The following is a 62,205-nucleotide window of genomic DNA, read 5'->3' as shown; positions in this document are numbered from 1 at the left end:
TGATCTCAGCTCTCATGAAAGTCTCCTTTATATTGGGCTATCAGTGACCCTTGATGCTTACTAAAGCCCTTAACCCTCATTAAAGACAAAAACACACTTTACTTCATAGGGCTTTAAGACAGGAGACAGGATCAGGTGCTTTCTTTCAGTCATGACTAATCACACAATGCTTGATCCATCATTTGATTTATATTGGCATCTATCCTGGAATGAGAAAAGAAAAGAAGCATGGATGAAATATTGGGCTGTGTTCTGTGTGCGAGTTTCAAGTTTCATAATAACAGCTAGAGGAGTGGTACTGAGCCAGAGCCAATGAGAAACAGCAGCAGAAAAGTATGTGTGAGGACAAATACAAAACCTGAAGCTCTATATTACGTTTAATGTGATATTCTAATGCGATAATATATTTTTGAAAGATAATTCAATATGGCAGTTCAGACAATTGAGGCCGTTGAAGAAATTATAGGGCACATGGTCTTTTTATAGGATTTTAGGAGGGTTGCTGTATGTTAAAGCACCTATTATAACCAGTAATAATGTTGTGGTGATAAAATGCATGTGCAATGCAAATGAGTTATCAAACTTAATTTGAATCTAAAAATGAATAAAGAAAATACCTTAACAGGCTTCGGCTTCATATTTTTCAGAACAAGACCTTTGAAAATGATGATTTATTTTCAATCCTTATGAAGAGTACATTTACAGAAGGTGTGGTACAAAGTGCATGTACACAAAGTGCGTATTTGCATGAGCAGTACGTGTGCTCGCTTGCTCATGCATAGTCACATTCCTGCATGTGAACAGAGCAAGTATTTGTGCAAATTCCATACTGTATGTAAGTATAATCTGTGCAAAACCACTATACATTATTAACAGTTTCAAGGAATCATTTGCTATAATCCATTTCACGCTACTGTTATTAGCCCTCCATAGCTTTGAGGGAATTCGGGAACAGTCACACCATTTCACATACTTAGGGATAAATAAGTGCATAAAGTACCTGCATGCACACCTGCACAAGGCCAGCATACAGTAAAATATGACCTGCACAGTGTAGCACATAAATAGTATCTACACCCAGGAGGCGTGGAGTGTTTTGTTTAATGTGTCCTGATGAACAAGAATGACCTATTTGAATCATGCTTTTGGACGAATGGATTGTTCGCACTCATGCATCATCCTCTTTGCTATCCAGAGAAAAACAAGATCAACTGTACTCTCTCCCTCAGCTATATGAACCCTCAACAGATCCAAGGGGGAATGCTTTACCAAAGTGGTGCCAAGTGGGTTTAATGTGTCAGCCGTTCTACACAGAATATCCTTATCACCATATTATCCTGTTCACTTTCACCATGTGTAATGGACAACACTTCTGTACTTCTTTTTCCTTCTATTTTAGTATGTCTTTCTCTTTCTTACATAGAATGTGATTGCACACAAAGTACAATTCATCAGTAGTGAAAGGTCAAGTCAATTTATTGTCAGATAACATCGAAATTAAAATTGATGCAAATCATATGCTCTCCAAGAGGTAATCCAAAACAAAAATAGAAAGTTATATTTACAACTGAGAATGTAGCATCGCTTAAGCAAAAGAGCCAGGTTTCTCAGTAAAGCTGTCACTTGTTTGAAAAGTTACATACTTTATGTGATAGTGTACAGTGTATAAAAATGAGAAAAAAAGAAAAGGAAAAAAAGAAAGACATGCCTAAAAGCTGAGATTTCACCTGTTTCATAATACAAGAACTCCTTTTGAGCAGTAAAGCTTAAAAACAGTGTTAACCAGAGGTTATGAAGGATTATTTTTTGATAACCTTTACCTCGATGTTGTCTTTTAGATAGCCATCCCATGTTCAGAGAAGTCACAGGGTGATGTCACCCACAGACAGAAGGATAAAAAAAGATACAAGGGAGAGCTATGAGAATGGTTTCAAGCCACCTAATATGATTGTTGGCCCTCAGGGACTGCAGTCATACATACGCAGATCAGAGCTATGCATACAGTCTTTCTGCCAGCCATATAATCTCCTGTCTGCACATTGTTCCATGTTACAACTTTTATCATGAGACTGGCAGTTGGTCTTGCACTAGCAACTTGCTCTTACAGAAGCAAAACCTATAATAGCTTATTTATTGTTAACATATAGAAGGTCGAATTTATGATTTAATGAGCTTTATTCTTATTCTCAAATGACTGCACTTTTGGGATCATCAAATGCAAAGCTGTTTACTCACATTACAATAGAATCATGCCTGAACAAAGAAGGAGGTAGTACATACACACACCCCTATAAATCTTATTATAAATGTTACCGAAATTCCCTCTTGAATATTATCCATTATTTTGCCATATTACTACATCACATTCAGCTAAGCTCAATCACAAACAATGTGTGTACAAATGGTGTGAAGAATGTCTGGAGGTATGCACATCGTTACAGCATGGTTTTCACTTATAAATACCGATACTCTGTATGGAATGTGGCCCAGATGTGCAGCCATTACAAAGAAAACAAGTATACACCTTTTTTTGTTATTCTTCTGGAAATGTGAATAGATACAATAGGATGTTGTGCTAATTCACTCTGCAATTTTAACCATTTACCATATAAGCACATACCAGCACTTGCTTACACAACTATGGGCCGATTCTGTCCTCGTGAAATATAGTGTTGCTGTATTTAAATGAATAACACTTGCCAATTTTTGATTTAATGTCAGCAACCACTACATGCAAGTTATGGTTTTGCAAACACATCAAAACAATCCCAGGTTTCGGTGTCAGCTGCCCTCAGTGATAAATGTTGATTTTGGCTAAACTGAGTACATTTTTTTTGTAATGAAAATCCAATTCTGCTTTGCTAAGACTTATACTGGATTCTTAAAACCCCTAATGGGATAGATCAGATTTTCTAAGTGGTATGCATTACTAACTAATAGCATTGATAGTGATGCAGAGGACATAAGATCAGGTAAGTGTGTCCTGGGGTAGGAAAAAAGGATGGTCAGCATCACACAAGGCCGGCTGACCAGCTGAGAGAATTTTTTAACTATCTACAACACAACTTTAGTGATACTGCAGGGTTTGATTTTTCCCTTGAGATCTCTCTGGGCAGGATTATGTTTGTTGGACAATAAACACAATACTACTAGTGTACATGAGTGATGAGTGATGTCATATGTATGGTGTTGTACTCAAATAACCATATGTGAATAAATCTAAATTGTACTATACTAAGTCCTGTTTCCTGTCCTGGTATCTAATATAATAAATTGCATGAGTGGGAAAATAAATGAAGTTAATATAGTTCTCAATATATTTACAGAAAAATAGCATGAATGAAGAGAAAACATAAACAACAAAAAGTTGAACACCAGGTGGGAAAAAAACAAACATTGGTGCATTGTGTGGAAAAACTGGAATGAATATTAATAGTCAAGAGTTTTTACAAGTTTTCTTTGAGCCATTCGATATAGTTGTCTGTCATGCGACGTGCAATGAGGAAGTCAGTTGGCCATACGGTGAACATCAGCGCTCCGTGAAATCCTGTGTCATAATGTTCATGTGTCACCTCAACACCAGCAGCACGGAGCCGTGTGACATACATGATGCCATCATCTCGGAGAACATCATACTCACATGTAATAACGTAGGCTTTGGGGAGAGAGTGTAAGGCCGTGTCTGGAACCAGCAGGGGTGATGCCCTTGGGTCAGCAAAAGATCGGGATGGTCCATCCATCCCAACTGCCTCCACTCCAACTCCCTGCACCACAGCAGGAGCACTGTAGTTGTATTCTCCATGATATGTTTCTGGCAGAAAGGCGCTCCAGTTGACAAACTTCAGCAAGCTGGAAGACTCAGGGTTGTTGTGAGTGTTAGCCATCATGGCTTTGAAAAGGGCCTTGTCGCTGGTGAAGTACTCACTCCAGAAACGCACCATGAGGGTGCGGGGCAGAATGGGCATGTCCTGATTCTGCTGATATGAAGGAGTGTTAAGGTCCAGAGCCTGCAGCACTGGGTAGATGAGTGCTTGGGCCTTCAACTGAATCTGCTGCCCAGACTCTTTTTGTAACTGTGAAGAGAGACAGAGAGTTTGGCACGTATTCAAAGAAAATGGGGTATTTCACAACAGGGTATTTCTTAATCAGATGAATTATAAGCTGGAAGTTTTAAATAAACCAGCATCATCTGATTAAATGCACTAGTCACAGTTGTTTACAGCAAGAATTGCATCAGCGCCAGTGTTTATCTGTCTCTTCACTGAGCTGCATAGCAACTGTTTCTGTGACCACACAAGACCTACAACAGGCTTACCTCATGGATATAGTAAGTTCACTGGTTTGGTACTATACCAAAACCACTAAACCAAAACTTGCTCATCCCATAAGGCAAAAAAACATCTTAAGTATTTTTTGTTTTGATTGTCTGGTCATTAATAAAACAAAAGCATAATTTAGGAGGTCCTTAAAATGTAAAAGGTAGAGACATCACCTAATAAGAACATGCTTTAAAAGAATAAATTATGTCATTGAGAGCAATTGAACCTATCCTTATGGGCTACTGCCTTTACACTACCATATCAAAACAGGAGATGTCTAATTCATGCACTAGTAGTAGAATACTCTGTATCAGAAGCACCAGGACAGTTAGCACAGAACCAGTCGGGGGACTGCAATGAGGGTGCATCATCATGGGGTCACTCTCAGGACAGTGTGTATCAGTGAGTGCACTGTTTTTTGCCTTAAAGTAAAAGGATCCCTATCTACCAACCTGATGTCTGACTCACGGTGTCACACTTGCCAAACTTCTACTAATAGGGGATTCATTACATGTGAATCGTGTTGGAAAGCTGTGAATTGAAGCACACTGAGGGATCAGCTACTCTATATAATGCAACACCAGAAGCTTGCCATGGCCTTAAACAGTGATCTTAAAGGTCATAGAGGTAGTGTTCTTGTTGGCTGGGATGTAGCAAATTTCTTTGAGTTGTTTCTATACCCCTACTGCATTAAGTGCTGTGTCAACCTGGCTGTGCGCCACAAGGCCGGCCACTCACAGTGAGCCATCAGGTTAAGGTCTGAGGGTTTAATTATGCTTCTCTGGAGATACATGTAAAAGTCTTTGCAAACCTGCACAGAGAATGGTGTTATAGCTAACCATACGTTCTAGAGGCGCTCAGAGGAGTGGAGAGCAAGCTGAATTGTCCAACATCCTGTTAAGAACTTTTCTTTGGCATACATTTCATCACAGTACTGCCACAAGGGATTTTCTAGCACAGCATAGAAAAATAAATTCCTCTTCAGGGCATTTAATATAATTCCCCATCTTGTCTTCATTGTTCCTTCACATTACATTAATACTGAAAAAATTATTTCACGATTGTTTTGCGAATAAAGTGGTCTTTTTATAATGTCACTAGAGTGAAATTGATTTCCATTTCCTGACGTCTTTCACATGCTCTTCACATTGTTGTTTACTACACATGCCATTGCTCTCCTATTGGAAACGCATACCAAGAATCCACACAAGTATAAACGAAATACACACACAAATGTGTCTGAATGATCTACATATGTCCACTTATGTCGAGCTTGGAGGAACATAATTCCAGCTTTAAACCCTCATCCCGCAGTGCTGCAGTAGTTCTAGATCTGTGTTCATTCATTTTTTTAAACTTTAGTACTTGTAGTTCTCAAAAGGCAGCTCTTGAAAAGCAAAACTGTCTGCATCTGGGAACATGAAACATAGAGGTAAACATCAATCTCTAATGTACACAGAATTGTATACGCAGGACAGGCCTTCAACCAGCATAGGTATAGGATGGCTCTAGCATTGCTGGTTTTCCTAGGAACTAGGAAATAACTCTCTCCCTCTCCCTTGTGCCCTGTTCCTTCATGTGCAATCATAGATTTCCATTATTATTCTCCCTATTAGCTGAGGTACAGGAAACAGAGGACTTGATCCTCACCATAGCTAGTATTGGTCTTCCATGCCAGCAGCAATGGGAACCTGGTGCAGGGCCAATAATATGATGATACATGCCCATGGGGAGGAAAGTCATGCAGAGTCCTGTAAAGCCATTCTTGGCTCTTAGGCTAACGTCACAGTTGCTAAAGAAAAGCATTGGACGACTTGGGAGAATGCTGTCCTTATAGTGCCAGCTGCCCTTGTGCTGAATTGGCCCATGCTGGCTTAGTGCATGCAACCAAACCTCATTGTTCATGAATGCAAGATCATTGCAATGCATGCATTCTGTGTATACAAAAAGTAGCATTTTGAACTCAACTTTCTTGTCAAGAAGCACACTCTGTGTAAAAATGTATTGAAGCAAGGGGATAGTACCAGAGGATTCACCCACAACCTAAACCTAAATCACTATTACAAAATTAAATTCCAAAGAAATTTCTCATTGCCTTGCTAAGGCTCGGTCTCTGCGCCCTCATTTTAACTGTTCAGGTACCTGCTACCCATGGGACCACTTAACATTTAGAGTTAACAGCTAGAACTTTTTTTCCTCTTTCATGAGCATCCATTGATCTTGGAATACAAATATTCCTAGACTCATGGAATATTTCTCAGAGCAGTTTGTTTACTGTGGTTTTGACACTTTTTAGTGCTGGTCACTTGAAATAGTAGATCACTATTGGTTACCTCAGACCCAGTAACGTACACTTGTTCTTGTGGTTCAATATCTTTTGACTGGCTTTTGTCTTGTGTCATCTCTTCATAAAGTTCTTCTTCTACATGTGTACCACAAAAACAGAGCCAACACTTAAGAAAAAAATAGATTCAGTACCTGTTGAGAGACTGCAGCTGCCAGGTTCCCCCCAGCACTATCCCCAGACACAGCAATGCGTCCTGGGTCAACAGCGTACTGGGCCAGCACCCCCTTCTGGAAGAAATATTTGACCACATGGTATACATCCTCATATGGGACAGGGAAATGGTGAGCAGGGGCAAGGCGGTACCTGAAAAAACAGAAAGGTGCAGATTAAAGCTAAAATATAAATAAACATGAGCTTTGAAGGCATTGTGACAGTTAACATTTTGAGAGAGGGAAAATAAACATGTTGACATTTTCAAGGGGATAACAGGTTGGAAATGAAAGTACAAATTAAAGCGGAAAGGATGTAATTACAAAATGTTCGGCAAATTAACAAGGAATTTTCTTACAAACGAATTACTTAAATTAGTTTGTTAACACAAGTACAAACAGTACTCAGCATTCTAATTTCATTTGATCATGTTTGGGAGAAGAAATAAGTGCATAAAAATAAATAAATAAATAAAGCAAAGGCTGTAAATCATACAATTAGTGGTCAGTATTTTCACATTACAATTGTCGGATGTTTAGCAACCTCTGTATAAGGTAACTATAAAAGAGAGAAAATGCTCAAATTGACAGCTTATCATAATACACATTAACTGAACTGTACATTTGCCAGATTTATCCAAGTGACTAATATTTATTTGCAGTTCTATTTAAAGAATTATCTCTTCAGACAAACATATCTTCTAGGATAGTGTAACATTAAATAAATGTGTTGAAATAAGGAGACATAACTTTTTATTAAAATTATCTTCTGGTAAGGTAAAGATTCTTTAAAAGCTATTTTAATGTATGGTTTATCCTCTGAAGTCACACCCATGTTATATCATAATCATATTTCATATTTATTTCAAATAAATACCTCAAAATCAGCTTACTTCAAGTGTTGTGAACGGCACCTGCACTATTGAAATGAGGTCCATTACATACATTCACTTAAAGTTGTAATTTCTGAATTTCATATTGTTTTCTCACACTGACCTTGTTGGTGTCATCTGTACAAATGTTTCAATCTATAAACTGTTACACATGGCTGACTCTGAGATTGTGAAATGCCGGAATTATTCATTCAACGCTTAACAAATTGCAGACAGGAATTCAGATGAGACAGATAAGGCAATGGCTTCACACACCCAACTCCCACTGACAGTGTATCAACAAGCATAACCACTTCATAGAAACAAAAAATAAAGTATGACTGAGTACTGGTCTGTCACCTAACTGCTCACTGCTAAAGATGAAAAACTGTGAGTAGAGAATTTGAGGTCAGAGAGAGTACAGACAAAATAAAGTCACAGAGTTGAGAGACAAAGTTAGAGATGGAAGTTCCAAAAAACAACAGTGAGAGTAGCAATGAAAACCGGTTAGCTTCACTCTACTGCATCCTCACGTCCATTTAGCCTGTGACTAATAAGGGAGGACAGGCACATATGACAAAAGAAAACTGTGCGTGAGGGACAGACATAAACAGTACTTTTTACTATCAATAATACAAATACAACATGAATTTGGTAGCTGTATATGTTAAATATGCCCTGCCTAAACAACATTTTAAAGCTTGTTTATGGGCAAACAGTCATTTTTTTACACAGCAGTTTGTGCCCTATATTATCTGCATATAACTAGCTATAAAATATGAAATACTTACTCCACAGAAAGAACGACCGCATCTAGCTCAGTGACAATTTTTCTGGCCAGGAGATCATATGGACTCATCCCTGCATAGACAGAGAAGACAGAGACAAATCAGAACAGAGATTCCAAAGCAGTACACCAACCACAATAGTATACATCCATCCATTCTTGATATCATCCAGCACCTTACATAAGGGTAACACTGGAAGCTAGAGGAACTTCTTGGCAAGACCCATGTTACTGTAATTGTTACAGGCGCTCAGCAGATTGCAAGAACAGCATGACATGTGTCAAACTGCATATCATGTCTTTAGGTTTTGGATTGGCAGGGGTAACCACCCTCTGTGGTCCCCACCACTTCAGCAGACGGCATGTTATTTCTTGAAGAACTGTGAAAGCTTTGTGGCTTGTGTTTGACAGCCTGCTCATTATTTATGATCCTGTCATAATAACTGTCATAGGGAGTCTGTATAAAGCTGTAAAGTCATTTGTAATATCAATCAAACAGTGAATTTTCAAAATACTTTCTCAGAGTAATAGTGGGATTACTGTGTGATGAACACATCACAAGACAGGTATTACCCATTCATCCATCTTCTTCCCATCCTTAAAAGTCATAGAGTCATAATTTTGTGTGATAAAGGAGATGACAAGCCAACCCATCAACTTACGAGAACTCCCCAGACACCATCCTCCACCGTGAAGGTATATGACAGCTCTCCTGAGTTCAGTGTCACTGCCCTGCTGCTTTGGCTGGTAAAGCACCACCTCCACTCCATCAAACTTCTCCTCTGTCACCTTGACATGCTCATCAGACACAGGCACTACCTTTTCAGCCAGAGTAATGAAGTACATTACCCCCATGTAGTCCTTCAGCCCCAGCAATTCACTAAGGTCTGCCTGAAAGGAGAAGCAAAGAGACAGTATGAGATATAAAGTAGAGACAAAAATCATCATTGTTCATCAAACCTGAGTCATTACCATTATCTCTTTTTCATATAATGAAGCTATTGCTTGCAAGTTTACCCTATATATATCTATCATTACTTTGACCAAAGCTCATAATATTCAAAACAGAAAGGGCTAAGATGCTAAAACTCTGTGGCCATATAACAGAGAAAAAGAGAGAGATTTTAGTCATGTGAATGTTGCCTGGTAAAATGTCAACAGCCCCCTACAGTTATTTGTTTTGAGAGGTCATAAATCTTTCATAAATGTTTAAAAAAAAATGATAAGTTATAAATGCATGACTCATAGTCCATTATGTCTTATGAGGTAGACAGTCAGCGGCTGGCATGAGGCTTATCAGCTGATGCACTTCTACTGTGACCACAACAAAGTCATCAAACGGTCATCCACTCCGAGCTCTATGTACTATCAGGCACTCAAATCAGTCTGAAAAAAAGAAAAATACTGGGGCATTCTACCTCTCTGCTTCAAAGGACAAAATTGATATGTTTGCTGAAGTGAAATAAAAAAAAGTCTAATAGAACAGATTTCAGTAAAATCCCATAAAAATATAGTCTATTCAAAATTTAACTTAATGTAAAAATGTTGAAGATTTGGTTTAAAACACAAGTGACATATCAGTCAGTTGCTATCAATGTCTACATTCATGTAGACATAAATTTGGCTATACAAAATACTCTCTATAAAATATTATTTGATGCATTGGATAGCTTGTTACAAAATAATAATGATGAGAAACAGAATGTTCTATATTATAATATTCTTCATAACTTTCCTAAAATTATATTGAATTCACAAAGAGTTTAAGTCTTTCAAACTTAACACTATTCTCCATATAGCACAAATAACAATGTCCTGTTGTGTTAAGATGGACTAGCCTGCACTTGCACTTTCTTCCACTGATACTGAAATATTTATTTAATCATATATGTAATGTGTAATAGATTAAGTATGAGCTTATAATAGTGACAAAGGTGTAGCAAAAATAAAAACACTATTCATTCTCACACTAACGTTACAACCATGTATGCACTACCTTATTGTGTTTGAGACCAATAAATTAACCGCACCACAGTGGGCTGCAGTAAACCGCAGGCGTCTAACGGTCATAAACAGAGTCTAGTTTCCTTAATAGGGTCTATTATTAGAACAGGTGAGCAGGACTATACAACACATGGATTAGCATCTGACATAATCTGGTGTAACCAGCATATATATCTACATCAGCAAAATACAATAAATGGTTAACCTGCCACCTTACCTGAGAGAACAAACAAAAGCAAGACAGTTTGCGTATTTTCCAATTTAATACATGGTTGCTACCTAAATATGTATTAAAGTGAAATAATAAATACGTGTAGCCTACATAAACCTACTAGACAGCCTATTCTATAGGGATTTAATTCTTGAGAGTATAGCAGACCAAGGTAGCCTGCAAGAAGACCGTTTTTTCCTTACCAGGTGGCTGAGACTTCTGAAGAAGGAGTTGGTCAGCATGAGTTTCCATCTTTCTTCTATCTCCTCTGGAATTGGCTCATAAATATAATAAGCGGTAAAAGAGCAAAGGGCGACGAATAAAATGATGCTTACCAACCTCATTTTACAACGTGCGTCCCCAGCAACTGACTGCAGGGTGCAAACACAACCAGGCTGTTAGCTGCGCTTGTTAATAAGTCACTCCGGTGCGCGACAAGGCTTGAGCTCGGAATTAATTTTGGATCCAGACCAGCTAAATATGACAACACGTGTCTGGTGTCATTTGGTGGTTATCGGCGTGCATGTTCGGAGCTTTTCTTTGCTGCTCGTGCGCGTACCGTAATGCATGTCTGTCTCGTGTAGCCGTAGAATTAATTGAAGTGTCAGTGATATGGAGACAGGAGCGCGCACGCTGTGTACTCACGAGGCAGAAACGGTCCCACGTTGGTCCGCACCGCAAATTCCTCAGGTGCCTCCCAAACGTATACGCAGCTTACACGGGACGTGCGGCGAAACTTTGTGCCAAGATGCAACTGATGCACAGCGTATTAAAATAGCGACTCACGCATGAGGTTTTACAGTTTCGCTGATGTTCCAACGTCAAATACAGACATATTAGGCCTGTATTGATTTCTTACGGAAAAGCCACTCCAGATTCTTGCACAAGTGTCAGCTGTGAGCTCCTCGAAATAGCCGTCTCCTGTGATTTTCGGGTATAAGTTCTGTATACAAGTCGCTTTTTAACGAGAGAACCCTTCAGTATCGGTGTAACTCGTAACCTTGTGGCCGCAGCATAATGAAGAAACTCTTTACTGCAGCTAAACAGCTATGGTTGCAAGGCAGCCTAAGCTAATTATATTATTTGTGACAGAGCCAGATGAGATGTTTCGTTTCCTGGCAGGGATGACTGTCAAAGCAATATGACTCTCATGCATTCAAGTTTTGAAAGGTTCCTGCACGACGAACTGAGTTAGAGCTACAGGAGTTTAACAAAGAAGTTGTTTATGAGATTTATTCTCCTCCCATTAAACGATATCATTTCGACTTTGTTTATTTTAAATGGCAGTCTTATACCCACTTCATCATGTCAGCACTGCTGACATTTTGTGGCATGCAGTCAAACAGGTCCACACAGGCTGTATTTAATATTATGTCAAGTAATATTAAAGTCTCTCAGGGGAAGCTTAGGCCAGCACATACAGGCAAATCACATATCAAAATGTACCAAAGGAAAAGCTTCTTACAACAACTTTAAACACATGCAGCATTTTCTAATGACAGGTTGATGAAATCAGCGCATTCACAGGGATTTACTTTGCTGCAGACTTTATTCTAAAGTTTCCCTCAGAACCATTACACATTGCCAAAAAGAAGAATGGAAAAGTATATGGTTGAACTGAAAAAATGCAGTTTAAACAAGAGAGGGATTTAACTCTCCAAATCAAACTTCAGGCTCTCGTGTTTTCAGATTCAGAGATTATATACAAAAGTTTCGGTGAAGGTGAGGGCTCCTTTAGTGGCATTTAACATTCTCTGAAAGTATTTAGTTCTGTGTGTTTTACAGTACTTAGAGGTCTCTTCTCAGAAACCTGAACCACATGCCTCCACGTGACTTTGTGTTAACCTCTGTGTTATGACCCTTTCAAACTTTTTCTCAGTCAAGTTGGAATTTGGAATTTGTGTTTAGGAGCAAATGTCTCCTTCTATCAGCCATCCAACTCTATTAAGATGCAATCTGCAGGATCCAGCGTGTGACGGAGGCTTGGTGAAAGCCTCTGTGAGACTGATCACTGCTGAGCAGTAGAATACTTAATCTCTTCTCTGAATACAAAATCACACTTCAGATACTCAGGGATTCTCCCTGGAATTCCCTCCCTCCTTTTCGCCTCCAACCACCAGCCTCCTCTCAGCTTCTAAGGGAGACCACCTCAGTTGGTTAGTAAATCTTTCATGGAGCTCTCTTCACTCTTTGCATCTTGTAAGTGGGGAGGACGGGTGTCAGAGGGTGCGTGGGTGGGGATGTTGTCTTCATCTACGTAGAGCCACGCTGTGCAATGCTGTGCCACGTGGCTGCCCAACACCCTCCTGCATGTGGGGGTAGCTCAAGCAGATGTGACTTTGTGTCTGAACTGACTCAAACAAGGAGTTTGAGTACTGAAGTGTGAACATGTGTGAATATGTGTTGATGCATTGTGTGTTTGCCCGTGTAAGCCAGTGAAAGCCCACATGCCTGCATGTGAATGTGTGTGCATACAGATAGGCCATGTTTCATTCCTTTGTGCGTGCGCATTCTTGAGCTTAACACATCTACAGAGGCATATCAAATTCTTATAATTAAGGAACCCAATCCAGACTTCCACTGCCAATGGTAAGTATGAGCTGTAACTTTAATTCACAGAGCCCCTGGTGAGGCAGAGCGGATGGGCTGCATGACAAGAGGCATCTGAAGGCACTCTATTCTGAGTTCAAGCTGAGATGAGTGGAAGGAACATTTTTTGATTAAAATAACCAAGAAATGGGTTTGGGTGCATTGCTAACTTCAGCCAACTAATGTTGTACATGAGTTTCATTTAAAGGGTTTATCTATAAATTGAAAATATCTACTAAATGTGCAAACAAGCTCATCAACTGCACATTTGCAAATATATTAGGAATATACATGGGCTATCTCTCTGCGCATGCAAAAGTCTTCTTAAACAAATGACTTCCTTTCTCACATTTATTTGAATCACAGTTTTCCTTACAGCTTTTATGCTAGCTGTTAACACTGGCTTCTTCATTCCTGTACAGTGGGAACATGGGGAAATATCCATGCATACATGTGGATAAATATGTATTTGTGAACAGCTTTTATTTATTTATTTTACTCCGTTTTAATCTAATTTAATTTATGGGATTATCCCCTTCTAAAAAAAAACAAAGCCGTACTGTAAATGCATATGATTAAATGCAAACACATTTAATCTGAAGCTTATGCTAAACTCACTCCTCAACAATTCTCATGATCTCCAAGAGTTGTTTTAAGAGAAAACATAAGACTTCCTTGATGAAGTTTATAACTTCATGTCAACTGTCCTAAAATGAAACCAACCTGACTCGAAGACAGAACATTTTTACCTCATACAGTATGTTGCTACATAATCAGCAAATGCTGGAACTCTGGGTGGATATTAGCACAAAAAAATCTACATCCTGTTGTATTTTCAAATGATTACACAATGACAATATGTGTTAATTTCTTTGCTGTTAGTCTGACACCTTTTCCATTGATAGAATATAGCATAAAATGATTCAATGGAATATAAATCCAACAAAGTAACAAAACCTCAATGTACAGCTCACCATCTGTCTGGCAAGTTGATTAGAAGCAAGGAAGCCAAGCCAAAAAGCAAAAACATCTACATGTTTAAAAGTAGAAACAAAATGCAAAACATGAATGCGTGTCTGTTTTTTTTTTCTCAGTTCATAAAGTCCACCACCATCAAAGCTATAATTGAATAGTTTAATATTAAATGTGTAGCAAACAACCAAACACAGCATTCAGCCAACATATAAGTTCTAGTCAAACTTTTAAAGGCATTAATTACTTGACATCAGCACTACTGCAGACTTGTCCTTCATGATAAGACACTTTCACTCAAGCTATAATTTCCTCACATACAAGTTAATATGCAGCAGCCTGAGATTAATGAGTTCCCTGTGGAAATCACATTTGTTCATCTAAGAAATCTGTGTTCATCTAAGAAAAAGTGTACTAATATCATTTATATAATAATAATTTTCATGTTTATACTATCAACAGTATCTGGGCTGAACATGAAATTCAGTGGAAATCATATCAATCATATGTGGGCAGTTACTTGTTATCTATTACAGTGTCAGATTGTGCAAGCTAAAATAGGGGCATGGAATAGAAAATGCTTTTTTTCCTTGTTGTCTGTTCAGCTTAACAGAACACAATATACCTATGAACTTGTCGTGCATTGTATTTATTTACAGTAATCCTCTGGGGTTGAACAGGGTAAATCAACTGGCTTTGACTTCAAGCTGTAGGCCAGAAACAGAGCCACAGCCTGTCCATTTGTAATTATGAGCCTGGCAGGATGCCTCGTGGTGTTGGTCCATCTTCCTGTCACTAGTCCAACCAAAATACTGTGCAATGGTGCATCTTAACATACTCACAATCACAGGCGTGAAAGGCCTTTGATTCACTATTTTAGTTCTTCTGTCCTACTAACTTTGAGAGTGTTATCACGGGGGCCCATTTGTACCACTGAGTAAACAATCGATTACCAAATGAACTGAAATATAAATATTTCATATGAAGATGACATAGTGAAGAAATATACCAATTGATGGAAAAACATCATGAATGCGTAAAAGTGAAGTTTGACAATTACAATCAATCGTGAAAAAAACTACGGGAGTCAAACAGCATGTCCAGATGTAATAAAATTTGTTTGTAATTGCATGATCCCACATAAAGTGATTACTTTCTTTAAAAAATATGTTTTTTCATGTTATAACACATACCTTGATCAATAACTTTTTTGATCAATTTAGTTGAATTTTGTTGTATATTGTATCGAAGGGGTGTCAACCACTGCACCAAGAAAGTATGGGATTTGCAAGGGTGCATGACAGAAACATGTTTATCCCCAAAGCACCTTGTTATATAGATTCTCTTGTGGGCCAATGATTTCATTATGTACACAGCTGAAAGATGAGCAATCTTTTATAAGAGCTGGTATTCCAATAAATAATAGCCTGCCGGCACATTTGCATGATTTATCTAGTGGGAGAGGGTACAGTATTTGGCAACGGAGTGGAATAAGATATTCAATCCGCAATCGACCTTTTAAGTGAATAAGGCAGTGTTAGTTACATGGACAGCACATTCTATCAAAGATAGCTTGGAGCCAGGATGATGCTGCTGTTTCAGATTATAGAAAGAGAGAGAAAAAATGTTATAGCCTCCAAGCCAAACTAAACTCATTTTTCAAAACAACCATTTCATTCTGTTTTGAGAATAATCTGTAGCTATCATATCCTTCTTTAGAAACAGCAAGTTTTTTTTCTGACTATAAAGAAATCCAATGAAAAAATGAAAACAAACGATCGATTTATCCTACTGACTAAAAAGGCCCAAAAACTACTAGAAACACATATAATAATTAAAGGAGCTATTTGTAAGTTTTGCTATTGCCACATAGCCAATGTTAGCATTAGCAGCTGTTAAGTTTAGCATCAAACTTAATTTCTGTGCTCACCAAGAACTGTCTCAAGTGGTGGAAAGCATAAATCTTGTTTTTCTTTTATTTCTATCACATTTTTTTCTTCTACTGGAGTTAGCATGCTAGGCAGCTAGCTACAGCCAGACCTGCTAGTCTCGTCACTTTCTGATAGGGAGTTACTGTAGCGTCCAGTCCGCCCTAAAGAAGTAGTGCTCAGAGGGCGTATTATAACCTAGTGTATTGTAAATGCAGCGATGGCTGAAGTTCTTGGCAAGACTGGTAAGTAAACAGCTTTTAATGCTAACGTTGGCTATGTAGCCATAGCAAAACTTACAAATAGCTCCTTTAAGCTACAAAGTTTCCATGGATGAAATGTTCCTTCATTATAATGAATATGGGAACTGTAGTTTATTTTGAGGCCATTCCACATACAGCATCCTGCTGCACATCAAATGTATATTAATCCAGGGCTGAAAATAGTCTTCAACAAATGCACTACTGTTAGGAAAATGCTGAGCCTTTTTTTTTTTTTTAAATATATATTTTTCTGACCCATTTTTAAATATTTATGTCTTCAGAAGAAACAAATGCACTTGGGGCTGAGTGCCAAAGTGTAGCAGAATATGAAGGATTGAGAGTAAAACATATTTTTGGTTTTGGTCTTTTCATGGGATTTGCGGACAATAAGAAAATGTAGGATAATTTGAGCATTATCCTTTAAATTGCCGGTTCATCCTACACGGGCATTTAACACAAGACATTTTAATAAATTATTGAGGGATCAAAAATATTTAAAGCAAAGTGTTTTTCATAAGAAAGCAATTACTATATGTCATAAGAAACTGTTCTTCAGCACCATCACGTTAAATCACTTTACATACAATGCCCAAAATGCTTTCTTTTTCATTAATGCTTGAAAAGGTAAGAGTATGTAAAACAATAAAGATGAGTATCCCCGAAGAATATGTAAAATTTTGGCTCAAATACAGTTGGTATTGTGTGACATATTCATTTTTCTTTGACCTGTAGCTTTCTTACCTGCTTATCCATTAACAAACATACAGCCTCGTACTTTCATGTAGTTTGGGAAATTTACTGTGAATGCCATGTATGCTGTTCAATGTTCAACGTTAATTTTCATAACCCTTCTTCACCAGATCTTCCCTACGTGACTAGTAGCCGAGGCAGCTGTAAGGATTTTGAGGTTTTATTTCCACACTGTGCCTCATGATCATGGGACTGGGTGTAGGAAACAGCAGTGGATAAGCTCTTTATCAGGAGACGCCTATGCAACACTTCTGTCATAAGGAATGTTGGCCTCTCACCCCATTCCATGTGAATTTCTTCTATGTTATCACCAGATAGAAGGATAGCAGAGGGATCTGCATTTGGTTACACATTGACAAAACAACTCATTCATATTTAAAGTGTTGGTAAAATAAACTGCCTGTTTCTAAGAATTTATGGTGCTATATTTGACTATGGCTTAAACTTTGAGGAACATAAAAAGGCTTGCTGATGTTTACATCAACTTTATGAGGCTGCACTTAAGGACAAGCAGTGCTTTAAGATAGATGTTAAAGTTAGCAAGCTAATATTCTCTCAATCAATTAAGATATCTCTACCAAATTACAAGACAATTTATCCAATAGTTGCAGTAACATATCATGTAAATTTAAATTTCATGGAGTCAGCAGCTGACCAAAGACAGAAGGCTTATTTCAGTCTTGACCAAAGTGGCAGAGTGTCGGACACTGCCATTCATACCACACCACTAGTGTGGCTAAAATGCACAGCCATTTTGTCTTTTAGTAATGGTGAGAGATTTCAACATAGTTGTATGTTATCATGGCCTGATCCCTGTAAAGTCATGTTAACCTGCATAAAAAATCTGCTTGCAATTGTCCAAAATTCTGTAAGCAGGTTTCCACAACAACACCTGAGTAGTTCTCAGGCTCACCACTTTACTTCTTACAAAGTTCAAAGATCTGGTTAAAAACATTTTTTTTACTGGCACCTTGCCAGTTTGTCCATTTAGTTTTGTTTGGCCAGCAAGTCTATGTTTTTAAATCTTGCCCCAAAACCCATTTTTTGCAGACTTCCCACTGAAAGACTATCAAAACTTGCTATTCTGCTACTTCACCATGAATATTAATCATACTATTTTCATCATGACTTAATAACATTGCTGTTTTGATTATTTTACCTGAATGTATTCTTTATATTTTACTTCATTCTTATATCAGAATCGTGTTTTTTTATTCCTTTAAATGTTCCGTCATTTACAAACATTCTCAGAAGTATAGGTGGGCACCATGCTACAAAAGTGCTATATAAACAATAAATATTAAATTATTATTCCAAAATATAATTTTCGTTTGTTGTTATGATGTTACAACATTTTACCGGAACAGTAACACATATCAACAATATAAGTAAAGCTAAGGACAGTTGTTTTTGTTTTTTTCATTTGTCATCTACCAGGAAAATGACAGTTGTGCATTGCTCCTAACTTAGTATAAAGCATGTTGAAGTAAAAAGCACAATTTCAAATACATGCGAATTGAGTCAGTCCCTCTGTAGTTATTGAATTTTACTCTCCAGCAGATGGTGCTATGACCTAAACCAACTGCTGCAAGACTTCAATGCATCTTTGTAACAACATGTGGTGGTTGTCAGGTCAAAAGCCAGTATCTCCAAAATGTCAACTACTAAGGACATTGTACAATCATCAACAAAACAACAAAGATGTTTATGATGTGAATTATACACCTAAACTGAGGAAAAAACGAGCAAGTAAACAACAAATCATCATCAACAGTGACGATGGGACATGTTTTTGCATGCTTGTTCTGGTCAACTGGTTAGAGGAGAGATAAGTAGTGCCAACTGCATGGGTCACATTCACTGTTGTCACCCACAGCGTGCATATAGTGCATTATTTAACATTTTCTTCACTCTGCCATAGAGATGCATGCTGTAAACAAGGCCACCCAGTGTCATATGATGACATCTGTTTACCCTGCTCACTGTGTATTTCCAATATTTACTTCTCACAATTATTAAATCTATATATATATATATACTGTATATCTAACATTTTAGAGTAAATGAAAGACTCAAAATTTTACAGCCAAAACCAATCTAATTTCACTTGTAACACATCCTCAAGTTAGTATTAGCTTGAGGATTGTATTTTATACACACACACACACACACACACACACACACACACACACACACACACACACACACACACACACAAATATTTGTTAATGCATCTGAGTTTCAGTAAATGAATGATATATGCGGCTGAAGTGACAGACAATTCAAACTGTGAAATTTATCAGTGAGGATGAAAAGTTTGAAAGATAAAAATTTGTATTTTTTTATGAATTATTCAAATTCCACCATCTTTTTTAATGTTATGTGTACTGTATTAGTGACTCTACCTGTCCCCCCTTATCATCCCAACTGATCAAGACTTCCTGGTCTGTAGTTTCACTTTGTTTCAGTGAACTCTGAAGGTCCGTTAGGTTGCATGACATGTTGATTTGCTGACCCCTAGAGGTGAAAGGTCAAAAATGTGTAAACCTGCCCCATGCGGCTTACTTCTCAGTCGTTGTGCTACCACACAGACAAACATAAAGGTGTCAGAAACATAATGTCAGCAGTAAAAGTATGTTAATAGTCTGTGGTCGGCATGCTTCATGTGCTCATCTTTATTGAGGCATTCGATCAACTGGAGCTCTTCCAAATTACTGTAACCAAATTTATCATTTGAATAGGTTGTCTGTTTGAACTCATAGTTGTTTACAATATGAACTGTATAGGTTTCCCAGAGATGGACAATGCAAATAAAGAAAATAAACACATGATGGAGAGTCAGTAATATTCCTATCTAAGATTTATCTAAGTGAGGAATCACACACATCTAAGAAAAATAAACTAATAAAAAGTCAAACAGGAATTGGTTCCAAATGAATTTATAGAAACAGATGGCCTATGGTGTGTTTAATGGTCACTATTAATGACTACACCATAGCATTTAACATATAGTTTCCCCCCTTGACACTTCTGAGTCACCTTTAAATGTTCAATTTAAATGTTGCTTCCTACTCAGTAGTTGGACTTCCACAGTCTGGTTCTCTGCCTCAATGGAGCAGATGGAAAAACCAGAGTCATGATACTGGAGAGCTGAGACTAATCGGACCAGACACACCTACATGTGTAGCACAACTGTAGCTATTGATGGCATAGTCATCTCCTTAGCTTATTGATTTTTCTGCTATTATCAGGTTATTTTAATTTTTTTTTATAAAACATTTCACATAATTGGCCAAATTTTAAGCACAGTGCTGTATATTCTATATACTGCACAATAACATAAGTAATGTAATTTGATACATCCAGCTTGAGTAAGTGCATTTAAATTGAACTGTAGCAAAACCTCTGGGCCACCAAGGGCCTGTTTGAGTCGACTAGCTCATCCAGGCTGTAACTGAGGAGACGAAAGAGGAATGAAGAAATTGAGAAATCCAGTTCCATAATACACAATCAATCCTTTTCTAATCCCTGTTCTTTACTCATCAGGTTTTAACATGATTCACATTCAGACAAAATGAAGAATGCTTAGTTCAGGCTTGCTAGAGCAGATTTGTAAAACATATATAGCAGTTCCGTTAAAGAACCAATAAAATTTGCAGGGCTGTATACTTATATACATATACATTTCTTAAATTGCAGTCCCACAGAGAAGATGTCAACTATTAAGTAAGTACATTTTAAGTTAAAAGTTTACTCTTACACTATGCAGTGGCACTATGTGGTTTTACCAACCTGCAGGTTTTACCAAGACTATTCGAACTGGTCTGATGAGACCACTGTAGGCTGCTATCAAACTTGTGCAGGTTGTTTGTCTTTTCCTTCCTTTTTCTTTCTTTAATCCAACACATAGGGCTTGCAGCAGGTCAAGTGTAGTATATTATTATATAGTTTCCATCATCTTTAATGGCTCCCAAACTGATAATAACATTGTGGAGTTGTTTTGTCCTTTTCATCTGTAGGTGGGAATGTGGAAGGTTGCCTTTGCTGTTCATTGTTGTCTTTTGTATCACTTCCAAACTTGAACAATGAAGCACTGTGACTTATGACAACCCAACAACTGAAAATCTGAACACACACACTGTTTTAGCGTTCAATATGAAATAAGGTCACAGAGGATAACCGGCTGACTCATCTCTTCCTGCTCCAGACTTCTGTGCCTTTTAAATTTAGGAGTTTCTGGACGGGTGATAGTAAGACTTGTAAAGCACTCAGATTTGTTCCTGTCACAGAAAACTTGGCCAGCCCAGAGGACAGAGAAACTGGAAGACCTACTGGGTCTGAATGAGATCACTGAGCCACATGTCTGATTTTGATGGCCTTTTAGCATCATCTGAGACATCATGAGATCATTAAATTGACTGTGGAGGAATGATTTAGTTTACAGGTCCCTCATATACAGACCATTAGGAGTGTACCTTGGGAATCTTGCAACGACTCCAGCACTAAATTAACATCACAGCTCTATTTTGTAGTAGCTTTGAACAGAATACTGTACAAGCTCTAATCTTGCTAATTATTATTGACCTGTTTTTGTCATAGGTATTAATCAAATATTGTGGGAATGATTACTTCAATCATTTATTTTGTTTTTAAGGAGAAAACTAGCAGTAGCATTTCTGGGAAGGATGGGAGTTCTATCTAGGTCATTCATTCCAGAAGAAAAACATTAGTCATAAATCACCTGAATGTAAAATAACACATTTCACCTGCCTGATAAACATGAGTCATTTAGCCCTGGATCTTGGAACATAAGACTGGATCATTCTTGACGTGCACATCACACGCAGAATGTCTTCTACTCTGACAAAATCCAAATCAGCCAGCTCACTTGTGGAGAGCAGCATTGAGTACATGAATTCTGTTTGGTTTATTCGCTGTTTCATAACGGATAATTTAAGTAAACAGAACTTACTTCACCAGTATGTCGTTCATCTTTGGATTATACATTTTTGTCTGTCTCTTTCATCCTCCATTATTTTTTGGAGATTCTGTTGATTTAGCCTGTGAGCTTGCCCATTGTTTCAATGACAATTTTGGATGAGCTTATGTATTTTATTGTTATAATGCATTGTCATACAATCAGGGGACTGTTTGTGTATAAAAGCCTGCATCTCCACATGCTATCCAGGTTTTCACCTGGTTGTTTGAAAGCAGGGACACAGATCTAAATTGAACTAAAGAGGCAGGACAGGTATGTGCCTCAGGTAAGGTGTGTGTATTCAGACAAAGAGTAACCAGTGGAATCAGCAGGTAAATTGGTGCATTGGAAACAAGTAGACAAAAAAGTAAAGTAACAGTAATGGTACTTAGATGATCTGGGAAATGATGGAGGAAAAATGCCACCTACATATATGGATGCAAAATTACAGCAGTCAATTAGGAGCCAGTGAGCTGAAGAGGAACAGGCGTGCAACTGGCAATTCTTGAGACAACAAACAACCAATACAAGAAAACGTGACATGAAAAGATAACATGACCCATTTTCAAACTATTGGTAATATTCTAAAGTTAGCCTACAACCTGTTGATGTTTTTTATGCATGAAGTTAATAAACAATGGATACAATTCTTGAATACTTACTGCCAAAATACGTAAATACATATAAATGTATTATCAACATTAGTATACAATCTAAGTAGTGTTTAGTATTAGTATATTGTATGGAACTGGGAGAATGGCTGAGAGAGAGGAAAAGGGAGATGTTGCAATGAACCAAACAAAAAATATGGGATAAATGAATGAAAACAAAATATAATAATAAGTAAAAATACCACCACAAATTTTTATTCAGCCTGGTCATGAAATCCTTAAGATTGCATTCATCAAAATAGAGTCCTGTCATTCTCTTGTGGAAGAGGAGTCCTTTTACTCGCTTCATCATTTTAAAAATGTTTGCTTGTGCACTGCAAAAAAGGATTGGCTTTCATTCCTGGAATCCATTCTATGTTTAGTGCTATGAGTGAGGCTAGAGACTTAGTCCGTCACATAACTTCTGTCATTAAAGCCTGCAATTTATGCTAGTCAGGAAGTGCACATCTTTCTTGTTATTCCATTAGCAATAAAACAATTATGGCAATATAATTGTTAACAAACATGTTTTCAATTTAATATTCACCCTGTGGCACTTTTTTAGTTTCAGAGCTTCCTTAAATTCTTCTATATGCTTGTAAAATTTTTACACATTTTAGTCATGGTCTTAATTTTATGCAACTGAGAACGAGAGCTATTTTTCATTAATGACATTCTGCTTTGATGAATTAACTTACACGTGTGTTCAATGTGGCACTTTTATGTATGTGCAGATGAAAAAGAATGATAATAAATAGAAAGGAGGACATACAGGACTACCAGCAGGACCTTGATATCCTCTAGTGGCTCAAACTGAACACACTATTTTTCTTGGGGCCATTGGGGCCCAAAGGACCACTACACATGGAAACAGTGGGATGAAAAGGTAGGGCACACTTTGGTTGCCACAGTCTTGGGTCAGCCAGCCAATGTTCTGGAGCATTGGATCAGAAACATATGTTGTAAGTTTTCTTCATGTTCAATCAATGAGGCCTATGGCTTTATCCTCTGGAATCACTGGGAGTTACAGCAGCTAAACATGACAGGAAGCTGTCTTGGCTGATAAGCTGACTTGGCACTTCTGTGTGTGTACGTATAACATGTATTATATACAGTATATATGTGTGTGTGTATATATATATATATATATTTATACATATATACAGAGACTGAGGGTTCTGCGCAGTATCTTTGCTGTTCCTAGGATTGCGCTCATCAGAACAGAGACCTCAGATGTTGAACCTGGAATCTGCTAGAGCCACTCTCCCAGTTCGTGGGTCACTGACCACTGACACCACTGTTGCTTTTACTCCCCACATCTTTTCTAGCTCCTCTTTCAGCTCTTGGTATTTTCCGAGCTTCTTGTGTTCCTTGCTACATCTATCACCACTGCCTTTTGTCGATCAACATGATATATATAGAAATATATATATATATATATATATATAGAAATAAATATCGGGGCAATTTTACATTTGGACACATCAAAATGATATTTTTATCAGTAGATTTGCAACTTGTTCACTGCATGTCTTTTTTAAAGTGTGTGTTTTTGGTTTACATGCACATGAACAAACTACATCTTCACCAGTGTGACCAAGACTAAAGTAATGCTAGGCTGGTTGAGAGCATTCGATGTGCTGCGGGTGCGATTAAGAAAATGTTCATGGCCCCTCTGAGTAGGGTTACTATCGTAACCTGATCACTACAATCAGGGGGATAAACAAAGCAATAAACACATGAGTTTACAACCCTCTCAAGTGACATTGTGTATTTCTGGCATGTTTATTCATACCACAATGAGGTCAGACACATGCACTGACACGCTTGTACATACAACTGCATATCAACCAAAGGCACATGGCACAAACACAAACACAACAGGCCTCTTTCAACAACATCACTAACAATATGTAACAACGTGATTATTTATCGACCAAAGAACTGGCACACCTATACCACATGAACTATCAGATGATAATAGGAGAACGTACTGTAACATATCTGAATTATTTCATGCTCAGCAAATAGTTCACTTGTTTACTCCACTGGTTTCCCTTTACTCATTGAAAGTTTCTCTTCATTTTCATATACAAATAATATTGTCTATTTTAGACAATCCTACTATGAAAGATCAGAGATTACAAGGTAGAGCTGACAGGTCAGAGCTCTAATGTATGATTCAGTGTAGGGCTGAACAATATGCAAAAAAAAAAATTGCAATTATTTTGACAGATATTGCAATTGCAATATGAGTCCCAATTACAATGAGAATGATAATTTTTGCATTTCACTTTCACTGAAAAAAAATATAAATAATGATCATGTGATATTTGTTGTACCAAACAAGCATGTAACTTTAAGTCTGGAGAATATGGTTTGTAGGCTGGGGCATTTGTTGTACCACAATGCTTCACTTATGGTATAGTGTGACACATTTTACCTTCATCAAAAAATTGCAGCTCCTGCAATTTTGATATTGCACTTGGCCATATTGCAATTTCGAAAATATTTCAATTTTTCAGAGAACGGTTTTACGTTAAAGGAGATGCAATATAATATACTGAAACAGCTAGATACATCCAATGAGGTTCTTACACCTTTTAAGTTTATAAGCAGACATTAAGTGGAAGGCAAATTGATAGTTTAGCCACACATACCAGGAAAAAATTATTGTTTACGTCTTTCTGTGTTACTGTACCACCCATTTAAAGCAAATTCGTGAGAAACTACAAAATGGCCTATAGTTTGACACTAAAAGGGATCAACGTTACCTTGGGGCGCAAATGGTTGTCGACAAACAACCGGTGGTAACAAACTGATGACTGATTAAGGGCGGACTAATTAAAAACAGCCATATAAGTTACTGATTATACGTGACATACAATGTATTTATATTCACCAGAACCAAGTCAGTAGCGAAAAAGAATCACCTCCTAATACAGTGTTTTCTCTATAATCTACTGTACATTTTGCAGAGGTAGGTTGTTTTTCACAGGTCTGTTCCCCATTACTTCAACAGTATTGCTCATTTCAATCAAATTATGCATGTAGAATAGCAGATATGACACATCTGGACAGATAAATACACATATTGCCACACAAGCGCACATACATGCAAATCGTAATTAGTTCACTGACTGCCGCCTCCAGTCTACACTGCCTACTCAGTGCCAGAGTTAGGAGGGGTAATGGTAGGTGGGATATTAAAAATGTGATAAAGTTCAGCACAGTTCAGTAGAGCATTCTCCTCAGAGAGCCGCTAACTTAATTCACCCACACACTGTTTAGCAAAAGCCTGGTGAATTCTGGAGAACAAAAAGCAAAAAACAGTGACAACTGAAGCCATGCAGTGACAGATTCAAACTGAGCCAAATAGAGTTTTGCCAAGGCCGTATGGAACATGAGAGAAGAGGGAGCTGAGTGGAAATAAATTACTTTTGTTCTTCACACTCGTTTTTTTTAACCTCTGTTCTTATATATATTCATAAGGCAAAAATTGAACCATCTGGTTTCATTTTGTTTTAGTCTTGCAGACTTAAATACTCAGTGCTCACTGTCCGTGAAACACTCACACTACAGCCATGACAATGAGAATATCCTACTGATCCCAGCACTGGAAAACTAAGATCCATCATTAACTCATCGGGCAGCCCGTGAAGAATCCCCAGCATCATGACCATCCTCCATGTACCCAAAAGTCTTTTCACTATCACCATGACTTACATGCTCACTTACAGAGATGACAGTCAGTGACATGTTCATAAATCAGCAGTGACTAGGTCAATGCCAAGAAGCCAACTGGGTTTTGAGGGCCCAATCACATTTCTGGGTAAAAATATCACAAAATTCCAAACTCTAACTATGTCTGGACAGAAAGCCTCGGTTAGACATAAACTTAAAAGTCTATTCTTACACTACATGACTTACTGCTATGCCACAGCCACCAACCCATGATTTGTGAGTCCATAATGAAAAATAAGACCTTCAGTGAATAAAAAATGAAAAAGAAGTTATGTCTTAAACATGAAAACCATGTGATACATGGTAATCACGTAGTGATGTATTTATTAATGTATGTTTAAAACTGGAATTCCTGCCATCAAGATCATTCAATAAATCAATCAGTCAAGCAATCACTTTAATGTATGAGTGAAATCATTGTGAGAAATTTCTTTTGGAAATTATCTTCAAATTATCTCCAATCGATCCGCTCAGAGACATGCACAAACACATAACAGTATGTGCATGCAGACACTGGACATACATGTCACTTCAATGTATTGCACTGGTTGTCATTACATACATGTACACATAAACACACATGCTCATGCACAAGCATGCACAAAAACATTCACGTTCACAAGAGGAAGAAGAATGTGTTAACTGTCAGGGACTATGAATGTCAGTATAGAGGTTATGTTTCTTACAGTCCCAGCACGTTCATGCACAAACACCCTTGAAGTGTTGGTATTCAGGGTGGCAATAAGTTTATAAATGTCATGTGAAATTTTAATGTGATTTCCTAAAGGCCTCACCTTTGATTCAAAAGTAAACATTTTTGTACCACCACCATTAAAATTCAAAGAATATAACTGAAACATTTCAATTGCTCCCAGATCGATTGACAGGGGTTAAGGGACACTGGACTCCTATAAATCTAGGCTGTTACTGCATTTATATTGGTACCCTCGGGCCGTTAATATTTTAAATAAAATGCTTTCAGTTATGCACAATTTTACACCTAAGAAGTGACGCATTAAGAAAAACCTGTTACAGTATGTTATACCTCTATTAGAAGCAGCTGGTGCATTTCTCAGTTTGCTGTATTAATGGAACTTATTCAACCAAAACAAGTGGGGCATTAAATAGATCCACTCACACACCAACTGAACATCATGTCCAAAAAAATAATCACACATGGTTCTGATAATGGCATCTGAAGCTAGTGGAGAACAGTCAATGTCCTACAGATAGAGGCTTTCCAGGAGTTAGAGATGCTCGCAAATAAACCACAAGACATATTTGCTATTCCAGTTTAGTTTCGCCTGTGGATTGCAAGTGTGACGCAAAAAATTAAAACTGATTAAAATCTCAAAGGGTAACAAGGATTAAGATTTTAAGTATGTATTTAACATTTTAAATAGTGGCAACTGTTGTGAAATAAGTTTATTTAATTATTATCTGATACAAGAATGCAATTGGGGCGTCGTGTAGCGTAGTGGTCTAAGCAGGCGCCCCATGTGTAGAGGCTACAGTCCTCGCTGCAGTTGGCCCCGGTTCGAATCCCGCATCGGACGGCCTTACGCTGCATGTCATTCCCCCTCTCTGCCTCCCTGTTTCCTGTCTCTCTCCACTATACTATCAAATAAAGGCATAAAAAGCCCAAAAAAATATACTTAAAAAAAAAAGAATGCAATGACAAACGAGGGATCTGTAATGGACAATTAATTTTGTTTTTCAAGAAATAATTTGTCACATATGTTGTTGAAAAGAGTAGTGTTGAGGTATCCTTTCATCAAGCCACTGAACTTAAACGGCTCCAGAAACCAAATTCCACGGACCTTAATTACTGTGGTAAGACTTATCAGTCTTGCTGCCTGGTGTATCAGCAAAAAGTGCATTAACAGTGTTGTAAGACTTTCACAAAACCAAACTGAAAGGGCAAGATAAAAGAAGTACCCAACATTTTTTTGACTGATCCAGATATATTTTGAACTGCCATATCATAACCCTAAACGGCCAAAGGTCATCAGAATCAGACAGACAGCTGTTAACATGTGTGACTAATGTCAAATTGATCCAGCGTGTCAAGAGAATTGAACTTGGCTCATTTTCTTCTATATTGTTGAGAGTCTATGAAACTTGAGTCCGAGCCTGTGCAGGAGTGAAGTCACAGAACTGTGTTCCAGAAACTACATTACTCTAATACACACAACACACAAACTCACGCACACTACACTACTACGACTACACTATCTACACATATATAAACCCTGTTTCCCTCTGTTACAAACACAAACGGTACTTTTTTGTAAATTTGCAGTGTAATCAGAGAGTCATTACCTCCATAGAGTTTCATAAAGCCTACTATAACTACGGCTCAGATTACCCTGAATGTCAACATTGCCAAAGGAACAAAGAAATCGAACAGTGTGCGAGGGGAATCAGTGTGATGACACAAATACCCACATAGAACACCAACATATAACTAGTTTCAGTCTTGATAGTGAGAGTGGAGCACATATTGAGCAACCCAATAAATAAAGAAGACAGCACACCAAATAACAAATAGGTTATGATAAGATTCTCCTCTCCTGAAATCACATAAACCTGATGATATGGTGGATGAATAGCTCACAGCCCAGGCAGGTGTGGAATGAATGACTGAACAGTTGAGAAACCAAACTGTAACAGCAAGAGCTGATCCCACCGGCCATTTCTGCTATATCGACCTTCAAAGTAAAGAAAAAAAATTATTCCTGGCTATCCGTCCACACATTACTGGCCTATGTCTGCTTGGCTTGCATTTTGTAATTCCTATCTATCTCAACCTACCCAAATGTGGGCTTAGACAACAATAAATATTTTTCTCTCTCCCTTTATGTACTGTATGAAGAGTCACTTTGATGCTTATTTTTCTCCATCCAAACTGTTAGAGAGCTGCTGTCTGTTAGTTTACCGCTCTATAAAACATGCTGCAAGAGCCAGCACACCTGCAAACAGATGTTTAGATGCATTAGCTTTAATGACATTGCAGTTACAGTAAGCTAGACTTTTCTATCACTTCAAACTAAATTTAAAGAACATGCCAGCTGACATGCTCGGAAATTAGTCTGTAGATATGTGTCTAATGAAAAAAAACATAAAATGTGCTGAATTAATAGAAGAGAATTCCACACATGAGGAAAAACATGTCAAGGATGTTAAGAGCGTCACATGTAAGGTGATATTTTTTCCAAACCACACTATTCCTGCCATTCACCTCCCCACAGAGGGTTATGACTGGGCCCCCAGTCATAACCGAGCAATGAGTGTGAGGAGCTGAGGCCAATGCTGTATGTGTCTACAAATTCCTCAGAGCCTACCAGCTAGCTGTGACTTTTAACAGCTGAACCGTCCCTCCACACTCCCTTTAGGCCACAGTGTAGAGTGAAGGGGAGAGCAATATTGGTTTTGCATTTCCCACCATTATCCAGTCTGTGAGGGGATAAACTGTGTATGCAAACACAGGGGATTTAACATACAGCAAGATCAAAGTCCACTAGGAATCCCAATTTAACCTCCAGAACATTTTTAGAATTGTAGCTTAAAGAATAATACAGCACGTGTAGTACTCCATCATCTGGAGTAAATTAAAGCCAAAGGGAAACAGTTTCTTCGGCCAGAAAAAAGATGGACCAGACTCAACTTTGTGATCAGCAGAATTGCAAACAAACAAATCACATTGTACTGGCCACATAGCTATGCGCATGAAAACACACACACTCATAACCTGTTGCAAACTGTGCTTTTCCCATCATTTCTTCTTCTCAACCCTCTAAGTCTCTTATCACTGCAATTTTCCATCTCTAAGAAGAGGCTTAGCTCTTCAGTTATAATGATGACTTGGATCAAGACATAATTAACTCTACTATGTACTTTCCTTGAAGAAAAATTCTACTCTGTTAGCAGATTAAATCCACTTTGATTGGGGCTTAGAAATGGGCATGAAATCCTGCCTAATTGAATTAAGTCTTGTTTGTGTCAAGATTACTTGTTAAAGATGAGAATAGACTAATGGTCGCCGCTAAGTAAGTCACATTTGTGCATGTCAATACAAGAAACTGTGGCTGGGGGAAGCCTCAGACAATATACAGTAATCATCATCACTGTTGGTAAATCAAGTGTAACACATGGACCGCAGTGACTTGCATTGCTCTGCATTTATAGTAATAACAGCTGGAGCAAATCAATTACAGGTTGTCATGGATTCTGGGTGAGAACCATGACATACTGAAGCAAAAAAATCTGATTTAGTCATCAGTGAGAAGAGAAGAGAGAGAAGAGAAGAGAAGAGAAGAGAAGAGAAGAGAAGAGAGGAGAAGAGAAGAGAGGTGTTGTTATCCACATTTGTTGGTGTGTTGTCCAGATGTTGAGGCAAACAATACTGATGACACAAGCAATGGAACATGCAAACCTCGCCTGTGAATAAAGTAATTGATGACAGGGATCCCCATAAACCCTAATTTTATGCAAATTACTAGTCCACTAACATATCTGTGATGAAGTTTTCTGATCTCCTTGCTTATTCCTCTGTGGTTTGAGAAGTTACAGTGTAGTCATTAACAGTCTTCTGTGTTACTAAAGGCAGTGCTCATTAAAATGTGACCGCAGTATATCTGTGTGCATGCGTGAGTGTCCAGAGTGTGTGCATGTTTGTTGATGTTTAACAGAGTGGACGTGGGATGTGGTGAACCAGCGGCTTTGTGAGAGCGAACATAGTATTTTGGAGGCTAAAACACATGGTATGATTTAAGGACAACCTGATCTGTGGTTTGGTGGATACTTTTTCATAAATACTGTTTACAAGTGAATAACTCAGAACTTTTGATAGCAACAGACACAATGAGTCATCCACAAACAAAAGGCATGTAAACTTAAAGCTGGAAATCAGCCATTGTTCAAATTTTGCCATCTTGTGACAGGAGTCATTTTATCTGAGCATTGGAAGAGACTGATGTTACATGCCCTGATTAAGCTGAATATCGCTCGAAGTCATAAAATGTCAGCTCCCTGCTGATGTTTTAAATCTCAGCTATGAACTGTATTGAGTTTCAAAACACCTGTATCTGATACTGATGTAATAAAGTCAGATTATAATTTTCTTTGTATCAGGTTCTCAGGTTTGAATACTGACAATACTCATGCAGTGTAACTTAAAAGTTTTACCTTAAAGTCAAAGAAAGACATCTCACATGAAAGACAAGTGATTCAGTTACATACTGTACTACTAACAGCAGAATGCAAGGGAAAAGACTGTGCATCTAAATATGCTGATTCAAGGGCACAGAGGGACTCTTGGGTTTCAACAAACCATTCAAAAGAATTGTATTTTGGAAAAAGACAAAAAAGAAACTGACCCCCACATGCCTGGGAGGGTGGTTGGCTTGTGCTTTTTATCATAAGCAAAACACCCAAATAAAAACAAAGTATTCAAATGGCCCATTTGATGGGAAAGAAGAAAGTAAAATGCCTAATGAGTTCATCTGAAACACATTTGTCTTTGAATATCATGATTGGACAGTGCTTTCATCTGGCACAAAGAGTTTCACAAAGAGTTTGTGGTGTAGGAGCTTGGGGCAGTTGTCATACCATGTCCATTTTTAATCATTTGCTATTTATGACTATAATAAACAGCCAAGATGAGAAGAAAATTATTTGGGAGCCATATCTAATAGCTCACATCAGGGTAGAATTCTTCATCTAAGATGTGCTTCTGTGCAAACAATTTTGTGACCTAGTTAATCACATAAATCAGATATTAGTGTTTTGGCAGAAATTAAGAATTACACTTTTGTCCTCATGTAATTCAAGTTGAGGAAGGATTTTGTGTTTATGTTGGCGTTCAACAGCGTGTAGGATTCGTGGCATTTCAAGCAGAGCGCTTCCATGAGTACTCCAAAGTTGCAGTTACTCTAGGATTACATTACAGCAGATTACTGGGGGGCGGAGGAGACCAAAGTGTGTGCTCCGTTGCAGGCGCTCACACAGAAATGACTCCCGTCCCTCTGCGCCTCAGACACAGTGGACTTATCTGAGGAATTAAACAGGGGAACTACTGAAAGTGAATGTCGACTCTCTCGTCGGGATTTTTACATTCCTACAAGTGCAGCAGTTCCGTTTTCAACAGCTGTTAGAGCGCGGTGAGAGAAACTATATTCAATGCATTTTTCAGACTTGAAATGCAGTTGTGTGCAAGTTATTACAGTTTTACATAGGTCTATATTTATCATCTATGCATAAGATTCTGCATGTAATATTTTCTCTGGTTGAGTGAATTTTCCTAATAATTGCAAGCGTGCTTTTATCACTATTTTCTCCTTCATAAATGACGATTAATAAATATATATTCATAAAAATAAAAAGGAGCACAATTTGTAAAGGAAAAATCTGAATGACGGTGATGAAAATGAAATGAAACTTGTTCTATAGAGTAGATGTTGGATTGGCACGTTTGTTGGATTTTTCTTTTTTTGATCTATCTATCTATCTATCTATCTATCTATCTATCTATCTATCTATCTATCTATCTTTATTCCTAACTGAAGTAAGGCTTTAACACCCTCTACCTCTTTCTACAGGTGGGTTTCATTAATGGTTCAGGATAAACTTTAGCTTCCCTTTGCCCGTGCAGCTGAAGCCGCATCCCCGTGCACAATGAGTGTGTGTGCCTGCGGCGCGTCATACCTGTGGAGGTGGCTGCTGAAGGCTCTGTTGGTCTTGGCTGCTGTGTTGCCGACGAGCGGTGACTGCCCCAAATCATGCGCCTGTTATGTCCCCACCGAAGTGCACTGCACCTTCAGATACCTGACCGCAATACCTGACCACATCCAGCCAGCTGTGGAAAGAATTAACCTCGGGTGAGTTCACTTCTCTTTCTTTCCAAACTGGAGAACTGCAGATACTCTGGAGAGGGATGATTTTATTGACTGATTTAAGTCTGACTGTATATAGTGGAATGACATTATATAGAAACACATATTGTCTAACATGGAATATCATTATATAGAAACACATTATCTGGCAAAACTTTAAACTTCTACATACCATGACTGCTATTAAAATAAGTGAACGGTCAACTCTGAAATAAAAATTCAATTGGAAGTAATTTTCGTTAATTGACCCACATAGTGGATAACTTAAAACTTAAAATGTGTGACTGTGGGTGATTACTAACCTTGAGGTTAGTTTAAAATGGGTAATATGCGAACATTAGCCGAGCTCAGCTTTAGCTAATAGCTAATCTAACTAGCTAACCTGTACAACGTTTAGCTATAACGTTAATGCAAATTTTACAACTACCAGTTAGGTCTTTACTTCAGTATTCCCAGCTTCTGGTTCAGCAAAATCGCCTCCCTGGTCGCCTTTCCTTCTCCAAGGAAGAGTTAAGCCACCGCACGAACCACATCTGCTAGCTTCTGTGCTTCTGTTCTCGTTAGCCTCAACAGTGTTGGAGTTAAGTGTCCAGTTTGTGTCTCTTCCTAGGTGTGACTGTGCATACAGACACTATATGAAACACAAAAAATGTAGTCTGACACTCGCCTATTTTTTTAAAGTTACTTTTAGCTTGCCTGATGGAAAACGAGCTTTTTAAACACCAATGTAGAGCAATGTTACATTTCCACAGGTGTTGGGATGTTGCACTGATTTTGCCTAATTAGACCTCTTCTCATGATACAACACTTAATACATAGATTGGCAGGCATTGTCATAGCAGGAAAAGCACAGGTGTAGTCAATAACATAAACAATGACTGCATTGCACTTTTATTGTGCATGAAGGCTGACTGGCATGACTGACTTTAACAGAACTGAGCATTCATTAATGTTATTAGTAACATCTGTGTTGCTCCTGCTCTGTGATAAGTCTAAATGTCTGCCATGAGAAAATGAACAGGACTTTGTGGATGTGCAGTGTACAGGCTGTGCCTGATTCCCATCTCTTTTCAGTTTTGTCGTAACTGTTACACCTCAACCATTTATATTATGTGAATGTGCTGATGAAAGCTATGGCCAAATGCATTATGTATTCAGGTTCTCAAATAAATCAACTATCAAAACAGTGGCAAATTCCTTTTAATATTGATTGTCTATTCAATTCTAATTGTTGCAGCTTGAATTTTGTCTCATCCTTAGTAACAAAAACGATTAAAATTTTCATATTTACTGCTCAGAAGGAGTGATGTATTAGAGTAAAAACTGCTTACAATACCTGGAATGAGTGGGAAGTATCAAGTCGAACACTGATATCCGATATGTCAGTACTAAAAGCCCTACACACCAATGATTCACCTCCACAGGTGTTTTCACTTAGTTGTCTGATTAGACCTTTTCTCATCACTGGATGGGCATGTAGAGACTGTGCTGAACGTACATCTCCGAAATTGTTATAATTATTATTTTATTTTTTTCTATTAGGGTGGCATAACTTATGTTTCTTGTAAAAACATAACTTTCATAAATAACATGTCATACTTTTGAGCTGATTAGCTGAAGTTTCTTTTCATTTCTCTGATTTTAGGTACAACAGTATAACTGTCTTGAGAGAAAATGATCTTTCAGGACTTGAGAACTTAGAGCTGTTGATGCTGCACAGCAACACTATACACAGTATTGAAGACAGAGCCTTCCAAGACCTCAAGTCCTTACAGGTAAAATTGTGTGTTTGTTAGTCTCTTGTGAACAGATCACAGACCTGCCTTGTAATATTGGGGTACAAGTTCATCAAACTAGAATATCAAAAGAATATAGTAGCGTTAAAAGCCTGTCAGCATTTTATAGTTTAGTTCAATAATTGTGCATGATGACAAACAAATATTAAGGATGTATAGTGTTAATACCATCCCTGCATAAGCAGAAGGGTTCTTGATGTTAATATTAGCTGTTTACTTAGTATCTTTACAAAGAGAGCATTATTCTATTACACTTATATTTATTTGATATAAAGGATGCTTTCCAGTAACTGCTTACTTGCACTTTTCCAGCATAAATAAATTATTTTCAAATTATACTGCTGTTTTTACAACATTTCATGGTATCTGTCAATACTGTGCTGTCGTGTTAACATAATAGTCGTAAGTCAACATTGTTTTGACAGGCAGTGTCCAACTTCTCCTGCTCTCACAGGTCCTGAAGATGTCCTATAATAAAGTTAAAGAAATCAATAAAGAGACATTCAAAGGCCTGGACAGTCTGCTGAGACTCCATGTGGACCACAACTACATTGAGTTCATCAGCCCAGAGGCTTTCTATGGTCTAACCAACCTACAGTTGGTCCATCTGGAGGGAAACCACCTCCAGCAGCTCCACCCAGACACATTCATCACCTTGAGACACAGCCAAGTGTTCAAGGTGTCGTCAGTTAGAAACATCCACCTTTCGGACAACCTCCTCACCACTCTGCCTGCAGATATCTTTTTAGGCTGCAGCCAGTTAGAGAATGTCTTCCTCCATGGCAACCCCTGGGCATGTGATTGCCGTATGAAGTGGTTTCCCATGTGGGCACAGAGAAATACAGGTGAGTAGTTTTGTTTGCTTTGGAACCATTTGAAAGCATTTAGAGATGTGTTGTAATGTTTACAAGGTAAGGGAAGCCCTCCTTTCTTAATGAAGAAATCTTCCTTGGTCTTGACACTTTCTCTTGCGTAAATGTAAAAAAAAAAACTAAATCACTGATCTAATCCTTTGTCAACCTGCATTTACAAGCAGCTTTAACAGGACACATCTGTTAATAAGATACATCTGGTAAAGTTGCTAACTGTATTAGTACTTCAATAGGTTTTTCTACTCAGACTTTGGTATGTTTGCTCTACTACAAACTTGGAACAGTATCCCAAGGAAGAAAGGCATATCCAAGGGAAAAATATAAATCTTTTCAGAAACACCACTGGAGGTAGAAATCATATCTTCTTCTCATCATCAAGGCCACACAAAACACAAAAGACACAAAGGAACTAAAGTTATATCTTTTATTCATGACTTGGCTAATGCAAAAGTCAGCTCATAAATTACAGTTCTGTATAGTGATGATGATGTTTACTGAACCGTTTTGGTTTGTCTGGCTCATTATGTGGAAACTGTAAATATTCTTTTCTTACATGCAACCAGCTAAACGCTACAACACTTCATTTAAATGTTTCCAGGTGTGCTGAAATGCAAGCGAGACAGGAGATATCCAAGAGGACAGCTGTGTCCTGTTTGTGAAAATCCTGCCCCTTACCACAACAGGCCTCTATCCCTTCTACCCAGTGATGCCTTCACTTGTACCAAACCCTGGATCCAACCCCATCTAAAGCAGAAAAACATCAGCCTGGATGAGGGGGACTTTACTCCAGTTTCCCCCAAGGATTTCATTGCCCCATTAGGAACCATACAAATGAACCTGACCGACCACTTTCACAGTGAGGGCAGTCTGTCCTGCACAGTCCAGAGGCCCTCAGCTTTTGAAAGCCTGACACAAACCTTGGAGGAGGAGGAGGGAACCAATGTCACTGTGATTACATCTGGAATAACTACATATTTGGTATGTAACGTTGACTATGAACACATCCAGCAACTGTGGCAGATCCTGGCCACCTACAGTGACTCTCCCATGAGGCTAGAGAGAGGGTTAATGCTGGCCAGAAGCCCAGAAATGGTTTACAGGTACAGTCAGATCAAAACAAAAGAGGGAGAGGAAGGAATTTACTCAAGCATTGAGGCTGAGATTAAAGCCTCCCCTGCATGGTTGATGCAGGGAGAGGTGAGCTTCCAGCTCGACCGCACTACTACCACTTTCTCTACTCTGCACATTAAGTACCAGTCTGTGGTCAACCTACGTGTGGAAAAAACATCGCCCAAGAGGGATCGCTATTCCTGGACCATGATCAAGAAAGATAATCAAACCAAGACTGAGCACACTGTACTTACAGGTGGGAGTTAGTGATTAATTCTTAATAAACTAGCTGATGATGATGACCTTATACCTTTCACTTCAGTCTTAATTGAACTCAAAAGACTAAAAATGTGTTGTGCTTTTAAATATGAAAGCAATAATTACTGTAATAAAATATTTGTTTTATTTTTTACATAGGTGGTGTGGCACAATTGAGCTGTCAAATCCAGGGCGAGCCGAAGCCTTTGTTGGAGTGGATTTTACCCGATGGAAGTAAGGTCAGAGCCCCTTACTCAAGTGAGGACAGGAGGATCATAATCACTGCTGAAGGGATGCTCACTCTACGGGGTGCAGATGCCTCAGACACAGGCCTGTACCGGTGCATTGCCACAAACTACCTGGATGCAGATATCCTCCTGTTTCGAGTGACAGTTCTGTCCCCTGACGTGGAAGAAACTGAGGTCAACGGTGTCCAACTTTCAAGGCCACTGGGTGAAAATCTGGTATTTGACTGTAGCTCCTCGGGGATTCCTGAGGCCTCAGTACAGTGGATCCTCCCTGATCACTCAGTACTGGATAAGTCTCATGGGAACAGAAAGGTATATAAGAATGGGACTCTGCTGATTCAGGGGCTCACAGAGAGGGGCAGAGGGTTTTATAGGTGTTTGGTTGCTAATCACCTGGGAGTTGACCTGCTCGTGTCTCAGGTGACGGTAACTGGAGAAACATATGAAAAGGTAGGGGAAGGGTCAGGGATGGAAATGGAGATCAAGACAGACCCTAGCTTGACAGAAAACACAGTCACCCTCAATGAGATTCCTTCTTCCAGTCCCTCTGAAGGAACTAGTCAAGAATCCAGGACCATCACCTCAGATCGACCTTACCCCAGACTCAGGTCACAGGGCAGAGGAGGCTCAGGAGGTAGACTGGGACAGAGGAGGAGGGGGCCAGTCAGCAACAGACGCATCTGGAGTAGTAGAGTTTTTGATAAAACTTCCAGGAAAGTAGATCCACAGAAATTTGCTGAATTAATGAAGAAGGCTCAAGATGGATCAAGAATAAGGAGTGACACAGAGAAAGAGAGGGCAAAATATGAAGACTCACACCCTGTTCTTTCTGGTGATGGTGATATTGGCTCTGGTGAGGGTCATAATGAAGACCTCCTCATCATAGTGCCAAGGGTAGTCAAAACAACTATAGATAATCCAGAAGAAAATGGAATATTTACGCAAGACAGTGAGACGGAAACAACAACAGCGACACAGATAAGTCAAGGTCGTGTTTTAGCAACAACAGGGGCTCATCAAACTGCTGTTATGGAAACCACAGTTAGCAATCACATTGATTTTAGTAGAATAACAGAAAATACAAACACACCAACAACAGAGTCATATATGCAGTCAGACTCTACACCGATCAAGTCCACATTCACAGACAATCCACGTTTTGTTGAGAAGACAGAGTTTTATGGCCTTGAAAGAGCCAGCGAGCCCCCCTCAAACATGCGCCCAGTTACTGTCCAACTTAGTGTGACAGACAATACACATGAAACTCAGCTCCAGTTCTCAGGACAAGAACCTGCAGAGCCAGAGACATCCACAGGAGCAGCACTTTCATTTACCACAGACCCTAACATTACTCCAATGAGGGATGGACCAGGACCAGTGGAGCTATTCATCCACACAGACCCAGAGAGCCGGACCACATTCACAGCCGTCACCACCACAGAGAGACAGCAAGATGAGATCACCTTCCACACCACCCAAACAATCAAATCCCCACGCCTGCCTGCAGGATCCACCATCATCTCCCGACAGCAGATCCATATCATCCCACACAAGAATGGCAGAGGAGGGGGCCGCAGGAGGACCTTCCAAGGCCGCAGGAGGATCATAAAACCCAACAGGATCACTGACATACAGTCCTTCATCAATAAACTTAAACAGCCCTCAGTGAAGAAAGAAGGGAATGCCTCGGTGCCATATCGAATTGAACTGACTACAGGTAAGCAGTATTATTTTTTATTATTGTTTAATAGATTGTTACATTTTTGTTTCATGTCTCAATGTGTTGTTCTTTAGCTCATGTTTTATGAATCTGTGTTTCCTCTACCCTTTTTTCTTTATTTTTTTCCCTCAGACTGTGATTGTGATGAAGACAAAAAGAGGACAGCAGCCACGGATGCTCAGATGGTAACACCATCAGCTTCCTCCAATTCATATTTACGTAGAACAGAGAGACCCGCCACTACACAAAAAACAGTAGCTTCCTCCACAAACTATTACGGGACTGTAAATGCCCCTTCAACCCATAAAGAGTCTAAGCCAGATGATTCCAGTGGTTATGTAACCTCTGCTGATGCCCCAGAGCTTGACCCTACAATGAATCCATTTTTGACCACAAATAAAGAACCATCTGTTTCATTCTCAACCACAACCACTACTACAACTGCCTCTAAGGTTATTCGTGGAAGAATTCCATGGGACAGGCTGTTTGGAGGCAGAGAGAGGGAAAAGGTACTTGCCAGGCTAAGGAGGCCATTAATCATTCCAAAAACGTCAACTACAGCTCAAACCACAACAGTAACTTTGACCACAACCCCTGCTGCTATGCCCAGCACTACTGCAAACTCACTGGCTGAACCTGAGACTCTGTCCCCATCCAGACACACATTAGATGATGACTATGGAGATTTATCCTCTGCAGATTTTGAGTTTACAACACTGGCACCCAGCTTGCAACATATAACTACTACCAGTTCTTCCTATTACTCCAGGTACTCCACCACTGCTGAAACACCACCAGATTCACAGACTCTACCCTCTCCACCTACTGCCAAACCCCCTTCAATTAAAAATCCTGATGAAGCCTTATCTTCAGGGTCTGGTGGACTCCCTGATAATTGGTTTGTAATTAGACAGAGACCAGGTGGGACAAGAGTGCGGCAAGGTCGGAGAAGGAGGCCCTTCGGAGGCAGGAGACCCTTCAAAAACCCTAGAATCCCTAAAGTACATACTACAACAACAACTGAGGTTCCAACTTCAGAGGCACCAACTATGGAATCTACAATAGAGACAACCCGACTACCTCAACAGACTGTTTCACTTAACAAGCCCCTGTACACACCATCTTGGAGAGAGGACAGAACCACAGTAGCTGTTTCCACTGACCAAATGTCAAAGGAGGAGACTGACTTGTATGAGGAATTTGCCTGGAGCACATCTAGCAGTTTACCAGCCTATACTACAACCGAGACACCTTTAATTACCTCAAAATATAACCCTACCACCACAGTGATGCCAGCTACCACAAGAAGGTCTTACACAACAGTTCACACTAGAGTCCACAGCAATATCAGACCACCAACACATAGCAACAATGGTCACATCACTCGCAGGCCACCAATGAGTACAGTGAGACCTACTGTGCAAAGCAGTTCTGCCAGAGGCAGTACAGATAAAGGCCTTAACTTTGACACAGTGATCATCATTACACCTGAGAAAGGATACATCAACACCCCTGAGCCTTACTACAACATAGGCACGCACAAGGCCATCTCTAGTGTGAATTATCATGTCTCTGGCAATGAAGCTACAAGTGCCAATATTGCTGGCCTAGAACCCACAACGCAGGTCATGACAAGCAGACCTAAGATAGTTGGAGGCAATGCGGCCAGCTTTACCGTTTTGTCCAACTCAGATGCTTTCTTGCCATGTGAGGCTGTCGGAAACCCCCAGCCAGATATAACCTGGAAACGCTTTTCCTCAAGCACAGGTAGAAAAACAGTTTCATTAATTGTTGTTATTAAGAAAAGAAAAGGTGCAGGGTAAATGTAAAGGTAGTAAAATGACCCAAAAAAAATACAAATGGTAATAAAGTAAATAAAAATAACATTATTAGGTAAAGATGTGATTTTTTTAGCTGTAACCTAAAGTAACACTTTAGGTTAACTAACTAACTAACACTTGGTTATTTTGGTCTGTATTTGTGTGAATATTATACAGTATATTGTTTTTGGATGTGTTTTAGTTAAACATTTCTTTGAAGTAATTGTCTTTCTGTGTCCTTCAGGAAGCACCATTACCATTAAGGGGAGGATGGGAAAGTTTGAAGTGTTGAGCAATGGCACACTGTTCATCCAGAATGCCAATATTAAGGATCGTGGCCAGTACCTCTGTCTAGCTGAGAATGATAATGGATCAGATAAACTTCTTGTCACCCTCTCTGTCGTGGCCTATCCATCACGCATACTGGAGCCGAAAATGCATGAAATAAAATCTCATGCAGGAAACACTGTGGAGATGAAATGTAAAGCAGAGGGACGACCCTTGCCCATGATATCCTGGATCCTGGCCAACCGGACCCAAGTCAGAGGTCAAAACACAGAGAAGGGAAGGGTATCAGTATCTGCCGAGGGGACTCTGGTCATTGAGCATGTGTCTGTTTATGACAGAGGTCATTACAAATGCATTGCCAGTAATCCAGCTGGAGCTGATACTGCTACAGTCCGACTGCAGGTGGTAGCAGCTCCACCGGGCATCATGGAGGAGAAACGGCAGCAGATCAAAGCAGGTGTAAACCAGAACCTGTGGCTACCTTGTACTGGCCAAGGCAGCCCTCAGCCTGCTATTCACTGGGTCCTTCATGATGGGACAATGGTACCGTCTAACAGGCCTGCCAGAGACCCAAGGATATCAGTGTATGAGAATGGGACACTCCACATTCAGGACGTGACTCCAGCAGACAGCGGGAAATATGAATGTATTGCTACCAGCTCTACTGGCTCAGAGCGAAGGGTGGTGACTCTGATTGTTGAGAGGCGGGAATCTGCACCTCAAATAGTGGACACATCCCAGCGTGTTACAGAGTTGTCCTTTGGGGATCAGTTGAAACTAAACTGTTCAGCGACAGGAGACCCAGAACCAAGGATCATGTGGAGGCTGCCTTCTAAAGCTGTGGTGGACCGTTGGCATAGGTAAAAATGCCTTGAGCAGTGCTGAGAAAACCATAGTTGTGCTGATCTTGCAAAAGAGAGTCTTTTCAAGGGTAGTGTATAATAAATAATCAGTAATAAGTTTCCATTCATGAACTAAGCATCTTGTGTCCAGAAATTTGCAAATCTAACTGGAATTTGAAACAAGCTCCCTTGAACAACAGAAATGTTGAAGAGTAACATTTGAAAAGAGTAACAGCAAATCTCAGGATAGATTAATGATATACGGTCACACTTCATTTTAAAATGTTGGTCTCAGGTTTTAATGTTTCTTTTCATTTTTAGTTCCCTGCATTGAGCCTTTGGGTTATCTCTCTAAAGTACAGAGGAATGGAGTCACTGTTTTGATATGGTGATTATTTGCTGCATATGTGTTTGAAAACAGAGAATAAGATACTGAGTTTTACCATATTTATTCAAGGAATAACTTCAGTGCAGTTAAAATAAAATAAAAAATTAAATGAAAACACTGGTGATACTACACTACACACTTGCTACATTAAAGAAGATCTGAGGGCATTTCATCTGTATTTTGGATTTATGTCTCATGAAAATGCAACACCATTAGACTATAATCATGATAACACAGATTAATAAGTTATTATTGTTTTCGTAAATATTAGCCTGATCAGTGTGAGAAAGTATGATGTATGTTAAAGCAAAAAGGTTTTTTAGGTCATTATATCTCATTGTATTGAGATATGATGAGAAAAACGAAGGAAGCAGAAAGTGTTATTTTCAAGAAACACGTGGCAATGCAATGCTGGTGTTCAATTCTTTGCTTAAGCTGAGGTTCAGTTTACTGGTAAGATCGTAAAATACTAAGACTTTTTTCAAGAAAATGAATGTACGTGTTTGTTGTAAGTAGTTAACTCAGTACTCAGCAACCACAGTGTTCTGTTCTTTCTTTGTTGTTTTTTTCATGGCCCAAGAATTTTAGCATTTGCCAAATTGTCGAAATGCTGGTTTTGTATTATTTTTTAAGCACTGATCTAAACAAGCTGCATGAGTTATCAACAGTGATAACTCGTACACTACAGTAACTTGTGCAATGGCAGTATTATATGTGTCATTTGTCCCACACAATAGTAAATGGTGCCCATTTTTATTTGATCAGGCTTTATTCTGTCTGCCACTCATGCTAAATCACTCTAATTTTCAATCATATATTTCCCCAGGATGGGCAGCAGAATCCAGGTCCTGGATAATGGTACTCTTATCATTAACATTGTGAGTGATAAAGATACTGGTGACTATCTGTGTGTGGCACGAAGCAAGATTGGCGATGATCTCCAACTCATGAGGGTCAGTGTGTCAATGAAGCCAGCCAAGATAGAGCCTAAACTCTATGGCAAGAAGCAGGTACCATATGGTAATGACTTCAAGGTTGACTGTAAAGCCTCAGGAGCACCAAAGCCAGAGATCTCCTGGGGTCTACCAGATGGTACAGTGGTTAACAGCGCTCTGCAGTCTGACGCCAGCAGTGGAGGAGGACGAGCAAGGCGCTACACTCTGTTTGACAATGGAACTCTTTACCTAAACCAGGTATGCTATTGCATCAACCACAAACACCCACAAAAATTATAAAAACATTCAAAAAATTTATATCAATGTCATGGTTTTCCAGGTTGGTATGTCAGAGGAAGGGGACTACACATGTTACGCTGAGAACCAGGTGGGCAAGGATGAGATGCATGTGCACATCACTGTGGTGACCGCTGCCCCCAGGATACGTCCACCCAGTCAGACCTATGCAAGGGTGAAGCCTGGAGGGAACATCCGCTTTGACTGCGAAGCACTTGGGGAACCCAAACCCAAAATCTTGTGGATGCTGCCCACCAACGATGTAATTGCAGCATCGAATGAACGCTACCTAATGCATGTCAATGGTTCTCTGGATATCAGGGATGTGAAGCTTATCGATGCTGGGGAGTATGTGTGTATGGCTCGTAACCCCGCTGGAGAGAATAGAAAAGTCTACATGCTTGATATAGACGGGAATCCACCAGTGATCAATGGCTACCGCCAGAACAGGACTGTAATCAAAGATGCAGCTGCTAAACACTCAAGGAAATTAATAGACTGTAAGGCTGAGGGTGATCCCACTCCTAGTATCACTTGGATTATGCCTGATAATATCTTCCTGACAGCACCATACTTTGGCAGCAGGATTAATGTCCACCATAATGGGACATTAGAGATCCGTAATGTGCGACCAACTGACACAGCACAGTTCATATGCATGGCGAGAAATGATGGAGGAGAAGCAGTAATGGTGGTGCAGCTGGAAGTGACCAGTATGCTCCGAAGACCGATTTTCAAGAACCCCTACAACGAACGTATCGTGTCTCGAGTCGGGAAAACCACAGTTCTGAACTGCTCTGCTGATGGACACCCAATTCCAGAGATCATCTGGACTTTACCTAATGGAACACGGTTTACTGGTGGACCCGATCATGGCTCTCGCCACCACCTAGGCAATGATGGGACTTTGATCATCTACAACCCTCACAAAGAGGATTCTGGAAAGTACCGCTGTGGTGCCAAGAATTTCTTGGGCTACATAGAGAAGCTAATAATTTTGGACATTGGGCAGAAGCCCTACATCCTCACAAGGCCTAGGGGCATCATTCGCAGTGTGTCTGGAGAACCTCTCTTCCTTCACTGTCTATCTGATGGGAGTCCCAGACCCAGGATCTACTGGACCATTCCTGGTGGCCACACTTTTACTCGGCCTCAAGTCCTTGGTCGCTACCAGTTGCTTGAGAATGGTACTTTGGTTGTTCAAGAGAGCACTCTCCATGATCGAGGGAACTACATCTGCAGAGCTCGGAACGATGCTGGGGAGGCTGTGCTCACTATCCCTGTTGTTATCGTTGCTTATCCTCCACGGATCACAACAGCGCCACCTTCCAGTGTGAAGGCAGTGACCGGGACACCTATCCAGCTCAACTGTGCCGCCAATGGAGTCCCCAAGCCAGAGATAATATGGGAGCTGCCCGATCGTTCAGTTCTGTCAACGGCAGAGCAGGGCCGGCCTACGGGTAGTGAGCTGCTCCACCCACAGGGCACACTTATCATCCAGAGGCCCACAGTCTCAGACTCGGGCACATACAAGTGCCTGGCCAAGAACCACCTAGGTACAGACTCAAAGGTCACATATGTACATGTTCTGTGAGAAAAAAGACATGATTGAGGGAGGACAGTGGTACATCTGAATGTAAACTTTAACAGACACAGTCACTTGCATCATTTACAGTACATGCTTCCTCACATGGATTTCTGAGGATCACAGCGTGTGGAATATTATTTGAAGAACTGACAGATGTGGATTAGAAAAATAAACAGAGCGCAAGAAGAGAAAGGAAACAGACATTTTACAGCTTTTTTTTAAACTGGAAAACGCAACCTGGGGCTAGAAAGTTGTTATTGTAACTTTGGAACTGGGGGCCTGGAAATTTGTAGGTGGTTCTCATTTGGGGTGGTTCTCATGGGAGCAAAAGGGCCAGTGCATAGAGTCTAACCTAATGTGATTTCTTTGAGCAGACATTGCTGGCCGCACACAGGGATACCATTACAGCGTATACAGAAGGGGAGAAAATTTGTGTAGCGGACTGAAAGAAAGAAAAAAGATTCCCAAGAGGATTGTAATACCCTTTAGTCAGTGGCCAGAGATTGTTGCTGTCATAACATGCTTCTTTGTGCTTTAACAGCAAAAGTATAGCAATTCAGCTTTGAATGGAAATTCATTGAATTTCACAGTGGAAGAAAATAAGTTTATTCAAAAAATATATGTGGCTTGTTTTACACTGGATACATATCTGCATGGACAGTACAGAGCTTTCATACCAGAATGAGATTTTTTTATTATACATTTTATATTTTGATGACAGTTTAAAGCGGATTGTTTTATGTCTATTCACAGCACAGTTTGTCGGTCAACATAAATGCAAAAACTCATTATCAGTCTATTGTGTTGTACACAAGAATTTGTAGTAATGTTATACATTATGTTAATCTGTAATAATACAGTATATGTATATCTGTTTGTAGTATCTACTTTTCAAAGTATAGGAGAAAAAAAATGAAATTAAAAATTAAACATGGTTCATGGCTTTTTAATGTATTATTGCACTATTTGATACACCAAAATCTTTTCAATCAGACATGTATTATGTAAATGAAATAGATCAATGTTTTGGCTGTTGGTACTAGTAGGCTATTATAATGCTGCTGTTGAAATGAAGGTCACTAGAATTATCCAGTTATGCCTCAGCCTACAGGAGGAGGTACGGCCTGTGGCAGCAAAAGAAGTCTTCCAGACACACGCAGTTTTAAATCTCCAGCTGTGAAAATAGGTCTTCACCCAGCTATCCAGCGTGCTCTCCCACAGGGGAGCCTTTGATTATTGTTTGTGACTGTGTGCTGATTTTACTGCCCTCCTGGAAATTAAACTGAGAGCTGAGGGAAGGAGTTTGAGACAGAAAAGAGGAATACTGAAATGTATTCTTAAAATATGAAACTGTATTTAATTGATTTGATGTAATATTCCTCTTTCCAAAGTTATAATTGAAGAAAAGATATAACACAACAAATGAACTTGAATTAATGTCCTAGAGAGATGTGAGAGTGATATGGTCTACATGTAGTGATGTTTGCACTCTAACCACACTTCTTTGACGACTGCAGTATTTATAAGGACATGTATCTTTACCTTGAGGGCACAACTGGAAACAATTTCTCAGTTAATGGCACCAGTTGTGAATCACTTATAATGATGAACTTTTGTTTGTTTTCTTTAAAAAAAAAAAAAAAAGGTCTCATTTGCAAAGTCTCATAAATAATGCTATGACTTAGGTGTGTTTTTTACACTCATCAAAACAAGAGAGAAAAAAAAATACATTAAATAAAGGAATTGATTCTGTGTCCAATGAGAAGAAATTGTAGGTTAATGTCAGAGTAACATGTTTATGTTTAAATCCACTACAGTATATGTCAGCAGGGAAAGGACTTATATTTGTAAATGAATTTGCCCAGTACTGATTTTATATATATATATATATATATATATATATATATATAGATAGATAGATATTGGCCATATCATAAAATTAGATATTTGTTTCTTCCTGATGCTGGAATATGAATGTTTAACAGGACATGATTAATTTATAGTGGCTTCCAACATCTAACAGCTGCAAAAAAAAGAGGTCAGTGGGTAGTTCTCAAGTGTGTATATTCCAATAAAATGAGTTTTTGTGATTTTAGAAAAAACATTTTTTTCCAAAGTTTAGAGCCAGTCTACACCAGTGTGATATGACCCAGACAGACATGGGGAAAGAGGGAATTGTCTTCCATAAACTTTGGAATGCAGGCAACTTGCTCCATGATTTGAGAGAAAAGTGCTTTCATATGTGAGCTAGGTGACAATCAAACAAAAATTAACATCTTCTTTGTCTGGCTCTTCGGCGTGAAAGACACTTCATTCACACTATGTGCTTTCTGTGGATGGTGAAGAGTTTATTTGTTCAGTTCAGGTTTTGTGGTTCATGTTTGGGGAATGGTGGAGTTTACCTTCCAAAGACTTGGATATTTATGAGGATTTTAAACATGTGATTTTCCCATCTGCTCCTTTCCTCTTGGGTGTTTAAAGGAAAAGCGTCAACGTCTAACACGTACCATTGAAAATATGGTTTTATAAGAAGCTACTGAAAGGGGCGGTGTGTGTTTCACCTTTCCCAGGTCAGATATACTGGACCCCTGAAGCCAGTTTCTGGTCACAGCTGTTGAAGTGAGACGTGTCAACATGAAGAGTTGCACTACCTCTGCCATTTCACAAGACGAATAAACAAAGTCTTAGGAAGGTAAAAAATATGGCCGCTCCTTGGCCACCTTGAAGACGGTGGAAAAACAGAGGCAAATCTGCACAGAATCAAATAACTTCTTGCTGGGAAGATTGTCCTCATTATCCCACAGTCCACCTTCTCCACTGGACTGAAGAACACACAAGTAATATTTCCTGGAAGCAAGTAAATTCTTCACAATTACTTACCTCTATTTTTTTTAATCAGGATTCAGCTGCCAGCTTGCTCACATTTGACTACTCAATATTAGATCACTGACACAGTCTTTACCGTAACATAGTCTCTAAACTCTGCCCAAACTGCAGGGAACGTATAACAATAGAAGCTTTGTTCAACCAACAATTCTTACCTCAGTATTCTCCGTGTCTCCTGGATTTTTGAGGCTGATACTGATATTGACATTTAAGAGTGAGAACAATCTAATAACAGTATATTGCTGATAGTAATTTTATATTATATATTTATAATTTTACAATAAGTACACATAACATTTTACAAACAATCCTGATAGAGATCTAGATATTTGTTTTTCTGATTTTTTTCAGCTGGAAAATCAGTTTGTCAGTGCTTTCTAGAAGTCAAACTGAACACAATATTTCTAAATTACCTCAAACCTAGTTTGGCATTTCAGTTCTTGTTATTTATCAACTACCATCTACACCAATACTGATACTCACTGCAAAAAGCTAACACTGGCCTTTATGTTGGCCGGGAAAAAACAGATGTAAAGGGAGAATGAATATTTGACTTAAATTCTCCTATGTGTTTTGAAACGTATGCTAATGTTGCTCTGTATCGGCTGGTGATCAGCAATTGTTTGCAAATATAATATGCACAACACAAGGAAAAAACTAAATGGGACATCGATCAAATCAAACATTTCCATACAATAGTTAAATTAAAAGTCAGTAGCCTTCTATTTATATAAGACTTGCTTAAGAATGTACAATATACAGTATATTATGTATCTCTGTGTGGGGAATGTTTGAGCTGAGTAATGACTAGGAAATTTAGAGCTGAGTGAGAAAAAGTGGAAGGGAAGGATAAAGTCTACAGAGTGGCTTGACGAGGGAAACCAGGGACGGGTGAGACATATTTTTGGTCTGTGGTATGAATTCCATACTTAAACCAGAATGCTAGCAGCCTGAACATGGAAAGGGAGATCTCAGGAGAGGACTGCTGGGAGCTGACCAGCAGTCGTCCCAGACAGTACTTCTCTGTTAGCTCAGAGTCTGTCTTACCTCTTTGAAGCTGCAAACCTGGCAACAACTAAAGTCCCTGTCAGAATGAAATGGATCACTTGCTTCCTTTTTGCCGCAATTCAAGCCTATAGGTGAGAAAACCCCTTCGGCGCACAGGTTTGTGGATGCGCACACACAGGTTTGCTCATACGGAAAATCGGCCGATCTCTCAGTACCTGTAGTGATGCTGGAATTTCACACCAGCTCTACAGAATCCACACCTCCACCTTCCAGCCACAAGTAAGACAGATGCATCTTTGCACCCCTCTTCCAGGTAGGATCTGCCATGTTGTGATGGTGGTTCCACGTCTCTCAAGCCGTTTCTTCTCAGGACTATTTTTGATGATCTTTCTCTTCTACCGGGAGATTATATGTAGGCTGTTACAGTAAGGGAGAGGAAAGTATGCAGGTATCGGTTGTCATCTTGCTCCCGCTGTTGCATTTAAAACAATGGTTTATTTGCAGTGGGCTTAATTCTGAAGCTCTTTTGCTTTCTCATTAATCATCTGCAAGTGTTCAGAGTGAGCCTTTAAGCACTATAAGGGGCGAAGGTGCAATCATAAATCAGCTAACTTTATCCATAAATTTGCTAAAGCTTTCAGTCTGTAAGTACTGAAACCATTAAATACAAATGGGTACGAATAAAATAAGAAAAACAATCCGATATGGTGCACAGAGCTTGTACATATTGTAAGGAACACTATACACATTTTAAGGGGCCATATCCCTCAGTCTCTGTCCTGAGGGCAGTGGAAGTACTTCAGTAGGGGGTTCTCTAGTCTGATTGGGTGCAGATGTGATACTTGTCCCCATAGAGAAACCAGTTGGACTGGTGGAGCCCGGCCACTGCAGTATACCTAACCTTCCTCACTTCAGTCACAAAAAATCAAGCAAAAAACATCAAAGTACTTCTAAATTATTGAGTCCCAGAGTGGGTGGGGGGGCTTTTAAATAAGCCAGCTCACCCAATTAGGCTGCATCAACAAAGTGGCACTGCTGCTTTACAGCAGAGGTTGATGTTTCTGCCTGACAGGTTTAGCTGTTCCTGGAAACTTTTTAATTTCAGTGATGAAGTGGTAAAGGTGAGTGGAGTGGGGGTGTCAGGAAAAGGGCAAAGAAACTTCTAGTGGCCAGAGCTTCACCAGGGCTTTGGTATTTGGCATTAAAGACATAGAAATATGTAAGTGTGTAACCTCCCTTTACTCATCCTTGATACATTCAGTATTAGTTTAGTTTTGGTATAACTGTCAATAGCTTTGGGCATGGTTTTAATTTGATTTAGGCCTGCATGTCGTTAGAGAAATGATATTTGACACATTCTGCGCCTCTGGTTGTAGGAATCACTGGTTTGACTGGTTTCCCATATTCTTTTGAAACCTCATTGTTTCCAGTGTCAGAAAACAAATCCCAAGTTGCAGAGTTGTTGTGAAACAGTGCCGTGTGTTTGCAAATTACATTCTTCTGCTCAGACACGTCCACAGTCAGCGTTTCCTCTGCGCGTCTGGAAACAAAGTTTAATTTACCACTCGGCAGTAAAGCCAATGTGCAATTTAGATGCAATCTGGAGGAGGTGTAACACAGCTGAAACACTAAACACGTATAAATAAAAAGAGGAGGACAACAGGAGCAGAAGACTTGGCCTTGGAAAGCTTTGTATAAAAGCCTTTCCACATGACCTTTGTGCATTTTAGGAAACCAGAGTATTACAGGTAACATAAAACTAGTTCCCAGCCAAAGCTTTTATTTATTGGAAATAATTCAGAGACTGCTCAGATTTTTAGTGGTCATCCTCATCTTCACTTTGAGACATCATCATTAAGTTTTCAGACTCACATCAGGCAGCCATGCACCCAGATTGTGTTGTCCTGACAACCAAGACATGACATCAACACATCTAATCATCAAACTGCTGTACATTTATTCTATAATTCTAAAAAAAAAAAAAAAGGGGTCTGATAAAATATACAATATATATCCAGGATCCTCCAGTGTCCAAGAAACTCCAGTAGTCAGGCATAAATGGTGTTAAACTTATAAACAGTCCGACACATTTAGTTTTACACCAAATGCTGCAGTGAAGTCACTTTACATGACATCATTCAGACCACCTGCTGTGGCTTGTCTACCTCATGGCACCCTTAGATACCACGATGACATCACAGGGAAAACAGACTCTCATTATAGCTCTGAGGTCACTGGTTACTGCTGAAGTCGTGTTTGCTACTTTGATCATAAAAGTTGCCCTAGACATTCCCTAAACCGTTTTTTCCCACATATTGTTTTATATCCAGTGTTGAAATCACAACACATGTGTTGGGATGGTTTTGTTTCAGATAACATGATGGAACACATAGAAAACATCTGTCTGGCTTTGCATTTAATTCTCCATAGGCCTTCACATTTCTTAGGTTGGGCTTTGTCGACTTTTCACATGAAGAATGTGTTCCAGGTTTAAACCATTTGCATCTAATTTATCCTTCCCAGGTTGGTACATGACATTGACCTTTTCGCACATGTATTCCCCACCATTGTGGTTAACCTGTACCTCTGGTCTGCTGCGCTCTGTGTGCACACAGGTCTCTGCTGAGCACACAGAGACACTCTGTCAAATATGCCTGGTATCTCAGAGTGGTCAGCCTCTCAAAGGAAGCTGTTGTCCCTCTTTTTTTCCAATTCTCAAGCCACAGCTCTGCATCCTGCTTTCTCAGTCGTGGGTCGAGGGATTATCAGACATGCACTCTGGCTCAGAATTTGAAGCGAGAATGGCTACTATTGGCTGTCCTGACAGTTGTAACTTATTTTTGTTTTCTGGACACTTGTTACAATAATGCACGCCTTACTACAAACATACATACTGACTACTACTTACTACATCCTAAATGGCAAAAATTTCCACTTTTGAGCAAATTAGTATGAGATCAATTTCACATTTCAAGCAAAAAAAATAAAGAAAAGGGGGGCGGGGATTAAATCAAATCAATGTCAACCCTTCTAGATGACCCACAAAAATTAAAATTAAAAGCCATCAGGCTGAGATGTAGCGATTTGATAGATTTTAAAAATGATGACAAAAGGAATGATTTTTCTTAATATACCTGGTACATTAACTCTTAGGCAAGTTCCCACACAGCCAAAATTCCCATTGTCATCATCGTGTTAGGTACAAGTTAATGCTATTTATCATTTAAACAGTAGTCATCATACTATACGCAATGCCACTGTAAAACTGCACTGACTACAGACACAGACTGCTATAGCAACCAAACATATTCAGTTTTTTGACATTTTGATGGATGCATATGTTAGTGAAATTCTCACTATTTTCTTCTTCTTTTTTTTATCAGTCCCAAGGTGAACAAAACCCCCAGTGAATGGTGAAACTCTCTTGCGTGAGTCCAAATGGATGCATTTATGAAAGGATCAGTTGTGTAAGCCAGGTAGAGTTTAGTAGGTCGTTCACTGATGCATATGCCAGACCCAAGAGGCGAGCAATGATTTGTAGAAATACCCAAACAAAAGCAGTTGCTAGGAAAATGTCTGTGTGAGCAACAAACTGGAGCTGAGGATGGAATCAACTACATCATTCACCGGTAGTAACTGAAGCCCAGGAGCCAGTTGGACCCACTGATGGTTGTGTGTGTGTGTGTGTGTGTGTGTGTGTGTGTGTGTGTGTGTGCGTGTATTTATGCGCAGTTTTGATGCTGACAGTCAACACACCCATACTGGACACATGGGGCTCATATGAAATTCAGGAATGCACATAGATCAGCCATTACCAGTGTAGAGCCCTCACAATGCTCCAACAGAAATAAAACTAGCAGCTATAGTAGGACAAGTAGAGATTTTTTTTTTTTTTTTTTTATCATGGATGCGTAATGATGTTCTATACTCCAATGGTGCATGACAATAAACATGGTTTCATCCTCAATATAAGCTTGAAACACTACAGCTCATGCTATTTTTTAGTTGCCCTCTTCACCTCCTCATGTGCTGCCTTAGATTTGTCAATGTGGATAACCATATGGGAGGCAGACCCACTGGAACCTCCACTGAACAGCACACCAGCAGCAGCAGTAGCTAAAGAAACCTTACACTGTCAAAACAAAGTGCGGCCCACACATTTCAACTATGTGAAGAGAAACCAATGTGAAAGCCTGCGAAAGGAAATGTATATACACATAAACATGCACACATAAAGACAAAGACAGCCACAAACAAACCACAAGCAACAAGGACCACCCTGAATGTCTCTCTTTCTCTCTCTCTCTCTCTCTCTATGTGGTAAGATGTGCCTTCCTTACGTCTTTCTACCTGTCAGGGTGACAAAATGATCGACCGATGACTGTTTGTAAAGGTCAAAAGTCGCAGTTCAGCCTCATCCTGCCCTTGGATCAGCCAGGCTCCTCAGACCACAGCTGTTGCAGCTCTGTGTCTGTTATTAGCTTGATGTTTGCCCTCTGACACCAGGGTTTCTTTCTATCACCTTTTCCCTAACCTCATACTCAAGCTTGTGATAAAAGCCCCTTCACAGGCTAAGTAAAGACAGGCTATTTTTGCTGAAAGGCATTACCCCATGTGCAGAGAGGAAATGGAAGTTTTTCTCCCTCCACTCTCCAGCCTCATTATCAGCACAGGGTGAAACAACAGTGTTTATCTGGACTCTGTTGGCATGACAGTAGCTGAGAAACCGTACGCTTGTGGTCTGGGGACTGGAAGAAAGTGAGTGGTGACTTAAAGGTCAAGGGGTGACGTGTGAGGAAAGCAGTGAACCTACAGAGTGGGAAAATGTGTGTGTGTGTGTGTGTGTGTGTGTGCATGAGTGTTTTGGACTGGGGAGGCTCAGAGGGCTTTAAATGGAAATTCAGTCAAGTCTTGTGTTACACTCTTTTTTCCTCCTCGCCTCATTCCCTTCTTCCTGTCTGTCTGAGAGGGGGCTGACGAGGATTAGTGTGTGTGTGAACTGTGTATGTAGTGCGGCTTTGCCTGTGTGTCTGCAACTGCGTGTTCACAAACTATTCGATTCTGCCTCCGTGTGAATGATTCATGTAAATATAAAACATCAACACAAGAGGTAGAATTACACTATGACTTTTGTCCTGGCGCTGATTTTAGAGCTTGATTATCAAAATAAAAGCATGGCACATCATTTCAAAAACTGATTGACCATTTGACCGAATCATATCAGACCAGAGAATTAACAAAGAATCGAAGGGAAGGAAAGAAAGCAAAGCAGAAAAATAGAAACGTAACCATTAAGAGACACACATAGAGTGAGAGTTAAACTAAAAGGCAGTGTAGCTGTGAAGTCCTCTCCAGGAGAATGCATGTTTGATGCAGTGATCAGACCCAGATGTGTAGAGATCACAGCTGTGGGAAACATGACTGCGTTTAATATGGAGGGTTGAGAAACTGGCCTCACGTACAATATATGACTGAACATAGACTACGCTATCAATGTGACAACAACCACAAAAGCATGCAAATGTACACTCACTCATGCACAAAGACACAGACATCTAGAGGAGCACTGATTTAGGAAATGATAGCTGCTGACTGGGCCAACCTTGCTCCAGACATAGGAAGTTGCAGCATTGCCATGCTAACTCGAGAGACTGGAGGGCAGAGGTCCATCAGCGTCATGTGATAATGAGAGAAGTAGATACTTTTTGTTTTTCAATTTCTGAAGTCATAATTAAAAAAAATAGGAAGAAGCTACTGTCACACTTCCACTGGGAAATATGAACTAAAACATAGCCAGGGACATAAACACATACAGTACGATATTCTGAAAACACAGAACAACAGAACACTAACTGCTATTACCAGTGCAGGGTAACAGTCAGTCATTAGATGGACTATATGTCAAAGATTAGAGTTTCTTCTCTAAACACCAGTAATGCTGGTCAATCATTCTGCACTTTTTAAGCACCTTATTTTTCATTAGTTTAGTTTGTTTGTTTGGTTGTTTTTTTTTGTTTTTTTTTATCAAAAAAATAAAAAAATAAAGTTTAATGTATTTTAATTACATTTAAGTGATGCTATTTAAAAATATATTTTGGGTAAAAACCTTATACAACCATTAATAAATATGCAAATAAATAATTTTCATGTCATTATTCTACTTTCAAATACATTAAATTTCAAATGGATTTTCAAAAAGCTTTTGAAAAGGCTTTTAAATCTTCCTTTGTGTGTCTTCCTGTCATATTCTATCTGACAAACCAACTCTAGACTTTATACTAGACTCCTAGAAGTTTATTTCAATGTGATAAATCCTCTATTTTATAAATAAGTTTTACTTTGGAGTGGACTCTGTCTGCTATACACTATGACAGACAAGTTACAAGGAAAAGAAAGGGAAGTTCCTTCATGTTCTGTCTCAAAGAGAGGGAGGTTGGAGGGCAAGGACAAATTTAAGTTGCTCATTTCACAACTTGGCTTGACTTGACTGTGGCTTAGTGGCTTCTAGGGTGAGATGCCACTGGCAAAACCTGGGAAGGCAGTGAGTGCTTAGGAAGTTTTATATTAGTGAAGCGTCTGCCAAAAATGGTTTCATATTTTTTCCACCGTGGAGCAGAAGGTATTACTGCTCTATGCTTCCAAGCTGTTTGTTTTTAAAGGATCTCCATTATATTGCATCAAAAGTCTAATCATGCTACCTTATTTAAACTATTTGGGGATATATTATGAATAGTTATACCTGTCTCCATGAAATGTGTGTTGAAGTGATTCTCACTTGAGACTGTCTGAGTGCTTTCTTGCTTTTTGCCCAGTGCACAAAGGGACAGGCTGCAGTTCAGGAACAATCTGTTCATAGAAGATAAAGAAAAGGATGTTTTTAATGAGTCATTTTAACCCTGAAAGATTTCCTGTTTGATCATGTGTATTTGATGAAATTCAGTGGAAATTACACAACAATGGTTGCAAAAATTGGAGGAAGTGAATAAGAGGAAGCTCATTATCTCCTCACGTTATTGAATAATGAGTTACATATAGTTTCTTATCCTTCCAAATCCATTATTTAATATACATGTGTAACAATAGCTCAGGAGATGATGGTGACCATTTTAAATGTTTGATCGATGCTTTGGCTGTTTTGGCTTTGCCTTTTTGCTGTTTATAAGATTTCTTTTGCTTGTGTTTAACTTGGTGTTTATCTGTTCCAAATCAATCATCCTCAGGGGTCAATTAAATTAATAAACTGAAGTGAAAGCTCTGTCTGTTCAAATGTATTTACATATGCAGCCCACTGCCCTTCCATGTGACAGGAAACTGAAAGGAGAAAGCAAAGAGAAAGTCTTCCTGGTAGTTGTGTATCACAAAACTATACACACTTACACAGTCAAACGGTCAGTATCAGATCACAGTTTTGCAGAATACAGACGCAGGAGCTGCAATAAGAGCTGCACTCGGATTTCACTGATACATATCAGCAAAATTAACAGGTCAGTTACAAAACTTTAACTTGTATCTATCACTGTAAATCAGGCTGAATGTGCAGAATATATTTACAGATTGTGCAAACGATTGTGCAAACTTCACTTTGATTTTATGCCTAGATTTTGCTTAACACTTTATGCAGATTTTGCTGAACACAGTTTACATAAAGGAATGGAAACCAGATGTACTGTCAGTGTAATCAACCAGCTGCTTTCAGGAATATTATATTGTTCAGTGGTTTTTATTGACACATCTCAACATAAACTGTGTGAACAATATGTCTGAGCTTCAGCACATTCAGTTTGAAATAAAATAATGGATGTTGCGTTAAAGTGCCGTGTCTCAGCTTTAATTTTAGTAGGTTTGCAACTATTTTGAAAGGACTATGTGGGAGATATAGACCTTTTAACATATAGAGCCCAAATTGCAAATGTTCAAAAGTAAGTGGACACTTCGATCGTGTTTCTTATGCAGCTGTGTGTTGTTTCAACATTAAAACTGACATGTGGCTCAGACTTGATGAAGAATTTGAGGTGATGTCTGTCAACATGACAAGTAACAAGGTGACCGTGTATGTGAAGAAAATAATAATGAGGTTCCAAAAAATTCAATCGAAAACATATCAAAGGTAACTGATTTGCCAAAATCAACAGTTTGAAAAAAAAAAACAACTCAGTAAAACTAGAAAATGGCAAAACGAGCTGGCAGATCAGGATGAGTGGAAAATCATTTATATGGTGAAGAGAAACCCCTTTATGACTGCACAGCAAGTCAAGAATGCTCTCCTGGATGTAGATGGATGACATTTATTGGAGGTGTTTATTATGGATTTTATGGTGTTCCAAAACTGTTTGGGATTTTTTTTTTAATCATTAGAGAGACGTTCTTTATAATACTAAGATTTAGCCTTGCAGGCCAATGTCTTGAATATATTTCTAAATTGCCTGTATGTTTCCCAATCAGCATTATGGCAGGGTGGCAGCGGGCGCAAACAACTGAAAACAGCTGTAAATACAGCAGAGCTGCGGTTTTACGACACAGGAAGTAAACAAACAAATTAGTTTTCAACAACAGAAAACTTGTAAATATTCCAGCAGGTAACTCATCAAATTAGAAGAATATTAAGTTATTAGTAAATTAACCGGTTACCCAAAAGAGTCAAGAGAAACAAAAAGTAGAAGAAGAAAGGAGCAGCCAGGAAATCAAGCCGTTCAGTTAATTAACCGCTTAAGCTTAGACGACCACATGCAAAAAGATGGAGATATTCAAATGTCTTAAATTCTGCTTTACACATTTTATGATGGAGAGTTTGTAGTGGACATGAAGGCAGCTTCAGCGGCTTTGTGACATGTGAACCGTTGAGGTTAGTCATCAACAATGACACCTGAGAGAGTATTTTATATTCAGCTCCCCGAGTCTCCCTTTTTACAATATCAAAACAACAAAACTTCTTATAGTAGATGCGAGTAGCCTTCCTCTAGACACCAGCCGGTGTTTGAGTTTGAGCCAGTAGAGCAGGTCAGGCTTTGGGTCAGCCCTGCTCCGGCCTCTCCATGGCCGGAGGAGAGGGGACCTGTGTTAGGACATGAAGCCAAGAATGTCGCGGCCCTCAGCGGATTGAGGAATCTTAGGAAAGCTAAGACGGGACGCTCTGCTTCGCCTCTCCAGATCCCGAAACTGGTCCATCAGGTAGGCGTTATCCTTAGTCAGTTCTTCGGTCCGAACCAGTAATTAGTCCTCATTTGCCCCGATGCATTGTTCTAGTAAGGAGACGTGTTCTCTGAGAGTATCAAGGGAGATGTAAACGCTGCTCGTTTTGGTTGGATCAGATCCACCTTTGAATCCAGATGAGTGACCATATCAGTCTCGATCTGTTGTATACCACCCCATAAAGTTTGTAGGGAGAGCTGGTACTGTTAATACGGTGCCATTGTTCTGCCGATCAGTATACAGCCGTCGTGCCACGAATCGGTGTGTTTTGCTGAGCTACAGGTGAAGGTGCAGACAGGCGCTTGAGCTCACTCATGCTGCGGCCATCTTGACTCACGCTGCTCGCATACGAAAAGAAACCAAAAATCAAGCCTTTATGGAAATGATGAAAAGAGGAAAGTGCACTTAAAAAGATAAGGATAAATTCACAGTCCAGAGCACAGCACCTCACCTGTCAAACATGGTGGTGGTTCTGTTTCTGGCTGCCAATGGAAGTGACGCTCTGACATTTATTGATGCTTTCACTGCTGATGGGAGCAACAGGATCAGTGCAGAGGTATACAGGAGGTTTCTGTGAGCTCAGATTCAGCCAAATAGATCAAAACCCCTTGGACAACATTTCATCAATAACCTGATCTTAACCTGACTGAGCTGCACTGTACTCGCTGAAGACCGGACTGAAGGCAGAGAGACCCTGCAGCAAGCAAGAGCTGAGGGTGACTGCAGTGAGGGAAGATACAAAGCATCTAGTGATATCAGTCAGAGGACTTACCACAAAATATTACATTTGATGGTCTTGTTTGACTTCATCTGTCCAGTTGCTTTTGAACCCCTAAACTTTAAAAGGGCTATATCTATATACAACAGTTCTTTCAATACTGACGTAAACCCACTCAAATTAAAGCTGACACTTGGCTACCTGATGTTTTATTTTAAATTGAATGTGCTGAAGTTCAGAGCCTGAGATCTTTCTATTTCTGGTCTGGACTGTATGTAGTTAAAAAAGTAACTCACATTTTATGAAAAAATAATTCTAGGAGGGTATCAGAGCTAACTTTAAGATGAAATGTTTTTTGTTTGTTTGTTTTTGCAAACAATTTTCTTTTGTATTTTTTAGACAATGCTCATGGAGACAAACGCACCTTCCTCCCAGTTCCCTGGCAATCACAGCCACACCAATATCACTTGTTCCCGTGACAACATTTTGAAGACAGTGGTTTTTCCTGTTCTCTACTCCGTCCTCCTCTTGGTGGGGCTGTTACTCAATGGCGTGGCAATGTGGGTGTTTTTCCGGATCCCCTCGCGGTCTCACTTCATCATATACCTGAAGAATATCGTGGTTGCAGATGTCATCATGACCTTTTCCTTCCCTTTCAAGGTTTGGTTAAACTGGTACCACTTCCCAATAAGGCACACTTTAAGGGGGGGGGGGGTCATAAGTTATAACTAATTGCTTTTTAATTGTTATCAAACCATTTCTAATAGATTTGTTATTGGTCATTCATAACAAACATTTTGGTTGCCAGGTGTTTAACAGTAAAATTCTGTTTGTCCAGGTGTTGTCAGACTCCAACATGGCATCCATTGGCCTGCGTATATTCGTGTGTCGAGTTTCCTCTGTGCTCTTCTACCTCACCATGTATATCAGCATCCTCTTCTTTGGCCTCATCAGCATTGATCGCTGTAGGAAGACCCTCAAGCCCTTTAAGGGGACTAACGCATCCCGGCTGACCCGTCGGAAGCTCCTTTCAGGGGCCATCTGGACCTTTCTGCTCGTTCTCTGTCTGCCCAATGTGATCCTGACATCTAAAACGCCGCCTTCTAAACACTTCAAGTGCAGCGACCTGAAGACAAAGGCTGGGCTGCTTTGGCATGAGGTAGTAAATCATGTCTGTCAAGTTATTTTCTGGGGCAACCTGGTGACTGTGGTAGTATGCTACACTCTAATCACCAAAGAGCTGTACAAATCCTACTCCCGCACCAAGTCCCACAGCGCTGGAGGGACAATATGTCAGGCACCAAGCAGGAAAACGACTCGCTCGCCCCAGCAGGCCAAAAGAAAAATTAATGCAAATGTGTTCCTGGTTCTGGCAGTGTTCTTTGTGTGCTTTGTGCCGTTTCACTTTGCCCGTGTGCCGTACACTATAAGCCAGACCCGAAAGGTCTTTGACTGTAAACTCAAGCTCTTCTTCTTTCAGCTGAAGGAGAGCACTCTTTTCCTCTCATCCCTAAACTCTGTTCTAGACCCGCTCATCTACTTCTTCCTCTGTAAGTCCTTCAGGACCACTCTGTTCAAGACCCTGCAGCTGCCTCCTGGCACCTGCAGCTGGCTGACAGGGAGAGGGTCAGAAGTGGATACAGGCGACACCCCTCTGAGAGACTCCTCTGCCAGTATATAAAACCACTGGACATGATCAAGACTTTTGTAGTGTGGTAGTGGTATTTGATAATAATGTCGAGAATTGGTTCAAATCCAATTTGAGCTTTGTGATTAAACATTAGAGGACATACAGTAGGTGACAGTCACGGTCATGTGTTTTCTGTCATTTGCAGTCCCAGAGTCTGTCCTACTGGCAGAAATGAAATGTGAAGGCCATAGCACATATTTCTGTTCATGATATGATCATCGTCACAATGCCATGCCTTTAATAATCAAAGCATTGTAACTAACAGTAATCAGCTGTTTTGATTGTTTTCCTTTCTGTTCTCTATAACAACATTAAATTTCTCTTCTGTTTTTTCATGCCCATTACTCTTGAGATATTCATTTACAGGCTGAAAATGAATCTCATTTTAAGGACAACCACAGTATTCATCTATAATAGCCGACCTGTATACTAAACCTCAAGTCTTAGGCTACAGATAAACACCTGTCGGTACACTGACATGTCTTTTTGTTGAGGTTGATGTTTGTGTTAGAACTGATAATCAAACCACACAGCAGGTTAATGTGTCCAAATAAATCATCTGACGTCATATGACGGTGTCATTTTGTTTTTCTTGTTCACTTGCCCTCACTTATCAAGTCCATGGATACAACACAGCAGATAAAGCACAGAAGGAATTAGAAAGTAGTCAAGAACAGACTTCACATAACAGGGATTTTCCTACTGGCTTCTGTTACAACCGCATTAACCAAAAGACGCATGCCTATCAGTTTCATAATAAGACAAGGATAAAGGAGGCAACACACACAAAATACACTCTTATGAGTTCTAGTCAGAGGTGTCATTTTTCACATCTCCAAATCTAACCATGAGTGATATGTCTCTTACAGTCTTTCATTAGGTAAGTGCAAAATATATCATGTCTAGACAGTTAATGATAATAATAAACATAAAGATAATAGTGCTGTTTTTAGTTGTGGTAGTAAAAGTGTGAGCCAAGAGTAAAGAGACAATGCCTACATCCTACATCATCACTACATCATCAATGCTGCGGCATCACGCTGGTGAAAAAAAAATGATCCTATCTCTCACAGGTTGTGAAAAGAGGAGCATTTAA

General features: G+C 39.4%; 3 protein-coding genes across 4 annotated transcripts; 2 read left to right on the top strand and 1 right to left on the bottom strand.

Annotated features, from left to right (window-relative positions):
• Positions 1-1,458: 1,458 nt before the first annotated feature.
• Positions 1,459-11,785, bottom strand: aadac (arylacetamide deacetylase). Its single transcript, XM_056375099.1, has 5 exons — positions 10,893-11,785; positions 9,137-9,365; positions 8,479-8,548; positions 6,798-6,969; positions 1,459-4,073 (listed from the first exon to the last, which is right to left on the bottom strand). The coding sequence occupies exons 1-5, from the start codon at positions 11,031-11,033 to the stop codon at positions 3,447-3,449; spliced, it is 1,239 nt and encodes a 412-aa protein (XP_056231074.1). The 5' UTR covers positions 11,034-11,785; the 3' UTR covers positions 1,459-3,446.
• A 21,453-nt stretch (positions 11,786-33,238) lies between these two features.
• On the top strand, positions 33,239-46,553 carry igsf10 (immunoglobulin superfamily, member 10). Its single transcript, XM_056373135.1, has 9 exons — positions 33,239-33,441; positions 35,102-35,231; positions 35,707-36,097; positions 36,723-37,490; positions 37,652-39,457; positions 39,593-41,227; positions 41,525-42,428; positions 43,625-43,991; positions 44,074-46,553. The coding sequence occupies exons 1-9, from the start codon at positions 33,239-33,241 to the stop codon at positions 45,622-45,624; spliced, it is 7,755 nt and encodes a 2,584-aa protein (XP_056229110.1). The 3' UTR covers positions 45,625-46,553.
• Positions 46,554-56,851: 10,298 nt separating this feature from the next.
• On the top strand, positions 56,852-61,679 carry LOC130167239 (P2Y purinoceptor 12-like). Of its 2 annotated transcripts, none has more exons than XM_056373213.1 (3): positions 56,852-56,996; positions 59,819-60,079; positions 60,258-61,679. In XM_056373213.1, exons 2-3 carry the CDS (start codon positions 59,822-59,824, stop codon positions 61,098-61,100), a joined length of 1,101 nt encoding a protein of 366 aa, XP_056229188.1. In that variant the 5' UTR covers positions 56,852-56,996; positions 59,819-59,821; the 3' UTR covers positions 61,101-61,679. The 2 variants fall into 2 exon arrangements, with proteins under 2 accessions (XP_056229188.1, XP_056229190.1); XM_056373215.1 differs by lacking the exon at positions 56,852-56,996 and adding an exon at positions 58,501-58,680.
• Positions 61,680-62,205: the final 526 nt, after the last annotated feature.

This window comes from Seriola aureovittata, chromosome 4, assembly GCF_021018895.1.
Source record: "Seriola aureovittata isolate HTS-2021-v1 ecotype China chromosome 4, ASM2101889v1, whole genome shotgun sequence".
Taxonomy (NCBI): Eukaryota; Metazoa; Chordata; class Actinopteri; order Carangiformes; family Carangidae; genus Seriola; species Seriola aureovittata.
The sequence above is the reverse complement of the archived record's forward strand: the minus strand, read 5'-3'. Positions and strand labels throughout refer to the sequence as shown.

Excerpts from the sequence above, each read along its gene's own strand:
- aadac (XM_056375099.1), bottom strand. The coding sequence starts at position 11,033 with ATGAGGTTGGTAAGCATCATTTTATTCGTCGCCCTTTGCTCTTTTACC. Across the intron at positions 9,366-10,892 it reads TCAGAAGTCTCAGCCACCTG|GCAGACCTTAGTGAATTGCT; the intron begins GTAAGGAAAAAA and ends TTCTCCTTTCAG. Across the intron at positions 4,074-6,797 it reads CAGCTGCAGTCTCTCAACAG|TTACAAAAAGAGTCTGGGCA; the intron begins GTACTGAATCTA and ends CTCTCTTCACAG.
- igsf10 (XM_056373135.1), top strand. The coding sequence starts at position 33,239 with ATGAGTGTGTGTGCCTGCGGCGCGTCATACCTGTGGAGGTGGCTGCTG. Across the intron at positions 36,098-36,722 it reads GTGGGCACAGAGAAATACAG|GTGTGCTGAAATGCAAGCGA; the intron begins GTGAGTAGTTTT and ends AAATGTTTCCAG. Across the intron at positions 37,491-37,651 it reads TGAGCACACTGTACTTACAG|GTGGTGTGGCACAATTGAGC; the intron begins GTGGGAGTTAGT and ends TTTTTTACATAG.
- LOC130167239 (XM_056373213.1), top strand. The coding sequence starts at position 59,822 with ATGCTCATGGAGACAAACGCACCTTCCTCCCAGTTCCCTGGCAATCAC. Across the intron at positions 60,080-60,257 it reads CCTTTTCCTTCCCTTTCAAG|GTGTTGTCAGACTCCAACAT; the intron begins GTTTGGTTAAAC and ends CTGTTTGTCCAG.